Source organism: Oenanthe melanoleuca, chromosome Z (assembly GCF_029582105.1).
Source record: "Oenanthe melanoleuca isolate GR-GAL-2019-014 chromosome Z, OMel1.0, whole genome shotgun sequence".
NCBI classification, from domain to species: Eukaryota; Metazoa; Chordata; class Aves; order Passeriformes; family Muscicapidae; genus Oenanthe; species Oenanthe melanoleuca.
In genome coordinates, this window is record NC_079362.1 from 50,723,197 (window position 1) to 50,775,696 (window position 52,500).

Here is a 52,500-nt window from a genome sequence, read left to right on the forward strand (position 1 = left end):
GTAAATGCCTTACTCAGAGTGTTGCAAATGAGCAGGTTAGGTCACTTAGAGAACCACTGTCAGAGGTATTAGCAAAAATGTTTTTAATAAGAAGTTTTTTAAATGCAGCTTCCCAAAGTTTGATGGCAAGATCCATTCTATTACTATAGATGAAACTATATGGATGAAACATAGAAGGGCACATTGAATTGAATTAGATTAAATTTAGAATTTAAATTAAATTTAGGGACACAATGGGGTTATGGAGACCTTTCCACTGAGTCATGAAATTCAGAGTGGACCTCTTGTATTCTAAACTGTTGATGAAACACAGGTATGTTCCAGCACAGAAGCCCTTGCTAGTGATACCAACACGATGTTTTTGCCTTTTATATACCTTTCAGTATTCTTAGCAAGCATACTTGTAATTCCTTAAGTCTGATAACTTAGCATAGTCCTGGTATTTGGTTAGGCCAGGAGACCAAACATCCTAAAGGCCTCATAGCAGGAGAATGGAAAACCCTACACTGTCTTGGGATACCAAGGTCCTCTCTAGAACATATCCTGTAAATTGGAGATTTGGCTCATCCAGGGGGGAGTTCCTCAAATGAGGGAATATCATGCCATTCATCCAGGCCTCCCAGGGGCACCTTTGTTAGATATGCTGATTTGTAAGGTCTGTAAATTGTGTACACAATCTATGGTGTGTGTGCACTGTGGGATGTTCCGCCTGGCAAAGTGGCGTGCCAGTCAGGATCCTTATTAAACACTGAGGTGGAAACCCCTAATCCCTTAACTGTGTCTCACTCTCAGTTTTTAAGACCAGGAAAAGGCATCCCTAGGAACCCCCAAAAAGATGGCTTTAAGGTGTCTGAGACGAAGATGCTTGATGCATGAAATATATGGATGTGACGAAATGTGCCCAAGGAGAACTGGAAGGATGGAGGGTGGACACATCTGAGGAACGAGTAACTGTGGGAGTAGAAAAGGGTAGAAATTTTAGGGCAATAGCAATGAAGGGAATACATGGTGCCTCAACCACATGCTGGTGAAGAAAGTGCTCATCATCAAGGAACTCCTGGTCATCAACTGCTGTCATAGCAATTCCTCAGCACATCTAAGCTGCCAGGAAAGACAGCTCTTGGGAAGGGGGTTGTGCTCCTTCCTCTCTCTCACTGACCAGCAGCATTAGGTCTGAATTGTACAGAGCACACAAGGTTCAAGTTTGCCTAAGAGGTCAGAATCACACATCCCATCTCTGGCAGCTTGGCATTTTCCTGCCCTGTCAGCCAAGGCAGTGTGAGCACCATGCGCAGGGGGAGGACTTGAAGACAGATTCTCCTTTGGTGCTGACTGCCTGCAGAAAATAGAAGAGTCAGAGGCTCATCAGCCTGGCTGGGATTTAATTATAGCTGCCAGGGCTATATCCACAGGTGCCAATTACAAGCCCAAATTACTACAATTTATATGTCAGTTCCTTTGCTAGTTTGCTAGTGATCACACTGAAGAGAACCACTAAATTTTTTATTTCAAGTAAAGGAATCTGTGAAGGTGTGTGCCCCTAGCAAGGAAATTGTGAATGTTACGGGCAGAAGGCTTAGGTAGTCTCTGACAAAATGCAGGAGAGACTTTTGGGACCAGGAAGACGTCAAAGGAGTTTATGCATAACTCCTTATCTAGGCAGTAATAGGATGTGAACAGCAGGGATGCTCCCCTAGCCATGTTATCCCTTCAGCTTAACTTAAAGTTTTGCTGCACTTCAGACCTATTTAACTTTCTCTCCCTGTAGCTATCTAGTCACATGCTGTGGCACCCCTAAAGCACACTTTGGGTGTACCATGGGAGAAATGAAGTAAGTAACATAGCCCACAACCTGATACTTGTGCTAACAGGCATCAAAAAGCTAAATTCCTAGCACAGACACTTCATCTGTGACTCTTAAATCTTTTTAGACGGATTATTTGCCACTCTTTTACTGCTGGCCAGCTCACACAGGGAAGAACTAGGGTACCCTTCATGCCTTGATACAATATGTGTGCATACAGCTTTCCTAGACATGCTTTCAAACACCTCCCAGTCTTTCACACAGAAGGCAACCTGCTGCACCTCCTCCCTTAAGAGCCCTCTAAGAGTTACTTTTGGGCACAAGACAGTTTAACAACCTCTATTTTGGTTGTTATCCTGTTTTGAGTAACCAACCTATTTCTGAATGTAGCTGTGTAATAAAAAGCCTTCAGAGTTTATCCTCTTCTGTTAAGGCTACTCCAGCTGCACAAAGTGGAGCATGGAAGAGGGATTTGTCTTGTCAGACCCTTCCAAGAAACATAGAAGGCTGTAGAAAAGAAAGCAGCTTCAGCAATTCCTGTATCCTACAAGAAAAGACATCCAGGAAAATCAGTAAGGAGCTGAGAGCAAAAATAGGATGCTCTGTGTACTGAAAAGGAGTTCACAAATCAATATCTAGGCTTTTCAAATTTCATTTTAAACTTAAGCATGTATACCCCTCCTGTTATCACACTGAGTCTTCCACGAGACCATAAGACTTCTGTGAGATGTTCAAGTTCTCCACAGAGTAAATCAAATGCTGTGGTTCCAGACTGCCTAAAGAATCAGAAAGAATTGCAAGGTATTGTAAAAATGCAAAAGTCATTAAAATCCTACCTGTCTCTGAAACTGGTAGAAGGAGGTTGGATTTAGTTGAAATGTTCTTTTGTCTAAACTAAGCCATTGGAGGAAGGTTAATATTATCACTTCCAATGAAGAGTTGTTCGACAAGACATAAATACTCTTGTGTGCTCTTGTGTAGTGTGCATCCCTTGTGGGTACAGGCAAATGCCATACTTTAACATCTTCTGGGGTGGGAATGTGAACACTGGGAACCCTGCACATGGCTAGCAAGGACCCTTGCCAAAGCTAGATATGGAAATGTAAATTGTTTTCTTGGGAGCTCTTGAAAAGTTTATTCTCTTTCAGTCTGTGAGATAGCACAAACTCTGAATGCTGTCCAGCTATATATCCCTCTAGACAACAATTGACCATAGCAATATTTCTTTGGAGTAGGTGTATGTTCATGTGTAGCATGAATCACTGCTGGACTTCCCAACTCCAGCCTGGACTTTCTTGAAAACTTTCATCAAACAAGGATTGACTGTAGACTCATAACAGTTATTTCACGTATCTGTCATTTTGGAAGTTGTGACATCTTGATACACTGCAGCTAATTTTAATTTACTTTCTTGATAATATCTTCAAATAATATTTCTCCATTTTAAAACCCAAGCCTTTTGTAATTAAACATATTTGATAACAACATTGCCTCGTAAGTGGGAAGGTAAAACAATCTGGGAATGAAACACTGTATATGGCTCTTGGAGGCTGACATCTGAATGTACTTAGTGGAGAGGAAACTTTTTTTTTTTACTTTCATTTCTTGCTTCTTTTATCCTTAAGCTCAGTAATAAACTAGCACTCTATGGTTAAAAAGTCAGGAGAACAGATGTATGGTACTAGTGCATCAGGATCTGTATTTCAGCTATAGGGTGTAAATTATAAGGAAGTCCTTCCAAGAAGCTTTGAGAGTATCTAGTTACCTTTCGTTCCAATTATATTGCAATGGTAAAGATGATGATTATCATTATTATTATTATTCCAGTCACTTGATTGCACTGAAGTAAACACTTCAGTCAAAGTTCATTCAGGGTTCACTATTCAACTTATTGCTTTTAAGGTGAGTCCTGAAGAAATTTCACTGAGCACTGCACATGTTCCAGCCAGCTCCAAGCCACACTTCTTATCAGGGGCCTGGCTGGACTCTCCTAACTCTGAAAAGCATTTGAAGGCACGAAGCATCATGCAATAAATGTTGAGGATTTTGGTGTTAGAAGCCACATGCTAAAGTGATTTTACATGGCTCTTTTCTTGTCCCTGGCTTGTGTACTTTTTTCAGTTTTTTCATGTACATGTCCCTTCTGAGAAGAAGCATGTCTAGAGATTACAGCCTGTGGAAGCTTGAATTTATTACATTTGGTTAAGGCTACTTTGCCACAGAGGGTGTGGGTTGGCAGTGGAATGAGAGAGTAGAAGTGTTGGGTGTCTGGATGTGGCTCTGCCCCCAGATGTGGTGCTGAGCAGAGTGTGAGACCAATCTCCACACCTTACTGAAGCCTCTGGTGAGGCTGATGCCAGCTGAGAGCAACTTAGGGTACAGGACCTGTTGTAGACCGTGCTACAGCCTGCTTCACCCTGTTGTCCTAGCAAGCCACCCAGAAGTCCCTGATCTCACCTCAAACTGCTGAAGAATCTCCTCAGGAGATGGAGGTTCCTACCGTCCTTATGAAGTTCTTTGAGTGATCAGAGCAGAAAAGGATATACAGTGTTTATCAGTGAAGTCCATCAATCTTAACAAGTATCTCTACCCTCAGAAGGAGGCTGTAGGGGAGAGACCAAAGAGGTGAACAAGATTTCCCAAAGCACGTCCCACAAGAAGATGTCTCCTATTAGGCAGGACAAAGTTGCCTCTTCCTAGGGCAAATATCAGTGTTCTGGAGCTCTGTATATGTGCTGGGTGAACTGTGAGGGTCTTGCATCACTTTGTCAATATCTACAGTGATCTGTAGATAGAAGTGAGGATGCCCATTTTCAAGAGAATATTAATCTGCATGTGCTTCTTCCCAGAAGGATTGCTGTCTGGCAAGCAGACATTCTGATAGAGCAGCTGCTGATTCACCCTCCACACACAGAAGTCAGTGCATTTACTAGCCCTTGGATGAAGGTTTCACAGCACCAAGGCTCCTGACACCAGAGTATTACCCCATCAAATTGGAGTTTGTGGAGTGCTCTACTCCCACCTTTCAGGTGAGGGAGAGGTTTCCCCAGCAGCTTTGGTGGGAATCAAACTGAACACTCAGGTCACTTCAGACCCCCATACATTCATCCAGATCTCTGGAAGCTCTTGCCTATTTTCCAAACTCCCCAAAGCGAAAAGCTGAAGGACCAGCCCACAAACTCACTATGGAACTGTCTGAAACAGAGACAGGAATCCTGCTTGTATGGGATGCTCTCCTGCATTTTGTGAAACCAGGCTGAAATATGGAAACCATCTCTCTGTTGTCTAAGCCAAGTTTTATACAATCTACCCAGATCTGGAAGGATTAGCAATAGATCACCAGATGTTGACCCTGGATGGCTCTCTAAGATCCCTTCTCTGTTTTTCTTAAGAAAATGCAAGGCATCTTGATGCTGTCATGCATTATCATACTAGATCCTCTCTGTCTTCCAGGCCCATGAATTTGAACTCCAGCTGGCAGAGACCAAAGGAGTACATCGTCAGCTCCTTCAAAATTGCTCTGCCTTTGTCTTGGGAGCAAATGGCCTGTAGTTACTTCAGTAAGTCTAACTAGTCACCAATCTCCCTGTCAAAGCAAGGAGCTGCCAAACAGAGCTGGAAATTATAGTTTCCACATCAATGACACATCTTGTTCAGCAATTTAAAATCTAGAAGAATTTAGCAAGTGGGTATTTCCAATATCAATGCTTTCTAATGATGACTTAGCAGAAGACAAGATGACTTTGTTTTACATGCAGGTACTGCTACCTGGATCTGCTGAATACAGGATTTTTGGCCTTTTAGTCAAAACATCAGTCTCCTTATTCACTTTATCTTGTTTTCATAGACATTTTAGCAGTAAGATGCTGTGGATGGCACAGCAGGTTGCCTTCATTTTCTCTGAACTTCAAATCCAAGTTTCTGCATGTACCTCAGCTTTTTGCCTTGTGGTTTTAACCTCCCAAACACTATAGCTGTATTTGCTTAACACAGGAATATATTTCCTCCATATAAAACAATAGCAAGAAGAGAATGATTCAGAATAACTGTAGGAAGGAATTTATCAGATCAGCCGCTTAATAAAATATCACATATAGGACTGAGGGGGTTTTGGTGGTTTTTGGGGGTTTTGTTTTGTTTTGTTTAATTTTGTTTCATTTTTGTTGGTTGGAGGGGTTTTTTTGTTGTTTTTTTGGGGGAGGGTTGGGGGAGGGTTGGGGGAGGTTTGTTTGTTTGTTTGTTTGTTTGTTTGCTTGTTTGTTTGTGGGTTTTGTGGGGTTTTTTTGGTGGGGTTTTTGTTTCATTGGTTTTTGTTTTGCTTTGAAGAGTTAAACCACATTTGGAAGCTCCTGAGCAAACCAATGACATAACAGTTTCAAGATAACCACTTTGATTTAAGCAAGCACCATTCAAGCATTTTGGAGATCCTCCTTCTGGACTCAGCTGTTAAGTCCAAACAAGCACCAGAAAACCAAGTGTTGAAGAAAAAACTTGAAAATGCTTCTGCTGAAAACCTTCATTCTGTCAGAATACTTATGTCTCCTAACAAGTGGCTGTGTGGAGATGAACATCTCTGCTTCATCTCTGACAGCAATGGAAATTGGGATGGTTATGACCACAGGCTGAAGGACTGAGCCCTGTATTTTATCCAACTCTCATGGTGAAATAACATGTCAGAGGAGCATGTACAATTGTAATGTATTCCATACATTTTCTGGTACAATCAGTGCACAAGAGACTCTTTGGATGTACAGTCACTAGGGAGTGTACCTGCCCTGTTTTGACTCAGATGCAGTATGATCTTTGCCCTTTGCTGTAAATTGGCTCAGAGCACATCTTTATGTGTCAGTTTTGCTACTCGCTTTCAGATGTTGCCAACTTCCAGCATTCAGGGGCTGCTTTGCACTACATGTGATTTTCATTTTACACATTTTTCAGTTTCTTCATATTCCCAAATGAAAAATCCAGCATTCGGGGACATCACATGGTTTTATGACAGTCTCTGGTGAGACTTTGTGTTCAGAAGCTAATGAAGGGATTATCTTCATCCACACGCGGTATTTCGCAGCTGTAGGAGATATGTTATTATTCCTTGTTTGTTTTGCAGCTTCCACACAAGCATGCTGATCTGGTTGCTTTTTAGAAAGCCTTTACAGGTCACTCTGGGGAAGGCAGTTTTGTAGCACTAATGCCCAGTCCCAAGAACAAGAGGTGCTGACACTCAACTGCTGCAGTTGTAAAGGGAAATGAGGAACAAAGCATTTATGTTGTTGTCACTCATATGTCCTAAACAGAAGGAAATATCATGTGTGGCAGGAAGAGAAGGAGTTTAGGAAAGTACGTAAGATCAACTGCATGGGAGAGGATGACAGGAAGGTGCATGACAACAAATGTGATTTTAACAGTTTCCCGACAACAAATGTGATTTTAACAGTTTCTCGAAACGTTTTACATCTACTTTATTTCGCTTTGGAAATTATTTCAGTTCATTTGCAGACAGCAGCATTCTCAAGGACAGCAAATTCAACAAGTTTCACAAATAAAGTATGTTGAACAAAGAAGATACACCACTCAGATGTCTCCATGTCAGAAGAAAAATATGGTAGGAGGAAGCCCTACTTCTATTAGGTATTTTAATAAGAATCTAGCTCAAAGAAAGGAGAATCCAGGGTCCCTACAGTAGGTGTATCTTGCAGAAAGGCTTGATTTGCATTTGCAGATGCCAAAGTGAGTGCTGAGCAAAAACTGGAGCAAAAACAGCTAGGTAAACACATGCCAATGTTCCACTTCTTTTGTGTCTGCTGGAATGGTATTAAGGCATATCAACCAATTGTATGCTTTAGTGCTGAAGTGTGAGCTGTTGTGCAGCGACCAATAAGAAATGGTGGACTGCAAATATTAACTGTCTGTTATTACTGCATGGCAGAGGTGTCCCCTCCCCCTTTCCCTTTCCCTTCCCCTTTCCCTTTCCCTTCCCCTTCCCCTTCCCTTTCCCTTTCCCCTTCCCCTTCCCCTTCCCCTTCCCCTTCCCCTTCCCCTTCCCCTTCCCCTTCCCCTTCCCCTTCCCCTTCCCCTTCCCCTTCCCATCTTGCTCTCACAAACAAGAAAGTTGCTCTGTCCCACTGCTTGGGACAGTAGCTGACACCAGAAGCTGAATTTAGTCACTGCCTCAAGGACCCCATTGTTAACATATGTATGCTTTCCTTTCTGTAAGCCTGGGCTTGTTACCAGTTGCCATAAATTACAGAAGATCATGCACTCAGCATAACCTCTGGCTCATATCCTGTGTTAGACATCAACCCCTTGATGGTTAGCTACACCATCATGGCCTTGAGGTTAAATCATTAGAAACAGTGCTCACTGCCCCTTGGCTTTACTCTCTATTGTTATTAGTTCAAAATCCTTGAGTTGCTCTCCTCTAATTCTGAGCAGGTAATTTAATGGACTGAATAAGAGTTTTATCCCAAAGACCTTTTTCCTCTCCCTTCTTTGCATTGCAGAGCCTCTGACTAAAGCCTTCATACCCAGCAGAGCATGCTCCCTCACTGCTACATCTGCAAGTTGTTAGTCCAGGTTTGCTGCTCACATAGGACACAGCAGCTTTGTAAGCAAGGGGTTTTGCATGGAGGGTATAATCCAGTGTCTGAAAAAAATAAAGCTTTTTGACAGAAAAACCTGCATCAGCAGGCTCCAAAACTGGCTGCCACCCACCCAGTGGCTGTGGCAGCAGCTGGCTGTCCCCCTGCAGCCAGGCTGGCACCCAGGCTGTGCTGGACCAGTAGCAGGACCCTGCTGCCATTCCCCACTTTCTCAAAGGCCAGGAAGAAGGTGGAAGTCAGGCAGGGCTCCACCACCTCTTGTCAGTCTTGATCTTGTTTTCTCCTGTACCCTTGTACCACACGGAGACAGTTTCCAAAGATTCCAAGCCATTATATCTCTCTGCACACATCCTAAAGGTAGGCTGATGGTTAACCAATTTCAGTATGAAGCCCTGCCTCCCCAAATTCAAATCTTAGACCAGTTTGGCAGAATGAGAATGGAAATAATTTTAAATTATGATTCATGATTTCTCTGTCCATTTATAAAGAGTTATATGGAAGGGCACAGTGAGTGATGGGGTGGAAATTGTGTCTGGAGCTGAGGAAACTCCCTTGCATAAAGCTTTTCAGCTTTAGAGCTTGTGCTCTAAAACAACTAAATCATCACTACTAATCTAACACAACTGTCTCATCTTGAGCTTGAGATGAAGTTTTAGCATAACTTTAAACCACTCAGCTTTGCTTAAGTGTACAGTATGATTGGTGCTTTCAGAATTGTGCAACTATTCCTTTGCTTACTTTCTTGTCAGGTCTTGAAGTATTAAAATCACAGGAAGTAGTTTCTTCTTGCTCTTGCAAGAATCAGTGGTCATCATTAATATAGCATAATATGCAACGATTTAAGAAGCATTAATTTAATTCCAGTGAAAACAACAGAAGTATTGGGAAATGCAAGTTCTCCACACGTGCCCTGAGTGGCTTTGGCCTGGTGGACACTGAGTTGAGCAGAAGGCAGCAGAGTGCTCTTTGGCATGTATCTCCAAGACCATCACAGTCTGTATTGGGCAGCATTGCCAGCTCATGGAAGGAACTGATCCCTGCTCTCTACTCAGGCCTGTGAGACACATCTGGGTTACTTTGTCCAGTGCTGGACTCATCAGCACAAAAGAACATACTGCATTGAGTTCAGCAAAGGTGCCTTGAAGATTGTTAAGGCTCTAGGGTGTCTCTGATATCATGAAAGGATGAGAGAACTGCTCCCTTCTAACCTGGGGAGCAGAAGACTCAAGGGACTTTATCACTGTATGCATAGTGAGAGAAAAGAAGATAGATCTTACAGCATGTCCAGGACAGGAATAAAGACAACAGCCACACACTGGAATACAGGAAATTCCACCTAAACAGGAAAATTATTTTCCTATGCAGGTGCTCAAACACTGGAACAGGCAGCCTAGGGAGGCTGTGGAGCCTCCATCCTCAAAGGCAGCTTTAATCCAACATGAATGTAGCCCTGAGCAACCTGCTGTCAGCAGGAGTGGCACTGGGCTCCAGAGCTGCCCTCCAGCCTCAGCACCACCACAACTCCCCCCAAAGAGGAGCATCAAGCATCACATAGCATCAAGTTCAAACCACTAAATATGTCTGAGGATAAACTAGAGGAAGTAGTACTGCTTTACAGGCTAAGGACAGTTGAAATGATAATAAGTGTAAATAAAGCTTCTAAATTAAAAGAAATATTAAATAAAATATGTTTTTCACATGGGTTGAAGTATAAGGCTCCTGTATATTTGTCATCTCTAAAACACTAAGATCTTCTGATGATTTTTTTTCTGCTCTCCATTCATACATTCTGCTACAGGTCTAAAATTTCCTCAAAGAGATTAGATTTACCAATATATAATTTACACTAAGATTTTGGGTTTTCTCTCTGTGTACATAGTTCTGATCTTTCTAAATCTATGTTCCAAGGATTCTGTGACTACTTACAGCATCTTCCCACAGAAGATGAACTCCAGTGTAGTTTTCACAACACAGAAGCAAGCCATCTCTGTTCACTCACATCTTCCATCTGACTTTAAAATGTGGAGACTGGCCATGGCAAACTCATGGAGCAGGTTCTATGGGCAGATGAAAACCAGGAAGGGTGTAATAGGTGCCACTATTAGCTCTTGAGCCATGAATACAGAAAATGTATCACACATGGTAGCAGTTCAACCTACCTGTTTCCTGTTCAGCTAAACTGACAAGGAATGAGTAAAAAGTCTAGTAACTAGTTTAAGTCCAAATTTGACTAAATGCAATAAATGAAATAAGGTCAGCCAGACAGTGTGACCATAAAATGTAGCCTTATTAAAACCTTTGTATCTCTTCTAAAATTATTTCTAGATTCCATCTTGCATGGATAAATGCATACATTACTGTGCTCCTGTTGGTGCACATATCTGTAGGCTTGCCTAGGCAGTTTTTTGCTTTTCCTTAGGTGGAAATTAGTATTTATAAAAATGAGGAAAGGGCCATTGCCCTTTTCTGATGTAATTTTTAATTCTCTCAATTCTTCTAACATCATATCTCAACATAACTGAATATGAGTAACCATTCGTTTTTTTCTGTTGATCACTGTGGAAGTTTTGTTTATTAAGAAGGATGCTTCCTCCCATAAAACACCAACTGGTTCCTGTCTCTCCAGTCACAGTGACATTCCTAACACTGGTTTCCACATGCTTCCCCAGCAGCCCTTCCTGCATAAGCCAGAATTTATCCAGGTTTCAATGCAAGCAAACAGAAAATAGCTGCTCACTACTATCTGAGTTAAAGGAGGCATTATGTATTCTTTATTCTGTTCAACTAGCAGAAATTCAGGGGAGAAACTCAGTGACACAGTGAGAATCTCATGCCTCATGGGCAATGACTCCTGGTGCCAGCTTTCACATCAGGGTCAGCTGAATGGGAAGTGTTTGGTACAAAAACTGGAAGGCTTGGTCACGCAAACTAGCTGTCAAATTAAAATGGGAACATAACTCCCTGTTTTACACCTAAAATAAAGAAATTGAGCCACTGTCAAATTATCTGATTCCAGAACAATAACAGCTGGGATCTGGTTAATGTTCAAGCTCCAGAGCTGTTGACTATACCAGGACTTGTTCCTTCACAGCTGGCCAAAAAGTGACTTGCTTTTATGGCCACAGGGAGATGAGGAGCTCAGACTGCAAAACTCAGAGGGATCTTTGTCATAGCAGAAGGACAAGCAGGCAGCACAGGGCCATCTTATTCTCAGGCCAGAATGCAGACATTCCAGCTGATGATTTCACTAATTTGAGGCCTTGACACCAGCTGAGTGACTTGTGTCTGGTAATCTGGTCATCTTGCCTGGATCTCCCTCAAGCCCAGCACCTCAGCTTGATGCTTCAAAGACAATTAAGACAATGAACAATTTTAAGACAGATATCAATTATATCAATGCCTGTGCAGTCATCTGAAAAGCCAACACCTGATAGGAAACTGGAATCCCATTCTATTGAGCAGGAGCTCTCCCCCCACCTTACACAGCCCCTATTACAATTTTCATTTTCCTGAAGGACAAGCACTGCAGCAGCAGCTGTCAATAATCTACCTCTTCTCCCAGTGAACCCACTCCTGCCCAAGCTCTACAGAATGCTGTTGCTTTGCCTTTACCTCCCCAGGACATCCTAACATCTGTACCACCAACACTGAGGCTGTGCTTTTCTTGCCAGGGAAGGGTACTGTCCACTTTCAGGAGTCCACTTCAAAAATTTGGAATCTCCAGAACTGAGTGTGTTCGAGGACTGCTCTTATACAAAAGATGCCAGGGCAGAAAGAGGCAGCTTTCCCCTGGGCCAGGGAAGTAAGGCCAGGCAATAAACCAGGTACTGCCTGGGGTGCTATTAATTCTGAATTCCTCTAGTTGTCTACATTTATACACCTCTATGCACCTATAAAAATTTTTTTCTCAGCATGCATGTAGAGGGCCCTTACTTCCAAAAAGTAGTTGCTTGTCTCTGATTATGCCATTGCCCAGACATGCTATTTTGCAGACCTAGTGAATAATTGTTCTTCATAGTACTTACCATGGCAGTTTTGTGCTCCACAGCCAGCAGAGGTTCTTGGCATTCTGTCCAAACACCAAAAGTTGAACTTCCTAGGAGGCTGTTCTACCATCACATGAAAAAGCTGTGAAGTAGAAGCCAGAGGCCATCAGAAGAGAAATACAACCTGACACCCATAACTACAGCACAAACCAGTTGCACTGTACAGGAGACACAGGATCCTCATACCCAAAAAATGCTACAGAAATTCTACTGAAGAAGCAGAGAGCATAGGGGACAGTAAGATACTTTACCAGCTGACTTACTGCCAGCAACACAGTGGCTTGCAGTAAGTGCTAGACAATTTCAGAGAAATGCCTTCTCCTCTTTTCCATGAGTTTGCACAGCTGCACCAGCAGATGTGGCCACTTGGCTACTGCTGCTCTAGAGAAGCTTATGGCTTAAAGAGTGCTATACAACCACTGTAAAACTGTGTGAGGAAAATCACATGCTGCCTAAGTACATGCTACCTTGCTCAAGATATGAGTAATAGACTTCTTTAACACTTTTAATAAAGAAAAGTTAAAAAAACACAGGGACACAAGCTTTCTAGATGAATGAGATGTAGGGGCCAGGGTTTATCAAAGAAAAGGAAACTAGGTACAGGGTGATGTAATGGAACTGTAGCAAGACATGTAAGTAACTGTAAGAAGTGCTGACTCCAGTGACATTTGCAAAAGTGTCACTTCTGAAAAAAAAAAAAAAAAAAAAAAGAAAAAAAGCAAACAATTTGTTCAGATCTTGTTTCAATTTTTTCAAATAGTAACAGAAAAGTCACTCCTCTCCTGATGACTGAGATTTGAGTAAAAAATCATATACATACATACATATATTATATAACTGTTGTCCTGGGTTTGAGTCGGGAGATAGTGTTAATTTTTTTTTCAGTAGCTGGTACAATGTTTTGATTTCAGTATGAGAACAATGTTGATAACACACCGATGTTCTAGTTTTTGCTCTGTAGCTCTCCCCCAAAGTCTAGGACTTTTCAGAGCTTCAAGCTCTGGCACTGAGCAGGCACACCAGAGTTTGTGAGGGTGCTGGCCTGGATGGCTGACCCAACCTGCCAAAGCACCATTCCACCCACAGAATGCCCTGCCCAGTGGCTGATTTTTCCTGGGGGATGGGCTGGGTATCAGTCAGTGGATGCACCCTGCATAACTTGTCCCTCTTCAATTTTATTCCTCTGTCTCTCTCCTTTTCATTGCTACATCTATTACAGAATGGCTGCTGGTGTTGTTACTGTTATTACATTTTATTTTGTTTCAATTTTTAAAGTGTTCTTATTCAACCCGACTTTCACGAGTTTTTTCTTTTTTTCTGATTCTTCTCTCCACTTTGGAGAGGGTGGGGGAGAGAGTGAGCAGCTGTGTGGTACAAACTTGCCAGCTGGGGTTAAACCATGATGTGTGTGTACATACAAATATCAAGATATACTTATAAATACAAATGCTTGCTAAATGCTCAGGACTTGGATTTTTTCAGTTCAGTTTTTTCTTGGAAAGGTCAAGAGGCACCAGACTGTCAGAGGGCTTTGGTTTTCTGGTCTTTTTTATTAGGAGATTAATAAAGACAAATGACTGCCTGGAAAAATATTTCAGATGCAAAACTGAACAACATTAGATGCACACATTTTCCGGCAGAAAAAATATTTACGTGGGACTAATTCCAGTATCTGATACTGGTTCTGTATATAGATTGTTGAACTTTCTTTCATCTGTGATCCTAGTTTTTACCAGCAGCTCAAAAAACAAAACAAATAATCTTTTTAAAAACAAAGGAAGTCCTACTTAAGTAAAACTCCTTTTTAACATTTAATGTTCAACAAAGCCAAAGAAGGAAACAATGGTGATAGCAAACAAATATGAATTATGAATAATATCTCTTCATTTATTCCAGGTAAAAGCTGTTTAACTTGGTCTGACTGCTAAACTTGCTTACAAGCAGATTCAGCTCAAGCAAGTTAAAACTCCCTCTAATGGCAACTAGATAAAGGACAGACTTCTTTGAAAAAATTAAAAGCATCTCACTGTATTTGAAACTTATTTTTCACTAAGAAAATGTTGGTGTGAATTCTTTGTAAAAGTGAAACCTTAGCCAGTGGCCAAGACTCTTTTAAATTACAACTTTTTTTACATTCCTGAGAGAAAGTTTTTATGAGCTTTGTAAGATGTCTTATACAAAAAATTTATACATTGTGTAAAATGTGTTTTCTCTAACCTGTCTGTTGCTCTAACAAACTGGCTTAGAAAAGCACTCAGGACCCTCCAAAAAGGAGGGTATACACAACACAAAAAGGGTCCCAATACTCTGCAACACCACTCCTAACAATACTTGAGAGATGATTTGGTTACAGAATCTAGAATTCACAGGCAAAATAAGTCTTTAAACTTTGCAGGGAGTGTAATAAAACTAGAAGAGATTCCATTCTGCTCACAAATGCCAAACAGAAATTGTCCCTAGAAAATCATGAAAATTAAGAGCAAATATCAGCTCCTTTCAATTGGATGAGCCCTGTGTGCAGAATTAAAATGTTAAGGAAGGAAAGCAACTAAGACATTGCCTGTTAGCACTAGCTAGATGTGTTTTCAGCAATATATAGGGAAAAAACTTACAAAGTCACCGATTTAAAAAGCTTCAGCCTCAGTCATAATGAGATCTAGCAATGCTTTTTCCCATAACCCTGGGGCAATTTCAGTTCTCAGATAACTTCTGTTGGATATTCTCCTTTATTTCTATCTTTATGTTCTATGCCCACACACAGACATGGGATTAAAAAACTGGGAGACTATTATTTAATTTCTCATTACCAGTAATGATTCTGTGCATCATTTTCACAGCCTGAAGGTCATTTAAATTACTACAAAATAAGAATCTCTGGCTCTTGCTGGTCCAAAGTGAAATGTTACTAGAAGGGAAGGATTCAAAGGGGTAGAAATTTGACATAAAGTGAGTTGAACATTAAAAAATGTAAAAACTAATTCTAAAAAGCACTTTTTTATTCAAATACTGAACTTTAAAAAAAGCTTTTTAATCAAAAACTCACTAGAGCCATTCCCCTCAAAACCAATCTAGTAACTCTCCTGCTTTAGTAACACAAATTTTATAGAGAGGTGTGGAATGGACTAGTCTTTTGTGCTAGCCTGCACTCCCCCTTCAGAATAAAAAAGGCATATGGAATCTGATCCAAACCTCACTTACAGAAAAAAAAATCTTGTGAATTCACACTAGCCTACATGAACTGCTATGTATTCCCATCGTTACTGGAGGTTCAAAGGAGAAATGGCTGCTTACCCCAGCAACTTAAGCAGTCAGTACATTTATAATGGCAGATAAAATAAAAACTGTATTTTGAAAGTAGGGCATACTTGCCTGCAAGATGTAAGAGACACGAGAGAAATCAGTCTACACTTGTAAGTAAACTCATTTTATTGAATGGTTTGAAGGGCTGCTTAAAATAAAAACACTCTACAGTCTGTACATGCAGTATCAATTTTTAAAATAAAATTTGTTTTTCAGAAAACATGCATATTTATGTACATCATTTTGAAATAAAAGAAAGCATTACCATTTACTGCAGAAATTCCTCTTTAAAAATCTTTTAAGAGATAAGGCAGGCAGAAACAATTCTGCAGAAAGCAAAGCTTAAAAACTCTTTACTCTGAAGGTAAAGTTTATTCATTCAGAGACATTAGTAACAGCAGAAGAAGGCCGCTTAAGGATGGATTCAACTGAAAATGACAAAGGTTCAGTTGTTGAAAGTTTTGTTGTGGCCTGTTTGGCCCCAAAGAAGTCTTTTGCACATTTGTCTACAGCAAACTTGTATCTTTGGTTCTCTTTAGCAGCACACTCCCTGTATTTCTTAGAAGCATCTTCAAAAGACTCCTTCACAAATGACATTCTCAACTCTGCTGCTGGAGTGTCAGGAAATGTCTGATGGAACAGTGACTGAAACGCGCTGTACTTGAGCGGTGCGGGCGGTTTGCTGCTGGTTTTGCTGATCTTGCTTAATGCCTGCTCCTGAGGAGGCAGAGAACTCTTATCAGAAATTTGGGAGAAAGTCCTTTTTGGAGGAGAGAAAGCTGACCTCTCACGAGCTTCCTGATGAAGGCACAGTATTTCATTACGTGACTGCTGAATGTCTCGCATGTGAGTCAGAACAAATGAATTTTCCAGTTTTGGAGGCATGATGTCATGCTCAGTGTTTGGACAGTCCTGACTTTGTGAGACCTTGGCATCCCAACCTGTCCCAGGTTTGAGAGCTTGGACAGCAGTAGCATTTAACAGACATTGCTGGTAGAGGAGAGCATCACTAATGGGGCCACATTTTGGCCACACTAAGAACCTAGACGAGAGGGGATACTGCCTGTAGGTAGTAGCAACACTGACATTCGAAGAAATTAGTTCCATGTTGCTAGGTCCTGAATACTGCATCGTTAGATCAAGGCAGGTGGGTAAAAAACTGGAAAATTCCTTGTTTGGATTATCAACTTGAGTAGTGTTGAAGGCTGTTTTATACGAATTGTATTCAGCTCCACGCACCATACGGTTAGGGAGAAAAAGGGCAGCTGCTTGTGTAGCTTCCATCATATCTCTCTCTTTATACTCTCTCTCTAGCATAATGTTCTCCAGCTCTTTATCAGCAAAAGCCCGTCTCTTTCTCATCCTGTCACTTACAGGAGGTGGCAAGGGTGAATTCCCTCCCAGGTAAGAGTCTGCTGGAATAGGACGGTAACCTAAAACAACAAAGCAGCATTAGGAATTAAGCCACTTAAGAAAAACATTAAAGCTGTGTTTGTACAATATGAGCCAGTCCCGCCAAGCACCGTGCTCTTGCCACAGACCCTGGTCACTCTCAGCTCCTACAAAATCACCGTGACACTGAGGTTTAGCAATCAGGCACATTCAGTTCCTCAGCACAGATAAGCAAGCCCTGCTTTTTTGACTTGTGTAGCATCCCTCAAAGCTAGCTGATTAGTAGTTTTCTAAAAAGCAGTCCCAGACAAACAGATTGAGGAGGGAGAAGAAAAAAAAAAAAAAAAAAAAAAAAAAAGGCAAAGCCCTACTGTGTATTATGACTGGTATTCCATCATGAGGCTTAAGGAGAGAGATAACCATTCACTTTTAACACATATGGAAAGCATTCAAATATTTTATTTCTTCTGAACTAGAACGTCAATAAAACATAGAAATTCAGGGTCCATCACATTCGATTACCAAGCTATCCTATCTGACTTCATTTTATATAACAGATAGAGTCCAATCCTGTTTGCTCTACCCAGAAAAATAATTCCATCGATTTAATGGAACTATTCACATAGAACAGGATTTTACCTGTTTTCACCTCATTCCTCTCATACATGTTCCAAGATACCTATATCTACAGCTGGTGTCTTTTCTATTTTCTAAAGATGAATCACTATGTACACTTTGCTAGAGATGGTAGCAAATCCCGAGAACTAGGAGAAAAGAAAAAGACAGTTAAGACAAATTAGAGGAAAGAATACAGAAGAGTTTTCAAAAGAATGAACTGTAGATGTAAATTAGAGGTTTCTAAAAGGACTAAATATTAATTGAGTTTGAACAGGCAAGGAAGACAGCTTTCGATTTCAGAAAAATTCAGTTGAGAAGTACAATGATTTATAGGGATACAGTTTGGAAAGTAATTAAAGCAAACATAGGAATAAATATGTGCGCAATCCCAAACGGGTGTGGGAAAATAAATACTCCTTTTCTCTAAAATACTGATTCTTAAAACGTCATTTTTCCACAGTTAGTATTTTCGACTGTGAAAAAATTAAGCACCTTATTTTGCAGATCTTATAATTGATAATGTCGCAAACAGTACTGCTGTGTTAGGTGTTCAAATAAAAAGAAAAAATTAATCCATTTACTCGTTTGCTGTTTAAAATACTCGCGTATGAGCTACCCTGTGAATAAATTACCCCGCACTGCAAAATGCCGCTGGATAGCCACGCAAAAAGACTGCCGGCTTGTAACAGTAACTCTCAAATTTCATACTACCGTTGCCAGCATTTCAGGCACTATTTTGGGCGCAGGGGGCCAAGGAACTGAAATTGCGCCGCATCGATCCCAGCCTCGGAGGGCAGGAGCCTCCGTCGGCTCTTTACGGCGCTTTAACCGTATTTTGGGAAATGACGCCGCATTTCGCCCTCGGACGGGAGGTGCGGCTCTTCCTGGGGCAGAGCGGGGTTTCCCCGCTGCCAGGGCTGCTGCGGGGCGGAGGGAAGCCGTGGAGGGGCAGGGGATGCTCTCACCTTCCAGGATGCTCTTGGCCAAGAGGCTGGGCGTTCGGACGTGCCTCTGGTAGACGGCTTTGCGCTCCAGGCTTGCCTGCTTCCCCGTCAGCCCCTTCTTGTCCTAGGAGAGCGACGGGACGGCGCCGTCAGACCGGGGCCGCCCGTCCCGTCCCGTCCCGCCCCGTCCCGTCCCGTGGCCCGGGCTCACCTCGGTGGCCTGCTGCCGTCGGAGCGCCACCTGCGCGGCCATGACGCGCTGCCGCTCCACCACCAGCAGGCAGTTGGCACACTGGCAGTCGCGCCAGCGGCAGAACCGCTTGTGTCCCTTCAGGCACGACACCACGCCGTGGTTGCGGCACCGGGCGCACTTGGGCGTGCGGCTCAGCTTCCGCGGTTCGCCCCGCCGCGGAGCCGCCGCCGCCTCCTCGCCTTCCTCCTCCTCCTCTTCCTCCTCCGGGCCGGTGCTGCTGCGCGGAGCGCCGGGTGCCTCTTCCGGCTCCCCTTCCAGGCTCTCCACGTCGATCTCCCAGTCGGCGCCGGCACGCTCCTCAGCCATGGCTCCTCGGCGGCGCAGCTGCAGGAGAGGGGTCAGCCTCCCGCCCCGGCGGACGGCGGCCGGAGCACGCCCGGCCCCCGAGGTGCCCGCCCGCAGCCCCGCCGGGATGCGCCCCAGCCCGCCTGGATCTCGTCTGACCCCTTACCGACAACTGGGGTCTCTCGAGCCCGACCCACGGGAGCCCAGTTTAGCCACCACGGACGCCTCCCTGTCTCCCTCTCCCTGTGTCCCTCCTGCCTCGGCTTGCGGGGAGCTGTGATAGCTCGCCGCAGGCAGGAGCGCGTCTCCTGCAGCGAAGGATGCGGGAGGAGCCGTCCCAGGGCAATGCCCCGCGCTGCAGCGCTGCGGCTCTGTCCCGTCTTAACAGGGTCCTGCTTAATACAGGATCCCGAGAACTCTCCTGCCAGCTGCGTTCATACTTGGGAGACAGGCAGAGGACAGCTGGACTTCACACATCGCCTCTGTCCGCTCCGGCAAGCAAAGGCAGCATGAGCTCCTAGAGCTCTCTGCATCTGCAGACCCCACCTGCTCCCACACCACCTCCCTGCCCTCGCTTCTGCACACCGCGCTTACCAAAGGCAGGTGGTGCAGGACGCTCGCAGCCCCTCAGCTCCTCGCAGCTTAAGGCTCCGCGACAGCCGCGCCGTCGGGGGGGATGGCTGCGCGGCGTGCGGCGGTGCGGTGCGGTGCTGTGCGGTGCGGGGCTGTGGGTGAGCGCTGCCGGCCCCGGGGATGGCACCGGGGATGGCACCGGGGATGGTACCGGGGATGGCACCGGGCGTGGCACCGAGCCGAGCCCGCCGCGGTGGCAGCGCCCGCCGCGATATCAGCGCCCGCCGCCCGCGCCGCCCATTGGGCGCCCGCCTCGCGCCGCCGCTCCCATTGGCCGGCCGGCGCAGCCCCGCCCCCCGCGCGTGCCCGCCGCCCGCTCGTGGGTGCGGGCGGGCGCGGGGCGGGAACGGCAGCGGGAATGGGAGCGGGAATGGGAGCGGGCCGAGAGCTCTCGTTTTGGGGCGAAAAAGGAGTGGGAGAAAAGACAGTGGCGCTTGTGATGATGACAGCTAAGAAACACGGCCCGCAGGCGAGCGGCGTCCCCCCTACCCGAGGAGCGGGCCGGGCGCGAGGGTTTAAAACCCTCCAACAGCGTTTCTCGTTTGCGATCCCTCCCGCTGCTTGACCCGCTAGTGGAAGGTACGCGTGGCAATGGTCTGAAAATGCGGGGGGTCCTTTCCTTTCGGGAATAAAGACGAGGGAAAATACTCGTCTATTTTTTAGCACTCCCTCCTTTCAGAAGGTACGTTTTCTATCGACCACTGAGGTTTTTCCCATAAGTAGCTTTATTTCCTCTTAGTAACTTTATTCCTGCCCCTCCCTGACGGAGGCTGTTCTTTGGGAGCTGAGTAATATGCGCTGTCTCCCCAGCCAGAGAGCGATAGAAGTTATGATCCACAGGGTCTCCGTCGTGCCATGGAGAGGCTAGAGCTCTGTGCTTCCGCCACTGAAAACAGGAATTCCCAAGAGGCACAACTGGATAGAATACACCTCTGCCGCTTTCAGCACAGAGCAGGAAAAAACTGGTGAATTTAAGTGGTTTTTGACCGGGAAGAAAAAGATTAAAGGCACCCGGGAGAACATTAGTTTCCCACCAGTGTGTACTGATCGAAATCTAACGATATGCAGGACATATGGCAGAAACCAGTTTCCTAAAAAGGGAAAATATTTTGCTCTTTCCTTGGGAAGAGCGTGTTTGTAATAAATACGGATACTATTCATGTATACAATAAACACGGGCATCCACTCACGATAAACAGACGGATCAGCTGCCGGCCACCGGTTCAGCACGGAAAAACCCTGCCCTTGCAGCCTTGGGGACAAAGGCCACCGCAGGCAGCTCAGGCGGGCAGCTGCGTGAGCCGGCTGTGTCCCAGCTCCGCTGCAGCCCGGACAGGGCACCAGCCCTTCCCTTCGCCCCGCGGGCTGCGGGCACCCGTGAGGAAGGAGGGAGGGTTTGTCCCCGGAGAGGTTCGTCCTCTCCAGGCGGCACCGTCGGGAGAGCGGGGAGAAGGAAGCGCATCCCCCGACGGCAGGTATTATTCATCTCAAAAGAGACCCCGGCTACTGTTTGACTTACAAGCATGACTAAAAGGCAAATACCCAAGGAATTCCACTTTCCCCCTTGGGGTCCCTCTTAAAAGGCACAAGCATGACAAAGGACCTGCTAGGTTAGGAAACAGAAGTCGCCTTTGTCTGTAAACCGACACCAAATTACAAAGTACGATTCTGCGGTCCGCTGGAGTAAATTACAAAACAGTTCGCCTCCTGTTTACTTTATCCACAGGGAGCTGTGAAACCCAGCCACGATTTTAAAGCGTGTTTGTATAACTTTCTTCTGCTCCCGTTGTTTGCGCTCGGCTCCGCAGCGCTTTTGAGCTCTCCTCCAGCCACTCCTCTCTCTCCGTCTGGTAGAAGAGCTGTCTGTGCCGTGCCCCGGCGGGACGCAGGGCGGGAGAAGGCGGGAGGCGATCTGCGGCACTGCCTGTCCGCTCAGCCCTCCGCCTTGGTCCTTGGTGTCACTGTGCCCGCCCTGAGCCGACATGGGCAGATGCGGCGCCGTGCCGCGCCGTGCCGGGAAAGGTGCTGATTTCCACACGAGGGGAGCCTTTGAATCCAGCGATGTGCAGCTGTGCATCCACCTGCCCAGCTCAGCGATCCCAGAACAACTCCTCGCCCTTGCGCCAGCACCGGCGCCTGCGGGACCCGCGGCCCGGGGACGAGACCCGCGGCCAGGGCTGCTGAGGAGCTGCGGGGCTCCTCCAGAGCCCCCCCGCTCCTCCAGAGCCCTCCCCGCTCCTCCAGAGCCCCCCCGCTCCTCCAGAGCATCCCCGCTCCTCCAGAGCCCCCGCCGCGCCCCCTCGCCCTCTCCCACCCGCGTCCCCGGTTGCCGCGCTGCCCAAGGCGCTGCGGGGTGTGCCAGACCCCGATGGGGACCGGGGATGGGTTCTCGGGCCCCGCAGGGGCGGCGGGGCTGCGCCTCTCGCAGCAGATTCCTTTCCCGAGGGGCGGAGGAGCGGCCCCGGGGCTCTGCCCGCTCTCCTCGCCCGAGGGCTAGCGGCCCCGGGCGCCCAGCGCTCGGCCCGGCTGTGCACCACGGCCCCGCGGGCAGGTGCAGGTGCAAGTGCCGCAGACCCCCTCGCCTGGCCTCCCCAGCCCTCCCTTCCCCCGGGAAATTTATTAGCGAGGTTAGGGCAGGCTAACCAAACGGCAACTCCGGGCGCAATTTCCCCGGAGGAATGCTTTGATCCTGCCCTCTCTCCGCGCCGTCGAGGGCAGATTGCAATGACAAACGCGGGCGATCCCAGCCGCTCGTTAGGTCGGAGATGTCACCGTTTAATCTGAAACAAATTGCCGCTGCCCGCGCCCCGCCCGCCGGCCCTGGGCTGCCCTCGCCGGCCCCGGTGCCCGGGCGGGGCTCCCGCCGGTCCAGACCGGGATCGGGCCGGAGCGGAGCGGTTCTCCTCCGTGGCCACCGGGCATCTGCCGCAGGGAAGGTGTTGACATATCGCGGGTGATCTCAACTGCGGGAAGTAGGGGATTGGAACAGGGGGAAAAGATTAAAAACAAGCAAATAAAGAAAGAAACCAAATCATCCACGAAGACATCGCATTTTCCCGTGTTATCCAATCAGTACAAACCTCCGTTTACCAACATTTATTTTGCAGGGTTTTTTTTCATTAAAATGTGGATTTTATACATGTGTAAGACTCCCCGTGTCTCTTGTAAATAGCGTTTAAGTAAACCCTAGCACTAAAATGAACCTGGGTAAAATTTTTATTCATGACATAGACCTTCCTAAACTCATTATACCTTGGAGCGTTTTAAGCAAGTTTTTCAGTTTGGATTTCGGTTTTTTGGGGGTTTGGCGGTTTTTTTGTTCTGTTTTAAACAACCCTTTAATAGCTGCCTAACAGAATTGTAGGTACAGAGTCAGAGGAGAGATTTTCTGTTACTCGTGTATGTCAGTCAAATAAATACAATAAATATATATTATGAGGAGGTAAGAAATGTTGGAGTAATGCATTCACTATAGCATGAAATAGAAGAAAATTTTATTGAATGTGACAGTAACAGCACTGCATGTGTGAGAATGTTAGCTTTGGCAAGGAGGGCAAAGGTAGCCTCTTTATAGGAGCACTTGCTTATTGTACTGGGACAATCTTCTGTCCTACTAAACTGGAATGTGTTCAGGTGAACAGAGCAGAACTGCTGCTTCTGACACAGTCAGTGAAAGTCTGACAGGCAGTCCAGAGTCTTCAAAGGAAGGGATCACATGGACATAGACAGCTTTGGATTGAGCACAGGGTGCAACAGGGTTTCCCGTTTACAATCGTTCTCACCCTGGCAGCTGAAGAGATGAGCTCCCAGGAAGGGAGAGGAATAAACTGTAAAAGCAGGACAGTTTAGCCCTCTGCAGCTGGAGGCTCTGCCCACTCACTGGGGATGTACCAAGGGGGCACAATTTGGCCTATGTCTCTGCAAACAGGACCACACAGTCCTGGTGGTCATTTGATTAAACAAGAAACACATTTCAGTGAAACAGAACAGCCTCTCCTGCAGCCTCCAGATTCATGGCCAGGGAATATGAGGGCAGACCTAGAGAGACTTTAAGTCAAAACTAGTCCAAACCTATCCCCATCCAATCCTGTGGTAAAATTTTGAATTTAAAAAAAAAAAAAGAAAGAAAGAAAAAGGTATGAGGAGTGTTGGTGTGCCATTTGTAGCAGCTTTGCTGTGGCTCATAAACAAGGCTGACCTTTGGTTTGCCAGCATTTAATAGGCCTGTAGACATTTGGCAGATCTCTTGCTGAAATGTACTAGAAAGTTGGATCAGCTCTCGGCATGAATATCAAGAATCCACTATGCAAGCAGTGAGCACAGCAAATTGTCAAGTCAGCAACTAATATACTTCACATAATCTTCCCGTGTGTCTTAAGTAGTTTGGCAAATCTCTTGTTGCAATAAATTCTAGTGAAGTTTCAGGATTTCTTTTTTTTCAACATGTGGCCTTAAAAAGTAACTTAGCCAAGAATATTTTTAGAGTCAATGCAAAGTTTGCTGGAGATGTTTTCCCAAAATTTGTTTGCACTCTGGCAGTTTTATTCAAATGTCAACCAGATGCAGAAAGTGTGGAGGTTGGGGTTTTATTTTACAGTCCTGGAAAGTAAAGGTCAAGTCTCTGCAACATAAATTGTCTTTTTGATTGCCATATTTTAGCAGAACAGCAAAAATTCTTACTAATAAACTGGTGTTTTGTTTTGCTTTTCTTCCCTCAGGATGCAATATAATCATATGCAAAATATTTTAAATGCCAATAAGACACCTGCTAAATCAAATAAGTTGGGTAGGCTGTGCTGTGCTTAGCAGTAAAATTTCAATCATCTGGCTGCTACTAGCCAGATTGTAGCATTGCAGTCTCTGGGCAGCCTTACTGACATTATTAGGATGATCTGAGGTAGCAGTCAGCATGAAAAACAGCAACAAAATCTGGCAATATATCAGTCAAAACAAGCCAGCCAGCCAGACTTAGGACAAATGATCCATGTGGGTATCTTGACCACACTTATTACACTCCAGTTAGCAAGAAAGCTTACAGAATCACTCTTAGACTGGGCTGTTGTACCACAGTACTACAAGTGTCAGACTCTGGCTCAGTGTGGATCCTGAGGTGGCAGAGGGAGAAGATGTGAATCTCAGCACTCACAGCACAGCAGCGTGAATGAGGGACAGCCGGGCTCTCTGAAAGCTGGCAGAGAACACACTGGGCTGTCTCACCACCCAAAGCCCTCAGGAGGATTTTACCATCTATCCTGCTGAGGACAAACCCTGAAAATCAGACAAGCTTGTGCTGTAGCTTCACAACCAAGGAGCTCAGCCTATGTGGCACGTGGGGGTACTGACAACTCTCACTCCCATAATTCTTGGACATCAGTTGGGAAAACAGCTAGAGATACAGCAAAGCAGCAAACATGATGCTGATGTGTCTTAAACTCCTCTTAAAAGAAAGTATTCATGGGTGCAGAGTCCCCTTCCACATGATTTTAGGTGATGTTTGAGGTAGAAGAGATTTCTGTTACTATACTATACAGAGCCCTTTTTGTTTAATTTTTTTTTTGTTTTCTTCTACTTTGGCTAGTACTTCTGTACACCTTCTGTTTAGCTATTTGAGACTAGATTCAGCAACAGCACAGGGAGAATCTGAGAGAATCTGTAAGCACACAGAGGATAGAAATATATATCTTTAGGACTCTGTAAACAGAACCCTTTCACTGGAGGTGTTTTAAGTACCCCAAACAGAATGGTACAAGTTTTCAGCATGCCATACTTGATCTTTACAACATTCCTACTGAGTATTTTAGAGAGGAGATGGATATGGCTCTTTCCAACCCTTGTCTCAGCTGCCATCATTGGGATCTCTGGTATGAGGAAGAAGAGCAACACAGAGTCCTCAGGCAGTTGCAAAAGTGAACTCCTTTGTTGCAGAAACCAGGCCTTTTTAAGCAGTTAGCCTTTTATCAGTTACATATATTTAAAACACAGCAAACATCATCCAGCCAACCACCATACACCACAATGTGAACATGGGAGGGTGACATAACTTGCTTTTCTACCTCTAATTCAGCTAAATTGCTCCCAGCATCCTTTTCTACTTAGCAAAAGTAACAGGAGTGAGCCATGATTTCACAAGGCTTTCTTTTTATGAAGTTTTATCTACAACACTGTGGCTCTTCCCAGAGTCAATACAAATGGAGGCCTGACACCACCTTCTGAACGAGGAGAAGCTGGTGCCATGGCTGGACACAGCACCTACCTACTAAGGGAGATTTAGGACAATCTCATTTGCTGCTTCTCTTGCCCTGCTATGCTGCACTCTTATTTACAGTGCTAAGAAGTGTTGCACACACTCTTATTAAGCACAGGTACATCCTCCTGATCTTGTGAATTTGTCCCATGGCAGAAGGGAGCTGAACTGAAGTATCCATTCTTGTTCTGACTTATATCTGTGAAGAGGAATACTGGAGCTGTAACTGCTTCAAACCCATTTCTTCTCATAGGGGAACCTGCTCATTGACAAGCCTTAATTTGATTCTTGGAATAGATCCTGATCATGTCTCTAGGCAGGGAGCACCCTTATCAGGCATTTAGCACTGTGGCTCAAAACATGCCCACATGTCAGATTTATCTGGATGCACAGTTTTCTGAAATCATCAAACAGAAAGCTAGCAGTACATGAAATTATTCATACAGTAGACAGACCATTAATAGCATGGAATTTATTGTAAATATACATTTAGTAAATGATGTGCTTATTATTATTAACACAAATCTAGGTGAAAACCCAAGGCATAATGTGTTCCTGAAAGGTGTGACCATTGAGTATTCTGGGATCAAACTTTTTGCTTCATTCCATACAGACACTGCATTGAAATCCTTGAGATTAAATGGGCATGAGTCTGAGTTTAACAAATTACAGATGTGTATATACATATTAAGAACATTGGATGCATTGTACTCTAAAATGCTATTTTACTTACGGTCTTTTTTCAGCACTTGTGATTACTGGCAATAATACAAGAGACTATCCCACAAAGTGCACTAAGATCATATGACACAGAGAGGACACTGTCATCTACTTCATGATTTAATATCTGTGACACTCAAGTAATTCATGGTCTCTGGACATCCAAGATCACATCAACTATGCAAAGTGTCAAACTACTCAGTGCATAAAATTAACCACTTCTAGAAGAAAATTTTTTAACCAGCTCTGCAGAGGTCAATAGAAAGCCTCTTGTGCCAGCTGCCAGGGAAATTGGGTAAGGTCTATACTTAATTAATTTTGCCTTAAGAGAGAAGACAACAGGCTGATCAGACATTCTGCCTGCACTGCATGACCAGTTCACAGGCAGTATGATCCACAAAACACTGCACTTCCAGAGTTTGACTGTTCATCTCATAAAGGAGGTGGGAGCAGCTGCTGTGCCACGGAGCTGGGGCTGAACAGCCTTGCTGACTTTGTTCTGCACATCTCCATCTGCTCTGTGACTTCTACCCAGGAGGTATTTTCTTTAGGGACACTTTCCTAGTCCACTTTCCATCCTGTAGCAGCCTGCAGCACAGAAACACTAGCATTTCAGAAGGAAAGTCCTTGCAGTTGAACCCATCTGGTTTAACCACGTACTAGAGACCTGGATGATACACTACTGGGGGGATATATATAGCTATAAATTAGTAGCTCCCTCCTCTAATAGTGATGAGAAAACTCTTTCAAATATATTTATGACAGCAAGACACTCACAAATAACTAGTTTGGGAAAAAAAATTAATCATATAAGATTTTTACCAAGAAGTAAGAACACATGAGAATATACCCAAGGCCCAAGTCATTTGTTGTGGTGTGACTCCAACACCATACCAGATTTTCATGCCATAATGATCAAACTAATGCTATCTAAACTCAACACACCAAATTATGTGCGACAGCAGGAGATATACCTGGGCTTCAAGTGCTAGTGGGTGAACTCTGCTGATTTCAGAGAGGCATCATAAAATCCCAACCATGAAATTGTGGAAGTAAATGGCAGCTTACCCACGACTGCCTCAAAGCCAGACTGTATCCACTTAGGGAAAACTGCAACATAAATGTGATAATCCCTTGCTGCCCAGATTCCTTCCAGATTATCTTTGGCTATACATCATGCGTCTCTTAAAATCAGTGGAATTGCCACACATTAAAGAGCATATTGCAGAGAATTGCAGGTATGCCACTCTTTCAGTACAAGAAAAAAAATCCCTGGGACCTAAAAAAACAAATGTTCATGCAGTCAGGAATGAACTTTAATTACATTTTTCCATTCTTTTTTCTTTCTTTTTTGCTGAGGAGTTACTTTAAGCCTAGGACAACCATATTTGTAAGGATTTATGGACAATAAGATTTTCGTTGCAACTTAACTGCAAATAGCATGGAAGCAAATCAACAAATAAGGTCTCCTTTTCATTTTTGCAGGAGCAGAACGTGCCCCCAACACAGAGACCTCCACAAGTCAGTGCTGCTCTGCCTGTGTTAGGGCTGCCTGCCTAGCAGCAGGTAACACACACAGACACCAGCAAAGGTAGAAAACTCATTGTGCACTATTCGAGAACTCTGCTCCAGAATAATAATGGGCAATAATAAATAAGAGTCCTCAGCTCTCTTCTTTGGCTGAATAGGTCCAGCTGAGTCAGAGAAGACCACATCTCGTTTTTCCAATGTGTACTTTTGTTAGGTCAATACAGGGACTGTTATAGAGCGGTAATGTGAGCTGGGTAATGTGCGCAGGTTCTGGGGCTTTATTGTGTCCCTGCTATGTTAATTAGTATTAGGAACATGATGGATTGGCAACACGTGTATTTTCTGAGTCTTAAACCAGCCCTGAGAGTTTAGCACTCCATTATTTACACATCACAGGAACCCAGGGATGTTTACTTTAAAAAGTATCACTTACAAGAATGAAACACTCTAATTCATTCCTGATAGGGGCTGTGCGAGCACCCGCCCAAGATTCAGGTTCTGCAGGACAATGTGCCAGCCCTGTCCAGGGTCATCCTGGGAATCCCACATCAAAACCTTCTCTGAAGCATCTCCTGAGGGAGTGACTGATGGAGAAGCACCAGCCTGGAGAAGCAGATGTTCTCTCCCCATGGCTTATCTGGCAGAGAAGATAGGAGCTGGGAGTTTGGGAGAAGTGTGTAAGACACATCTCTCAGCCCAATTGCCCCATAGAAGAGAAATCAGAGGAATAGACAGGGCTGTTGCCCTCCCCTGGCCATGACAGACCTCTCTCTGCAAGATATGCTACCCTACCAACATACCAGCCAGCAAGAGAAATCTCCTCTTTGCAATCTGGAGGTGAAAATCAGCATGCAGGGAACAAAATTCTAAAAGACCCTCAGACTTTCTCAAAGAGCCAAGGAGAAAATGCAGCAACCTGTGCTAAATACAATTTTTCCATAGCCAAATCCAACAAAATGACCCTTCCATGCACCAAATAATATAAAACCCTCATCTCTGCTCCCTAATGATGCTCCTCCCTGGAAAAATTCTGTGAAGTTTTCCATCCTTCAGTAGTATGGGAGAAGGTCACTTGTCCCACATAATTCTTCCAAAGAAGCACTGATACCTCCAGAAGACAACAGCTGCTCTATTTCCTTTTTGTGCAGTCTTTCTTTCTCATTACCTGGCAACCTCTGGAGTCCCAGGACCAGCTGTCTTCCTCATACATAGCTTTACTCCCCATCCCAATCTTCCTCACCTCAAACTGGGACTGGCAAGCTAATATGCTTTCTCACTATTAATATTTAAAATTCCTGCACAGAAATCTGCAAGGATGACAACATTAACAAAACAACCAACCAATCCAACAAACAAAGACGACTTCACCTTCTAGCAAACCAGCCAGTAGCCACCAATTTTGCAGCCATTCTGTAGTGCTGGTTCTGGCAAATGTCCTAGAACAACTTTGTAATCTGAATGTATACTTGGGATTGCCTTTCATTTTCCCAGTTACAGTGGAGAGCAACTAATAATTAGTAGAGTGGACTCTGCTAGAGTAATGGACCTGAGACTGACTTGATAATTCCCATTGGTCTTTCAGCATTGGCTGGGAGCAGCTAGAAACCAATGACTTGTGCAGCCAAGTGTTCAGATAGTAGTAGTTGTAGTTGTGATGTTGCTGAGTTGGCTTTGTGTATTAAAGCATGTGCTGCAAACCCCAGAAATACAAACCCAAGTGGATGATTGCAATCAGAAAAGAAGCACCAAAGTCACTTCCAGATTGTCATTGAACTACTTTCACTCTACAGACCATGATTTTTATAGTCAGTTATGTCTGTGTAATGTGACAGAGACAATTTAAGGTAAATATTCATGCCCATGAATTGGATTTGTTTGTGTCTTCTGTGCCACCTATTATCTGTAGACAAAGCCACTTTCTCCCATGTTCAATTGTCTATAGGTTAAAATACATGGCTTAGTGAGGCCAGCACATTTACAATCACCATGTGAAACTGGCATGGTCTCGGTGATCTTGCCATATTGGCAGTCAGGAAGAGAAGTTACTTTAACTTGAAAACTAAAGGTGGACACTCTGTATCTTGGTGGATACAAAAACACATTCAATATATTATTTTAACCAGTTTTTGGTGCAAGCATCCTCTAAGGACTTCTGGGGGATTTTTTGTTTTGTTCTGTTTTGTTTTGTTTTGCTTTGCTTTGTTTTTTTAGTGAATAAAAGGAGTGTTGGCAGTGCTGCTGTCAACAGCTGCAAAGCTAAGAAGCAACTCAAATAATCAAAAAAACATAATCTAAGGAGATATATTTCAGGTCTGTGTCACATCCTACAGTATACAGTGTGTCATCACAGCTTGTCTACCATGTCAGCATCTGAGCAATAAACAACACCAGGACAGGCCAGATGTGCTGTATAAATGACCAGTTTGTTATTGCTCCAGAGAAGTTAGACCAGCATGTGGCAAGGTGCACGAGCACTGCAGATCACTTTGGCCCCTCTTAGTACCTGAGATAAGAATGATCAAAATCAGGAGTACAACAATCACCTCTCACAGCTTGCTCTCAGGCAAAGCCATTCTTGCAGTTGGGAGAATGGTCTTTCAGCTCTTTAATATTAGGAAATTTAATAACTTGCATTCTGCATTGAACCCTGCTCCCTGCAATCCTAAAACTTTACAGCAGCCTCTGAGCAATGCCAAAGCACAAGCAGGCAAGTACAATCACAAGCCTTTGCAGGATGTTGTTCTCTGCAGTCATTTCCTGCTTCTCACATGTAGAGGTAACAGACACAGCTAAAGAGGCTGAAATGGGCTTTATGGCTTGGCACATCTTTAATAAAACAGGAGCCTTGGTCATATGAAGAAAAGGACAGTGCTGGGATATAAATACTGCAGCACTTCAGAACTGCTCTGGCAAGCAGAACATCTGTTTGTTACATTTCCCAGTGTTTTATTTTCAGTTGCCCATGACAAAGAATCAGAGCTTTTACCAGCACAAACCACACTCAGTCATAAACACAGCACTATCCTTTTGAGGCATACCTTGAGCATTATAAAGCAACAACTTTATTCTAGGGAAGTCATAGAGTCAGAAATCAGGGCACAGGAAAGACAGTTTAAGAACAGGCCACATTTTATGAAGAAAGTATTTTACTCACAGGTAAGGGGATTTATTTTGTGTGAACACAGAGACTTTAGGCAGCATGAAGGAGAATTTGGAGAAAAGTTTCTTGTGGTAAAACAATCTACACTAGAGCTCTCCACAAAATCCCTACAATGATATTAACCTACTGACACTCATCTCAAGGAATGAATTTTGGTAACATAAACTTTATTCTGTGCTGTACATTAGCTCAATATCACTACTGAACATGAAAGAGGATGTGTTCCAAAAATGTTATTGCTAATGGGAAAATCAGAAAACACCACACTCAGCAGTAAAATCCATAAGGAAATTCACTTGAGGCCACATCCAAGGTATAACTATCCTTGGTTTAGTCTTCATTTTATGTGCACCATTGAAAAGTGTTACATTGTGAACTCACTTCACTGTAATGAAATGCTATTTTAATAAATATACCCTTGATGGGTCTCTGGGTCAGCCAAAGACCTCAGAATGATTCAAACATAGAGCAAAGCAGTCATCAAGTAAAATGAACATTCTAGTCAAACTCAAAAGAAACCAGACCAAGGTATCTCTATGCAAAAAAAAAAAAAAAAGAAAAAAAAAGCACTTGCTGACCCTACTATGCCAAATATGAGTTTAGAGAATAAATCTATTTACACAGCTAACAACTTTTTAAAGTCTTGCACGTTGGAGACAGGCAATCAGCTTCTCCACAGAAACTGTCTCACAAAACACTTGTGGCCTGAGCATCCCTACACAAAAAGAGATTTACTAAGGCAGTGAGGCACTGTGTCTGTGTACTGCCTATTTCCTAAGCACAAAGCATAAGTCCCAGAGCAAATAAGGTGAAAACTGCTTGACATTACTGCCATCTCTCCCAACACTAAAGATTTATTAAAGTACATTATATTAATTGTATCAATGCAAGGAAAATATCCCAATGCACATTCATCCTATATTGCAGAAATGAGACTGAACTGGCTGTTTGGTTTTTTTTTTTCCACAGCATCTGAAGTTACAGTAGGAATTAGCAGTGGCAATGGGAAATTCCTTTGCTGCTGAAGTGGAGAGCTTAGCTGGAAAGAGATGTAGAAGAAATGGTGGTGACCTGCAATTTTCACAGCTCTCTGTCTCCTGACAGGCCAATCCCTAAATTTATTCCAGACACAGAGACAGTTAGAAGTACAGTAAATCAAATCCACAGGAACTGTCCCTCATTCAGAATTGAGACCCTAGCATTGTCAAATAGACAGGATATTTTTAAGGTAAAGGGGGTGAAATTCAAGCCTATCAGCAGGACTACTTCATGGACAGGACATAATAGGGACTGTTTGGCATGAAGAAGAAGACAGCCTAGGTAACTCTCACTTCTTTTGAGGCACAAGGCATTACCACAGGCACTTTTGTTTTGACTACAAAATGCTTTTCTTTTGAGAATGTGAAAAATACTGCTGCATCTGGCATTAGTCCTACTTTCCAGGCAGATCTTTAGTTCGTATTCTGATGCAGCACACTGAAATAATCTGGTATAGACTATAACCAAGAGGGATCAAGGTAATAAGTAGCAAAAAAGAGGCTTGAGATGTCCAACACAAAGGCAACTGGGAAAAGGTTTACATCTTCATATCAAAAAGCAGCTAGCAGCTAGTGGTCCAGCACTGACAACCTCATTGAAAAGATCCACATATATGTATGGGCACTGCCACACATCTCTGGACTGACCAGACACTAATTAACTTCATCTCACTGACATAATTTAACTGCCTAGTAGCAAGAAAAATGTAAAATTTTGGTTACACACTGAAGAAAAGAATAAGTCTCTAGAATTATAAAGGAGAAAGGCAATATTAAATACCTTGAAACACTGATACACTAGATGAACCAAAGGTTTGTCACATGTCTTTGTCCCAGTTTCAGCTGGGATGAAGTTAATTTTCTTCTCAGGAACTGGTCCAGTGCCCTGGTTTGGATTAAGTAGGAGAATAATGATAACATGGTGGTGTTTTATTTGATGCTCAGGAGTGCTTAGCATAAAATAAGGGACATTTCAGACTCCTGCCAGCGAGCAGGGACACAAGAACATAGCTGGGACAGATGACCCAAACTGGCCAAGGGGTTATTCAGCACCACAGAGCAACTTCATGTGCAGTATATAAATGGGGAATAGTTGTCCAAGAGGAGCTGATCACTGCTAGGGAACAGGTTGGGTATTGGTCAATGGGTGGTGAGCAACTATACCATGCATTAATTTTTCTCTTCAGTTTTATTCCCCTCTCCCCCTGTCCTTTTCATTACAAGGAGACTCAGGGGTGACCTCATCACTCTCTACAGCTCCCTGAAAGGTGCTTGTAGTCAGGTGGGGTTGGTCTCTTTCTCCAGGCAGCAACTGACAGAATGAGAGGACACAGTCTTCAGCTGTACTAAAGGAAATACAGGTTGGATATCAGGAAAAAGTTTTTCATGGAAAGAATAATAAAGTACTGAAATGTTCTGCCGGGGAGGTGGAGGAGTTGCCATCTCTGGATGTGTTTGAAAAAGATTGGATGTGGCATTTGATCCCATGGTCTATTTGAGGTGTTAGGGCATGGGTTGGGCCTGATGATCTTGGAGATCTCTTCCAACCTTGTGATTCTGTGATTCTGATCATCACCCAGCCACAACATCGTCACCTGGCCACAGGGCCAGGGGTCCCATCCTGGTCCCATCCCAGTCCCATCCCTGGTCCCATCCCCTGTCCTAGCCTGCATCCCAGCTCTGATCTCATCCCCAGTCCCATCCTGGTCCCATCCCGGGTCCCAGCCCAGATCCCAGCCTCAGTCCCATCCCCGGTCCCAGCCAGTCCCATCCCGATCCCATCCCGGTCCCATCCCTGATCCCATCCCGATCCCATCCCAGTCCCATCCCGGTTCCATCCCTGGTTTCATCCCCAGTCCCATCCCGGTCCCTGCTGGTCCCATCCCAGTCCCATCCCTGATCCCATCCCGGTTCCTATCCCAGACTCATCCCTGTCACATCCCATCCCATCCCCGATCCCATCCCGATCCCATCCCCGATCCCATCCCCGATCCCATCCCATCCCGGTCCCATCCCAGTCCCATCCCGGTTCCCAGCCGTGCCCGTGCTGTCACTAGGTGGGGCCATCGGCTCGAGCCAGCTGGGACGGGTCTCGGAGCCCAGCCCTTCTCTTCCCGTCCCGGATTAATTACTGCTCCTCAGCCCTTACAAACCCACCCTGAGAACAGCCAGGCCTATTTTATGTGAAGACAAGGCTGTGCTTTTGCTGTCCAGTATTTACTCCAGGTATTTGTTCTAATAATATATGTTACATGGTCTGAGTAATATATGGTACAGTCATTTGCAACTGACTTTTTCCTCTTCTAATCTCAGCTCAGGGCTGAATTCAAACACAGTTGCAATTCTAGACATTTGGAAGGGGAAAATATAACCTATTTCCCGAGGAACTCTCAAATGTCTTGTACGCACAGTTCACATTTTTACCTGAATTTGCACTTTTCCAGTTTAAGGTGGAGAAGGGAACCATGGACTGAAAGACTGCAGCTACCATTTCTTCACCACCAGAGATTATTTAGGGTACTGGTGAAATAAAAAGCAATTTGAGTTCTTTCAGGCAGTGATTTTAAACCTCTGCAGGAAAATTAAAACCAGGTCACAGTAACTAGCTGACCTGCATTTTCAGGCCTCAGAAAGTGTGCAAAAACAGGAGGACTGGTGTTGCAAAGGAGGTGAGAGGTCAGAGTAGAGCCCCTAGGAGCAGGATGGTGGTGATTGTACTGCCTCTCACCACACCCACCACCACAATGACTTTGCCTATTGCCAGAACAAGAGAACAGCAGAAAAAAAATCATAAACTGAGAGCAGTGATGACCAGATCAGGAAATATATGAATGCCAAACTATAATTCAACAAGCAAGGTGTTTGCTTGAGTTTTTCTATGTCAGAAAATAAGCCGTTCACCTAGGGGTTAGTCATAGCATTTCCATATACATACAGCATGCAAGCCTGCTGAAACCTCACACAGTGAACTTTCTGGGACAGGAGGGAGGCTTGAGCACAGCACAGGGAGACAGCTCCTTCCATGCCCTGGTTCTGGGATAGATCATTCTGTTCCCTTTTCAAGGCAACAGCAATGTGGGCATAAACTCTGATAGCTCAGGCTTGGGCCTGGGAAAGACCCACTCCCCAGAAGCTATTGAAGGTCAGAAATTATCCTTTCCTTCCCTCCCCTCTCTCCCTCCCTCCCTCCCTCCCTCCCTCCCTCCTTTCAAAGTTCTGCAAAGCAGCCCCAAATCCAGCCCAATTCCCACCTGTTTGCAAGGGCTGTAGCAATTGATGCCTGAACTCACCAACATAGGTGAGAACAGCCAAAGGAGATATGTGTGAGTAAGTTAAACTAATGCTCTCTTCCCTTTGGAGCCCTAGAAAACTTATCACTTTGTTTTTGTAAAATGTTTGGGAAATATAAAAAAATAATTAACTTCTCCTTCATATCATTCTTTCCTTGAAAATTAATTATTTGGCAATGGAGATAAAGGAAGAAAAATATATGTGGCCAAATTTTCCTTTTGTTTTTATCTCTGTTGATATATTTTTCATTAGAAAAAAAAAAGAGATTATAGGAGAAAGAGCAAGGAAAAAAATTCGTAACTTACACATAGCTAACATAACTCTACTAGTGACTGAATCACATGGTCTAAAATGTAATAACTAGGCTGTGAGTTTGGTTAAATCTGTGAAGGGTATTAAAGTCTCCTGAATAGGGTTTGAAGTAAGGATGGAGCCATGTCAAATAATTTTCTGTAATTTAGTAATGTTTCTCTTGAGAACATGTTGTTTTTTTAACATATAGAATATGTAGCCATACCAGACATTGAGCATTGTCCTTACTTTACTTGAGAAAAAGGTACATTCAAGGTGAGAACCAACTGGTTTAGGTTCCCAGGAAAGTTGCTAGCTTGCAAGTGCAATGGGGACAGCTGCACCCTTCAGGAACCTGTTCCTAGTGAGTCAAGTTGTTAATATACAGAGGCAGAGAAACTTAAATTTTTGCCACAGTTCTCCCTTAGGTACTATGACCTGTGAGGATTGCTTCTGCATCCTTTGTCACATGAGTCATTTAGCTCTTATAAGCGATAAAGTGATTTAAAAAATCTAGATTTGGCAAGCATGGAAGTATCTCTAAGTATTTCAATATCTCCTTTGTGTTTTTATGTGTATGGTGAATTTTGTCTCTCACTCTTCCCAGTTTATACTCACCATGGCAAGAAGGAATGTCAGCAATGCACAGAGAGACTAGGCTCCAAAGAAAGATGTTTCCAAAACTGGGTTTTGGAAAAGCTTCTATCAGCTGCCACAAGCACTTCCACAGTCACGCTGCTCCACGCTCCTCACTTCACACTGCCTTTCTCCTGCTGATGTGCACCCACTCCCGAGGGGCTGCAGCCCCCAAGAGGAGATTTTACTGCTGGCCAGGGTCTGCTCACCCTCCCCAGAGAGGAGGAGACCAGCTCCTCCTGAGCCTGCACACCTCCTGAGCCACACAAGTCCTGGAAGAATTAATAGATTTCATTGTGTCTCAAATTCTGCCCTTTCACTTTTCATCAACCTTTTGTTAATTCGTGTATTCACTGCCTCTAGGGGGGAAAAAAAGGCAATTAGTACAATTTTGTCACAAGCCTTCTGGTCTTATCTAGGTGCTGCAGAGGAGAAAGTTGGAATTTATAAAGTTCATAAACTCATAAGAGGAAGGAGGAAGGAACCCAAACAGTGTTTACCTTAAGTCTCACATCTTTTAGCCATTTTATGGCAGTTGTTCGCTCAGGACTATCTAAGGATAATCCTGAGGTTTTCAGGAGAATTCTTGCTGAAGGCAGTCATAGGTCAGATATTGAAAAGCTACAGACTCTCTCTCACAGAGAAAAAAAAAAAGAAAGAGAGTCCTATCACACATGATCTGGTAAACACTATGTTCTACTCTCTTGTTCACAGAACACTTAAACTCTTTGAGAATTTTCAGATAAAACAAATTAAATCCTTGTAGCAGTTATCTTTATCTCATAGGGAGGGAAACCTCTTCCTCAGGTTATAGGGCAGAGCAAGGATGTAACTTTGCAAAGGTTCCTCCTGTCTATCTCTCAGCTTAATCTCCTGCACAGCTTGCAAGGAGATAAAGTAGCCAGCCACACTCCTAAGATGCTGTAAATGTTTTCTTTCTGTTGCAGCCTCAGGAGGGCACGGTCTCTGGCAGCAGGCTCTCTTTAAAGTATATCTCCCTCTGTAGAAGCCAGATCTTTCTGTAGATGTGATTCTCTGTACCCATGCTCTACATGATCTGCTTCCTGTTAGCGATCCAAGGGTTGGATTCTCCCTTGAGGTCATGGTCTGGCCTGTGTTCAGGCATGCTTAGTGAATAGTGTGGCTGTGGCTCTCAAGCACTGCTGCTAATGTGGAAATCAATGAAAATAATCTCTAGGGAGGAACACAACCATTCACCAAGATTCCCACTGCAGCATGTGTGCAGCACTGAGTCAGACATGAAGTCTGTGACAGTGCAGAAATGCCTCAGGGAGTGTATTAATGAAACATTGTTTTGGGTGAAAACTCTTGTCTTTGTTATCTTCCAGTGGCAGACTAGTGTGAAAATGTTAAATACTGTATTAAGTTAGTTTTTATAGGGAAGGAAGAAGAATGATGCGTCAAAGTTAAATGTCCACTAAAATTGAGGTTTAGATAGTATGCATTCAGAAATAATTTTATTTTCCAGTAATGACAATATGCAATATCACGTAAGAAATGAAATTGAAGAATTGATCTTATTCTTCAAATACAGGATAGCTTCAATATTAAAATTAACATATAAATTTAGCATAAATCTTATTTCCCCACTCACGTCTGCTGAGTAAATGCACATAAAGAATGAATCACTGAAACAGTATACTGAGAGAATCAAAGTCATTTTTCAAAGATGTCAGCACAAATGTGAGGTAAGCCTGTTCACCAAGCACACAATAAACGTTGCAGAGGTGCCCCTTCAGACCCATAAGGAGGACAAGTGGGGGACCCCCAGGAAGGCAGCACAACACCAGCAAGGACAAGGCAAGGGGCAGGTTGGGACAGGGCATCCCCACTGTGCTGTGCTCTCCTGCTGTGCCTCTGGCTGTTCCCTTACCTACAGGTGTGAGAGGTACCAGAGAATGTGAGCAACACATCAGGGCTCTCCATGGCCTTCCTCTGAGGGAGAAATCATTATTGTTATTGTTTACATCCTCTTTGGCTTTAACCACCTTGTCACAGCCAGAGGTCAGCTAGTGGGGATTTGGGGTCTGCAGAGCCCACTGCACTGTGTCTGGCAGGCCTGAGACCAGGACAAGCAGAGCTGTGGGCAGAAAGAGCTTCCTGTGGCATTTCCCAGAGAGCTGACAGGGAAATCACCTCTCAGACAGGAAAAAAACCGGCCTGGGGAGCCCAAAAGAGGCTCCTGAGGGGCTGCTCAGATAAGAGTGGGAGCTGTGCAGAAGACACAGGGCTGAAGGTCTTTTGCTCCAATAAAGCCACAGCTGCACAAATATCCAAAAAAAGTGTTAAAAAAAAAAAAAAAAAAAGTTGGGCTCTGAGATCCTACCAAGACCTCAACAGGCTCAAGGCATCCTACTTGACACTTTAATTTTTTAGGGTTTTTTTTTTTTCCTCCTGGGGGTCCTTCTGAGCATCAATGCTTCCAGCTCCAGCCCTCCTCACCCCGATGCCTTCTCTTCCTCAGCGCGCAGTACTTGCTCGGACGAGGAGATGCCCTCGTTTGCCACAAGATGGAGCAGGGAAACGCAAGTTGTAGGGGCTGCTCCGGCCGGGCTCCCACCTGCACAGCCTGAGAACAGGTCCCAGCACTGCGTGGGACTTGCCAGCACGCCAAGGGATCCTCAAAAAATTGTATCTGCCTGTATGCCAGCCACTATACAATACAACTGGGTGAACAAAGCAATTTCTCAAAAGAATCACTGCAGGCCAATTCATATTTTTGAAAAAAGTATTCTTCTGGATAGCTAAAATATTGTGTGGTCAAACAAGAATTACTGCTCAACATAAAAATTTGCATTTATTTTTTTAACAGAGATATATTTGCTTTATTTAAGGAAAGAATTATTTGTCAATTGATTCAAAAGTTATTTTATAACATGAGAGGCAGGGATTATTTAACTTGTTTTTCAGAAAATGGTTTGTCAAAAGAGATAGAATTTTAAATATCATACTTTCAAATCTGCATTTTTCACCACGAGTGTGACAAGAGTTCATTCCATGTTAGCCAAGGGTCATCTCTCTGAAAGATGTGTCCCAATGCCAAGCTGCCAAAATTCAGTTCTCTGAAAACCAAACCACAGAGGGTATGAGCTTCTGCAGGTACCACAGTTTGGTCTTTCTGCTGAAGATGATTCTACGTCTGTAACAAAACAAACACACAAACAAGCAAAACAAACAAAAAACCTCCACTGAGGTTTCGTTTAAAGTACAGGGGATGCCTAAGATTTCTGAAAGAAGGAAATCTGCTCAAAACTGGAGCTCCTGGGCCTGTCTTAGAGCTCCTGCTCTTATCTAGCCTTTGACAGTTTCCCCATGGTTTTGGAGCACAGTGTTTCACTACCACCTGCCTTTCTGTTTGCAAGATTATTTTACACACTTTTCTCTCTGGGGTGGCTGTAAGATGAATTTGTTTACAAGTACCATGTGAATGCAGGCAAATCTGTCAGTACACAACTGAAACTCTGCATTTAGGAGAACTCCAGATGCTTGCATGTTTACACTTCCATAAGGGATTTTTTTTTTCTCCTCCCTTCCCCTGCTTTTATGTCTTTGCTCTGTAGCATAACCAATAAAAATGTTCTTCTGAACAGGTTGGAAAGTTATGCAAGATAAAGTATCATTCAGTTAATTTATCCCCGAAGGAAAATAAAGTCATTATTTTATTCTCCTTTTTGTGCGTATTCAGTACCTTTATAAAATGAAAGATTCACTGTGTGCACAAGACTTACAGAATATGAAATGCCAAATGAGAACACAGGCATTTGTATCAACAATGACACCAGATAACATGCCTGATACACTTATACAGCAGTTTTAAAGCCCATCTGCTTCAGAGTCCAACTTCATGGTGGCCTTGCCTTTTTTTTGAGGTGTGGGAGTGATCCCCACACCTGAAAGACTGGAGAGTCATTTCATCTGCATTCAGAGGTGTGTTTTGTAGAAGTCAATTGTCAAGCATATGCAGTTACTTTTGAACGAAATGATACTAAAAGCTTAACAAACTTCTAAGTGGACATTAAACTTGGAGGCATTCCTCATCAGAAGCAATTCCTAATGTTACTCAGACACACATAAGATATGCAGTGTAATCTATGCATGCAATCATGCAATAAATTTTTCAAACCATTACTTTTTCTAGGGGAAAAGGGAAGTTGCCTTTTGGCTAAAAAATATTTAAATATTTTAAAGAAATGCCCGCTATTACATCCTATTTTCCTTTTTTTTCTACTTCTACAGAATAAGAAAAAAAAAGATGCTTCTGAAGCATTGGGAGAGCCTTTTGTTTTCTGCTTTCTGTGATTGTAGCAAGCTCTACTTTACTCAGCTGAGCTTGGAAATGTCTGCAGTGCAAATACAAGAGACCTCAGCTTCCCTGATGACAACTTTTGCCTAATCTCAATTGCAAGTTACAAGTCAGGGAAGCAAAACCCAGACTTGGAAAAAGAGGTTTCCCCTGACTGCAGCTGCTGGAGCTGGACATTTTAACCCCGGCTGAGAACTAATCAGCTCTCTATCTTCAGAATGTTATTTGCCCAGTATAAATGACATAAACCAAGATCATCATCTTAGTTTATTTTTCTAGAGTCCTTAGCATGCTACATTAACCTGACAATGCTTAATCTGGTGTTCATTTCACAATACACTTCATGCAATTCACAGCTGTAATTGGTTTTACACTGACATTACACATTTCGACCTAGCCATGGGAAAAGAATAACTCTTAATAATATTTCTCTGAAAAGTGTCCAAGCTCAAACGGCACAGAAGCAGCTCATGTTGTTTGCATGTGTGTATTTCTTTCTTCTGCCTTTTCTTTCACTGAAAGGATGATCACTGGCATAAGATTATAAGGCCCTTGTTCTAGTCCATTTGCAATTGAACTACGTTTGCTTGATTTCTTATGTCCTGAGGAGCTCTCAATTATAAAACAGCATTCAAGTATTCTAGTTTAACATCCCCATTTTTCTGAGTTAAGGAACAAAGTAGACCTTGGGCTTCTGTTTCCATTATGAGTCTTCTAGAGTCCCATAACTGGTATCCATAAAGTCTTCCTTTGCAGCACACACTCAGCACTAAAGCCAGAGTATTGCTATTTGGCATTATCCAGTGAAGTGCAAGAAATTAAATAAGTTACTTTATTGCTATAGTACACTATCAAGCAAAGTCCCTTTTTAATACAATTGCAAGAGTTTTGTAGAGTACGTGTCCCTCCTCTTAGGGGCCAGTAGTTCAGCTGCACTGTGAGTATCGCTTATCTGTCACATGCCAAATGTCAGTCTAAGAAGATGTGTTGAGTATTCTTGAGTCTGAAGAATCAGACCTTTCCTCATATTCATCTTCCGTGTAAATCGGTTGCTTAGACACAATAGGACATCCGTCATCAGGAATTGAGATCCTTGGATCTTCTGTGGGGCGGGAGGGAAGGACGGGCGAGCTCCGGAAAACGCTGGCTGAGTTGCTGGAGAAAGGACTGACATACTGGGACCGCAGCTGGTACTGCTGCTGCAGCGTCATGGTGTTCCACAGGGTGACGTCGTTGGGCAGGAACGGGCTGGACTGGTTCCTGGCCAGGGTGTTCCTCAGCATCAGCGGGTAGCGCGGTGGCTGAGGGAAGGGGTGCTGCAAAGGTACAGCTAGAGGGTTCGGCACAACACTGCTGGAATCAGCAGAGAACCTCAGGGTGTCAGGAACCCTGAACGCCGAGCCCACAGACCACTTGGAAGATGAAATAGGATAGGAACTCAGCGTGTGTTCAAAAATGTGCCCGTTGGAAGGCAAGACAAGACCATCAGATTCTGCAGAAGTTCTCTCTCCACTGGCCACTGACGACCGACTGGACAGGAGAACCTCTACGGCACTCACCAGGTCACCGCCACACCCCTTCAGGATCAACTCTAGCACAGTTGGCTTTTGGTTGGGAAAAATCTTTTTCAAGACTTCAAGTGGGGGTCTGTTTGCTTTCAAACTGAATGGTAAAGAAACTGTCCCAGAAGGACCTTCTATCAGGAGATGGTTCTGCTCTGGGTGGTACTTGGGGCTGTCTGGATGGTTCTCTGCGCTCCCACCATTTTTCTGAACTGCAAAACTGACCTCATCCACTGAAACAATTTCAGGGCTTTCAGGATTGAAACAGCTTTTGGCTTTAGTCATGTCTGGGGAACTCCTTTGGTCTGTGTCTTTGTCACTGTAGGTCTCAGCATTGTCTGCTCCACTTGCATCACCCAACCGCTCCTCATTCACGTCTGCAAAGAGAAGTCAGAGAAGTTAACAGAAAACTAAGGCCAAAAGCTTCTACAGAGACACGAGGATACTGCCTACTTAAAGTGAACAGACCAGGACTCTAAGGGGGAAAAAGTGAGTTTTTTTCAAAGATCCTGCAAAAATTAAGGTATCTTCACAATGTTCCATGAGAACAAAACTGCAGAAGGATAATGAGACCTGATCTAGACATACTCTGTCTCATTCTCCCATATGCAAGCAAACAAGCTGTGATCATTTTTTTGCTGCATCAAAAATGCTGTATCCATCCTTTCTCACTGGTTACAAGGCAGCAACACACCATCCCAGTGCAAGCTTTCTCAGAGGAACTTCAGCACTTTAACATCATAATTCCTCCCTAGAACCACCTCATTGTCTGTGAACTGTAGAGGGCACTTAGAAGATTAAAATTCCCCTGCAGCTCCAAAAGCATTGGTGGAACAATTCCATTATGATTATGGGTTGAAGGTTTAAATAGTCTTCAAATAAATGAATGTATTCCAGTTCTGACTCTGAAGAAATGGGTTCCTCCCACGGCAAGAATTGTAGCTTTTCCTCTAAACCCTTAAGCATGTCTGCCTGACACCTTGTCCCATGCAAGCACATATTCCAGAAAAGTCTGGTTTGGAGAGGATATCTGGAAGGTATTTGGTCCAATATCCTTTTCAAAGTAGGAGCAGCCTTAGACAAACGGCAGGTTGCTCATGTCCCTGCTTAGCCAAGTTTTAAATAATTCCAAACATGAGGACCCCACAACCTCTCTTAGCAATTGTTCCAGGTATCTTGCTTTCTGTGTGCTAAACTAAGAAGGATGAGAGCTGAGTATGGAGCTGAAAACAAGCCCATTGAGCATGCTGTCTCCAGATGGACACTCAAAACTCTTTGGTAATGCCTGACCAGAGTATGGAACCCTTTGAAATAGGACTGCTTTTCAACAAGAAGGGAAGGATGCTTGCTCATGCCAAAGGGGGTCAATATACTTGCTTGAGATTGTTCATTGTTATTTCCCAAGAACACAGTTCTGCTGGCTTTCGTCACTGCACAATGATTACATTATTGGGAAGCATCAGTGCATGGGGAGAGGATCATTGTCCAAGCTGCTGTGGCTGACAGTCTAGTCTAACTACACGGAGTAGTACTTTTGAACACACAAATGGGAAGGACTGTCAGCAAAAACCAATACAACTGTTATCTTGGTTTTCCTGACAAACACCCCAACTAGCTAAAGTAACTGTAAGGGGCAAGCAAAGGCTTCTAAATTGTGCTGATGATCCCACCTGCCCAGCTGAGATGGAATCAGTTAGAGGTGTGCAAGCACCTGAGCCTCACTGCTCACCATCTCCTGCCTTCCTCTCACTGCAGGAAAAGGCAGAGCATCTTCTCAGTTAGTGGGCTAATTTAACATTTAGAAATCAGCACGAAAAAAATACTATTAATGCAATTCATCCACTTGAGAGAAAGAAGTCAGGGTCTGAGCAAGCCTGAGCTGAGCGAGAAGCCACTATGCTCACCACAATGGGAGCTACAAATATAGAAGAGATCCTGGCAGAGCACAGCCTGCCAGTGAGCATGGCAAAGGAAGGCTCTCCTCATGAGGATGGCTGTACCCAGCAGAAACGATGGGCCCTCCTACAGAGATGTGGGATGCTGCTAATTTGGGTTTGAAAGATAAGGGTGTATCTGAGGAATACAGATGCTGTTACAAAGACCTCACTCCTTTTAGCAGGAAAACCCATTTTGGGAACTGGTCTGTACACTGGTTACACTGCCTGTCAAGTGCAAACAGAAGCAGTAATTCTGCATGTTCTATATTACAGAGAAGGCCATGTACATTTCCTCTTTCTCATACACTCAGTGCATCAATTTTGCTTTAGCAGAATGCAAGAATTGCTTGCCTATAGCAAACTGGCATGAGCATCCTTTTGAGGAGGCGCTAAGACGTTGGCATAGCTCATCCATTACTGAGAAAACAAGAGACTCACACTGCCTTTCCCTTCCAATCCCTTCACTATGCATTTATTGCAAATCTTGGTGAATGGACTATTTATACATTCAAGGCTTGGAGGGCAGTCTGAGGGCATCCAACTACCTTGTCCCTCTCTTGACAGAGTTAGAGAGGCTGTTTAAGGAAGATCATAGCCCTAATTTTCACATAAATAGATTGCACTGTGGTATCCAGTATTACCAAATGGACTGAATGCAAGGAGAACACATTTCAGGATTACCTCATGCTCTCGTTTACAGTGTATCTTTATGGGATGAGAACAAGCACCACTGGGTGCTTTCTTCTAGAAAACAAACATCTTCAGATCAGGTTAGGTATCTCTAATATATTCCCTGATCATTACAAAATGCTATTTTCAAGATATTTCAGTTTTACTTGATTTTCTGTAGCCTTAAAAATAACCTTATGAGGCTCCCCTAAAATTTTTTCTTCAAATTCTAAAAACTTCTCCCATTGAATTTTAAATCTTTATCATCAGAAGACCACACAGATGCCAGCTCTTAGCTTTTGCACAGGGTTAGTCTCCTCATGCAGCAGAGGTCACAGCGACACGTCTCACTGTGCTGTTTCACTCGCAGGGACAGACCCGGAAAAGGAGATTTCGGTGATTTTAAATCGAAGTGGTGCTATTAACGCACGGATAATTACCCTCTGCTGGCTACCGCTGAGCATGGAGGCTGCTGTATTTTTCCCTCTGTGTTTCTGAGGGCATTTCTGTCCGCCGGTATCAGGCGGCTCCACGCCCGGGCCGGGGCGGTGCGCGGTGCCACCCCGGAGCCACCCCGGAGCCACCCCGGAGCCACCCCGGTGTCACTCCGGGGCCCGAGCCTGTCACACGGCATCTGGCCGCTCGCCTGGCCGGCCCTCGGGGCTTCCCTGCTTGTCAGGCTGTGTTTTGACTGCTCTGAACGCCCCTTGCCCGCTCCGCTGAGGGCTGGGGCAGCACCAGCTCCGGGGACTGTCCCCAGCCCTTCATGGAACAGCCGCGACCGAGATTCACTTTGTTTAAAACTGGCACAAAATAGCCATCTTCAAATTAACAAAAATTTGTGAAGATACATTTTAAATGTCCCCATGCGGCCAGTGAATTGCATGAGTATTGCGGTCATGTATTAATTGCAATTGTTTGTATTTTCAGGTACAAAAATAATTTTGTATTTAGAACGTACAACCTACAGCTTTTCACCAAAGCTTTATTTTTTTCTTTTCATAATTTGTAAGTTTCACAGGAGGACATTCTAGGCTTCAAGAAAGAAATCTCGTTCTCAGACATTTTTTACGTTTGTGGGGTTTGGATGTTTTGTTCTGTGCGAGCACTGAGGTTTTTTGCGGTATTTCTGGTGGTGGTGCTTGATTGGTTTGCTTTTTTTGGAAGGTGGAGGCTGTTTGTTTTGTCTTTCTGTGGGTTTTTGTTATTGTTTTTGTTTTTGGGAAGGTTATTTCTTTGTGTGGCTCCGGGGTTGGGTTTTTATGTGTTTGTTTTTTGGGGGGAAGTGGGTTTTTGTGGGGTGTGTGTGTGCGTGCGTGCGTGTGTATGTGTGTTGGGGTTTTTTCTCTAATACCTTCTGTTTCAAATTGCCTGTACTTAAGTATCCAGTTTGTGATTCCTGAGAAAACTATTTTCCTACTGATATAAAAGATGGGGAATATTCATCAGATAACACGCATGCAGGGACAGATACCAAGCCAGATCAGAGATGAAGTGCAAATACAGACACACATGAAACAGAAGCAGGAGAACCGTACATGCATTTACAGTAAAATACAATTTAATAAATAAAGCTGGTATGAAATTGGCACAGCGTTTACCCAAATTCTTCTTGACTATCTATACATTAATAATCCTGAGTCAAATGTTGTAAAAGGGCCAAATAAAAGTAAAATAGCTGAGAGGAAAAAGCCGGTCTCAAGTTAATAACCTGTCTGAAAAACTTGGTCTAATATTTTGGAACCAAATTTGCTTCTTCAATATTCTTACTGCTGACTCTCTGCTAAAACAGCTTGTTCTTTGATTGTTAGGACATCTCTTTTGTGCAACACGGATTTTCTTGCATCTCGAAAGTACCTGCTGTTTGCCTTAGTCGTATTATTAGGAAAGATTGATACCAGAACTAACATAATCACACAAAAAGCTAAGGCTTTGGTGGGGGCTTTTTTGTTTGCTTTGGGTGAATTTTTTAGTTGGTGGGTTTGATTTTTTTTATTTTTGCTGTCTAGTTGGAGGAGTGGGGTGTTTGTTAGCTTGATTTGGGTTTCGTTTTGGTTTTGCTTTTAATTATTTTCACTTCAGATTTTCTTCCCTATATTCGAAGAACTAAATACTCTGTAGCAGACTGATCACTGTTGTCAAATTAACACAGAGATAGCTGCACTGCATTAAGAAGCTGGCTCTGAAAATATCAGACGACTAATATAGCATATACTGCTTACTGTTAAGTTATTGTTTATTGTTAAGTCTTGATAACTACTACTACGAGAAATTTAACACGAATGCATGTGGGCAAGGAATGTTCATGGGCACGGTAGCAGGAGGAGGAATCATTCCAGATTAGGAGAGGCAGATGCAACACAGGTAGTTTCAGAACTTCCCGATTGTCCCACCGAAATGGCCGAATGTATCAGGAATAAAAGCAAACGAATATGATTTTACCTTATTTTGGGAAATATCCCTTCGGTAGTGAAAAAACTTTTCACGAGAATAAAGTTCCTGTGTAGGAAGGGGTTATGAGTGTGTTTTAGAAAACGAATGGACAGGAGATTCATCCTCTGTTTTTACAGCGATTTTAATACAGTTAGTGGAAGGAGAGGAAAGAGAAAACCCTGCCGCTCAGAGCACGCAGGATAGCTGGAAATAAGAAAGCCATGTGGTTAAACAGTGTCTGGTGGAAGGGGGCGGCAGGAACCTCTAAGGACACCGCTTTTCGCTTCGCTCTCATTCATCCTCGTCGTTTTAAAAAGCGGGGTAAAAATCCCGTCAGTGACAAGCAGGGAGCGGGGACCATGCGAGCGAGGTCTGTACAACCAGAAAGGTTCCCCGGCGGTCCCGGGGTACCCCGGTCCCCCAGCCCGGCCCCACCGCGGGAGGGAACGAGGAAGGCGCAGCGCCGAGAGCCGTGATTTATGGACATCTCCGGTATGTTTTGCTGTTTGTTTGGCTGGTTTTTTCGCTCCGTAAAGCTATTATCAGAAAGTGCTGACTGGCTGGCAAGGAAGAATTTCTTATCAATACACTTTGATTGTATTTTGCAAACAAAATGCCTGTTGCTTGGTAACATTTCACTTGAGCCTGACCTTCCCCAAAAGTTATTGCTATCAGATTCGATTTACACTCTCCTCCCGTGATTACTGTAATCTTTTAAACCGGGAACTTCATACATCAGGGTGAAGGAAAGTTGAGCATGTAAGTTAATATCGTTCCTATCCGACAGATTTATATCGTGCTGGCGGATGGAAGTTTCATTTCAAGGGGGGCTTTTCCCCTTCTCTCCCCACTTCCTCGGCCTTATTCGCCGCTTCCTCCAGGCAGGCAGGACAGCGGACAGGGGAGGACAGGGGAGAGGAGAGCTTGTGAGGAGAGCGGAGAGCGTCCGCGCCGGCGGGAAATTTGGGGAGACACCCCCATGCTCGGCCCTGGGGAGCGGCCTCCGGAACCGGGCCGAGATGCGGGGGACTGGGCTGCTGGAGGGCAGGCAGGCGGTGCCAAGGGCCGGGAAATGGGAATGTGTCCCAAACCACCGTCATCCTCGCCAGTGCCGGACTCAGCCTCGGGCCCGGTGTGCTGCTCCGGTGCTGGAGGAGCAGAGCCCCATGCGGGGTCCAGTGAGCGCCTGCACGGCCGGACCGGCTCGATAGCGCACACGGACCCGCGGGAAGCGGCGGGGCTCAGGGTTAGCCATTCCCGTCCCGGGGCACCGGGTAAAATTTTGTCACAATTTGTCAGCGGAGAGCACTGGGCTCACGGCGGCTTGCCTGCCCAACATCCCTATCGTGAAAGACTGTCAGCCCCCGCTCAGACAATGGACAGAACGCGTCAGCGGTTCCGGAGTGTTAGTTTTTCCCCCAGAAATGTGTGTTACCCACAGGTCGCACTCACAAGGTGCCATTGCAGGCGGTGGTTTCAGCACCCCCGACCTGTCGCAAGCCGCCCCGGACGCGACCGGAGGGACAGGCCGGCGCGGGAGGACTGGGCTGCCCCGCTCATTCCCCGCCACCACCCCGCTTTCCCGGTAGTATAGCTCCACAGAAGCCTTCCGGCTCCTGGCGCCGCTTTTGGTCCGAGGCTCCCAGCGCGGGTGGTGTCCTGGATGAGGTCTCGCAGCCCGATGCCCGGGGTGCGGGAAGCCGGACAGCGACTCCAGCCCGGGAGCGGGACGGGGAGCGGCAGAAAGACATGCTGCTGTGATCCAGGCGGGATGCGGCCCGTTCCCGGCCGACCTGGGCGCGGGGGCAGAAGCGGCACGTCGGGGAGCCGGCTGGCAGCGGCGACGTTCGCCGGCCCCTCTGCCACTCTCGGTGTACGCGATTCTGGCTGGGGAGCGGGCTGGCCACTGCGCGGCTCCATGCTTTTTAAGAGCGATAAACTGCACCCGACGGAATTCCCGTCCATTCCCTTCCCACGGAGCCCGTCGGGAAAAAGGGAAAGCCTTTGCCTTTACTCGTTGCGGCCCCATCCCCCAGAAGTGACAGCCGGGATCCCGGCCCGCCCTTTCCCTCCCGCCCGGTCCCGCGGTGCCCGGCCTCACCTGCCTTGGGGAGCGGCCCCGGGAGCGCGGGGGGCGGCTCGGTGGCCCAGCGGAGGGCGGCGGCCGCCAGCTCGGCGGGGGTGCGCGGCGGAGCGGCGCAGGGCGACGGCCCCGGCGGCGGCGTGTGGGGCTCGGCGCTGCCCGGCGGCCCGGGGAGCGAGCGCAGGGAGTCCGGGAGGAGGCTCTCCAGGCTCTCGTTGGCCTGCTGCCGGCGGAGCGCCACCTGCGCGGCCATCACCCGCTGCCTCTCGATGATGAGGATGCACTTCTCGCAGGTGCAGTCCTTGAAGCGGCAATAGCGCTTGTGGCCCTTCAGCCAGGACAGCACGCCGTGGTTGCGGCACCGGGCGCACTTGGGCGTCCGCTGCAGCGGAGCCCGCGGCGGCTGCGACACCGGGCCGCCCATGTAGAGGTACGGGGAGCCATAGCCGTTCATGCCCGCGGGAGGAGCCCGGCCGGCTCCGGGGCGGAGAAGGCCTCAGCGAGGGCGGGCGGAGGCCGGGGCGATGGAGGGCAGGAGGCGGGCGGCTCTGCCCGCGGGCTCGGCGGGGGCGCGGCTCCGGCCCCGGGCCGGCGGGGAGAGGCACCGCCCGCCGCGGTGGCACCGGCGGGCAGAGCGCTGCCGCCGGCCGGAGCGACACTGCCGCTGCCCGCGCCGCCCCGCCGAGCCCAGAGCCCCTCAGCCCGCCCCCCGCCCGCCCCCACCGCCACCCTCCTTCCCCGGAGCCGACAGGGGAATGGAGGGAGAGAAAGACAGAGGGAGGGAGGGAGCAAGGGAGGGAGGGCAGCGGCGGGGGGGAGTGCCTCTGCCCTACCGTCGGGGCGGCGGCGATGCCCGTGCCGAAGGGGTTCGTGCCCGAGCTGCCACCCACCCCCTGCCGCCTCACGGCTCACCCCAGAAAGCACCCGGGGCTGAGAGATGAGCGGGTCTGGGAGGTTTCTCCCGGCGTCGGCCCCGCCTCGAAAGCCCACGGGACACGGCCCACGGTGTATGGGTGCTACCGCCTGCGGCCCAACGCCGTGAGATAGCGCCGAGGGCTGAGATTAAAGTTTAGCCAAAGTTTGGCAGGTGCAAAGAGATGCTGGGAGCAGGAGCTGTCCGGGACCAGGAGCCGCCCACAGCTGCGCGGAATCGGGCTGCAGTCGAGTCCCCGCGGGGTCGCGGCGCAGAGCTGGAGAGCCGCGGTAGCCACCCGCCCCGTGGGTCCGCTGCAAGACAGCTACCTAAACGCAAACGGTGGCTGTAGAAAGGAACGTGAAACTCACGGCAAGTCAGGTTGCTTGAAACCTAAACGATAATGACTGATGCGGCGGACTAGTAGCGTCCTGCATTTCCGTACGCGGAGAGGTTTCCCACTGGAAAACGGGTATTTCACGTGTGGCAGCGAGAACCTCGAATCCGAATGTAATATATTGGTGGGGAAAAAACAACAACAACAATAAAAAAAAATACAAAACCAAAAAAGTCGTATGTGTTTTGGCTGGGGTGAAACAAATTTACCGCAAGAGTACATCTGTCCGCGGCGTAGCGTCCGCAGGCAGGCAGGAGCTGCGGCTTAGACCCGAACCTATTTCGTTGCTTTAAGACCTCCCCTGTTCTTCCCAGACATCTCTACACCATAACCGCTACACGAAATAAAGGTTTTAGCGAGGCTACTCAGTAACGAAATCAGATTTAAAACTCGGGAAATATTCGGAGAGAATAAAAGGCACAGTGTATGCTGTGAAGGTATTTGCGTGGTATTTCATTACTAGAGTCTTTCCTCATTACTTTTCTACTTTTAGAAGAAGAGTTATTCAGCGTGCTATTTCTCCCCCGGCCGTGCGCGGGGTATAAGGAGGATGAGCACTCCACCTGTAAATCGCACCGAGCCAGGGAGCTGAATCGGATCAGATACGGAGAAAAGGGCATTTTCTCGCAGCTGTAGTAGAACATAATTTTTTGCTGCCGGGGTGCATGCAATGAACTCTGCAGCTCGCAACGGGACTCCCCCGCGGGGCCTCTTGCACATTCGAGAGTCCCTATCGAGGAGAGGAAAAGGAAGAAGCGGATCAAGCATTCAACTATCACAAAATTACGCAAAAGATGATGCGCGCCCGCCCTTGAAAACCCGCTCCCTCAAAACGAAGAAACAGGGTGCAGGTGCCAGCGGGGCGGTGATGGGGGTGGAAAAGGTGGGAAATCCTACTTCCCCACTATCTGGAGAGGGTCCTGCGGGGCGCCTCCGCCGCCGCAGCCGGCCGGGCCGCTGCCGGATCCCGAGCCGAGGTGCCCGGCGCGGCGGTAGGCTGGCTGAGGGCCGGGGGCCCCTCTCTCGCTTGGCTGCACATCGGGCGTTTAGGCTGAAATACCCGTTTGATATAATGCTGTAATCCTTTTCTCGTATTTGATGGGAATGGTTTCCACATCCTAGTATTGGACAACATCTATACACAGGACCAGATTCGCATTTATGTTAGCAAAACGTCCCCTGCCTGAAAGTCCATTGTAACCCAACACCTGACAACCCCGGTTCCCATTTCTCCTCGCCGAAAAGGTTTATTCAAGCACATAATGGGATCCCAGCAGAAAGCTTTTCAGACGAAGTGGCGATGGTAAACTGCGCCACATGAACTCCGTTTCCAGGGCTATTAAGCTTTTAATTGCAAAATAGCAGAGGAAATTTCAAGGTGACAATGAGGTGTTAGCAG

The 52,500-nt window shown here is 45.4% G+C and overlaps 2 protein-coding genes across 3 annotated transcripts; both read right to left on the bottom strand.

The window, feature by feature from the left end:
• Positions 1–15,853: 15,853 nt before the first annotated feature.
• On the bottom strand, positions 15,854–20,072 carry DMRT2 (doublesex and mab-3 related transcription factor 2). 2 transcript variants are annotated; one of them, XM_056513921.1, is made up of 5 exons: positions 19,836–20,064; positions 18,915–19,280; positions 18,725–18,827; positions 17,124–17,182; positions 15,854–16,466 (listed from the first exon to the last, which is right to left on the bottom strand). In XM_056513921.1, exons 2-5 carry the CDS (start codon positions 19,260–19,262, stop codon positions 16,125–16,127), a joined length of 852 nt encoding a protein of 283 aa, XP_056369896.1. In that variant the 5' UTR covers positions 19,263–19,280; positions 19,836–20,064; the 3' UTR covers positions 15,854–16,124. The 2 variants fall into 2 exon arrangements, with proteins under 2 accessions (XP_056369896.1, XP_056369895.1); XM_056513920.1 differs by having other exon boundaries at positions 15,854–17,182; positions 19,836–20,072.
• Positions 20,073–42,081: 22,009 nt separating this feature from the next.
• Positions 42,082–50,245, bottom strand: DMRT3 (doublesex and mab-3 related transcription factor 3). Its single transcript, XM_056514137.1, has 2 exons — positions 49,810–50,245; positions 42,082–43,046 (listed from the first exon to the last, which is right to left on the bottom strand). The coding sequence occupies exons 1-2, from the start codon at positions 50,243–50,245 to the stop codon at positions 42,082–42,084; spliced, it is 1,401 nt and encodes a 466-aa protein (XP_056370112.1).
• Positions 50,246–52,500: the final 2,255 nt, after the last annotated feature.

Bases quoted from the DNA above. Each gene is read 5' to 3' on its own strand.
- DMRT2 (XM_056513920.1), bottom strand. From the start codon at position 19,262: ATGGCTGAGGAGCGTGCCGGCGCCGACTGGGAGATCGACGTGGAGAGC. The intron at 18,828-18,914 runs GTGAGCCCGGGC...TCGCTCTCCTAG, and splicing joins GACGGCAGCAGGCCACCGAG to GACAAGAAGGGGCTGACGGG. The intron at 17,183-18,724 runs GTGAGAGCATCC...TTGTTGTTTTAG, and splicing joins GGCCAAGAGCATCCTGGAAG to GTTACCGTCCTATTCCAGCA.
- DMRT3 (XM_056514137.1), bottom strand. From the start codon at position 50,245: ATGAACGGCTATGGCTCCCCGTACCTCTACATGGGCGGCCCGGTGTCG. The intron at 43,047-49,809 runs GTGAGGCCGGGC...TTCTCTTTGCAG, and splicing joins GGGGCCGCTCCCCAAGGCAG to ACGTGAATGAGGAGCGGTTG.